At 43.9% G+C, this 72,089-nt stretch overlaps 1 long non-coding RNA gene and 1 pseudogene across 1 annotated transcript; one reads left to right on the top strand and one right to left on the bottom strand.

Annotated features, from left to right (window-relative positions):
- The first annotated feature begins 21,014 nt into the window (after positions 1-21,014).
- LOC111759478 (U1 spliceosomal RNA) lies at positions 21,015-21,167 on the top strand (annotated as a pseudogene).
- A 14,409-nt stretch (positions 21,168-35,576) lies between these two features.
- On the bottom strand, positions 35,577-55,661 carry LOC105744283 (uncharacterized). The gene is made up of 4 exons (XR_001117410.2): positions 55,556-55,661; positions 52,291-52,480; positions 40,151-40,345; positions 35,577-38,887 (listed from the first exon to the last, which is right to left on the bottom strand). It is a non-coding gene; the product is annotated as an uncharacterized lncRNA (long non-coding RNA).
- Between the last annotated feature and the right edge of the window lie 16,428 nt (positions 55,662-72,089).

Below are 72,089 nucleotides of genomic sequence, written 5' to 3'. Positions count from 1 at the left end.
GTGCAGTTCCCACCCTGAGAAGCAGCTGGGGCTTCTGTTCCCTGTTTGGGTCACAAGGTGTGCTCAGGCTGTTCCACTAGACCTACACCCTCCCAGGTTCTAGAATGGAGACATGAAGCCTCTGCACACCAAGGTGGGGAGGGGAGGCAAGGCTGAGAAATGGCCCGAGCACGTTGCTGACTTGCCCACACAGCTAGAAACTACAACAGCTGTTTAATCTCTCCTTCCCTGGAGTTCATTAACAGTCTCATTCACCATATTATAACTACTTGCTAATTATGGGGGAAAAAGTCTTAAGTCAGTGTATTAGTCAGCCAAAAGGGTGCTGATGTGAAATACCAGAAATTGGTTGGTTTCTATGCAGGGTATTTATTTGGGATAGGAGCTTATAGATACCAGGCCATAAAGCACAAGTTACATCCCTCACCAGTCTATTTTCACGTGTTGGAGCAAGATGGCTGCTGACAGCTGTGAGGATTCAGGCTTCCTGAGTTCCTCCCTTCCAGGGCCTTGCTTCTCTCTGGATTCAAGGTTCCTTTCTTCCCAGGGCTTGCTTCTTCCTGGGCTCCAGGTTCCTCTCTTCCTGGGGCCTCCTTCTCTTTCCTTTGTCAGCTTACTTCCCAGGACTCCAGCTTAAGGCTTCAGCATCAATCTCCAACATCAAAACTCCAACTTCAGACACCCTCAGTTCTGTCCTTCACAATGCCTTTTATCTGTGAGTCCCCACCCACCAAGCGGTGGGGACTGAACACCCTAAGGACGTGACCCAACAAAGCTCTAATCATAACTTAATCATGCCCACATACAGACCAGACAACAAACTTCATCCAATATCAATTTTTGGAATTCATAACCATATCAAACTGCTACAGTCAGTATGTGACTGTTTAAGGTTATTTATAAATCCCCAAAAGGAAAAGATTATGTTTGTAAACTAATCTATTCCTCTGGATATGATACCAACAAAAAAACACCTGCCAATCTCTTTATACTCCCTGGCCACACATAGCTGCTATTCTGTTTATGTCTTTTTTTTTTTAAATTCTACTCAATTTATTCATTTTTTAAAAAATAATACATTAAAAAAAATATGAGGTCCCCATTCACCCCCAACCACCCCCACCCCACCACTCCCCCCACAGTAACACTCTCCCCCATCATCATGACACATCCATTGCATCTGGTGAGTACATCTCTGGGCATCGCTGCACCCCATGGCCTGTGGTCCACACCATAGCCCACACTCTCCCACGTTCCATCCAGTAGGCCATGGGAGGACATAAAATGTCTGGCAATTGTCCCTGCAGTACCACCCAGGACAACTCCAAGTCCCAAAAGTGCCTCCACATCTCATCTCTTCCTCCCATTCCCCACACCCAGCAGCCACCATGGCCACTTTTTCCAAAGGTATGCCACATTTTCTCGATTATTAACCACAATAGTTCATGAATAGAATATCATTAAGTCCACTCTAATCCTTACTGCATTCCTCCTTCCTGTGGACCTTGGCTTGGTTGTGTCCATTCCACATCTATGTCAAGAGGGGGCTTAGATTCCACATGGATACTAGATGCAATCCTCCTGCTTTCAGTTGTAGGCACTCTAGGCTCCATGGTGTGGTGGTTGACATTCTTCAACTCCATGTTATTTTAGTGGGGTAAGTCCAATAAATCAGAGTGTAGGAGCTGAAGTCTGTTGAGGCTCAGGGCCTGGCTATCATATTGTCAGTCCAGAGATACAAATCCCCTAGATATATCTTAAACCCCCGCACCAACTACAATTGCAGTAAAGTAGCATGAAAGGCTTCTGAAGAGATCACATCTGAGTCCAGCTCAATCATGCAGAAACACCAGCTCCAAAGAAGGCCAACTGACGTGACAGTGAACTCCATCTGCCATGACCATAGAACCTGTGGGTCTCTTTAGCTCTCAAAAGAACCAATACCTGGGGTTGTATCTACTTTATCTATCTCTGAGACTCTGCTCAGGTGTGCATAAGGGCAATCCTTCTGACAGCCTCCAGACTCTTTTTTAGAGACTCATAGCCATATGAACTTATTTGTCCTTTCCATTTCCCCCTTACTTTAGGTCAAGCAGCATTTTAAACTCCTGCTATTATATGTAGACAGGGATATTCTGCTGGTCCGAGTTGAACCTTTAATTCAAGGTCATTTTCTAGTTACGTCATCAGCTGGAACTTGGTAGTGATCCCTTGGTGCCAGGGAGGCTCATTCCTGGGTGTCATGTCCCACACTGGGGGGAAGGCAGTGCATTTACATGCTGAGTTTGGCTTCGAGACTGGCCACATTTGAGTAACACGGAGGCTGTCAGGAGGGAACCATTAGGCACAGTGCTGCTCTAGGCCTTGTTCTTATTTCAGGTGTATAGGCTCACAAGCATAGTCATTAGTATCAGGGACTCACTGTTGGACCCTCATTCCTTCCTGGTCCTTGCTGTTGTACCTGGGGGACTGCTGCTGCTCCCCTAGGGACCACAACAGAGCCCCCCCCCCCCAAGCCAGGAATCCAGGACCCCCCCAGCTGTTGTTTTTACTTGTTTTCACTATGAGTATATCCAAACATTTCCATGCACCCTGGACACATGCCCTGTATAACTCCCTGTCAACCATATGTCCCCTGTCAATAACATCCCATACCAGTATTCCTCCGCTGCCATTATTGAACCACTCTGTGATCCAAACTTCCTGAAAAGTGAAGCCCAATATAATATCAGGTTCCCTTAATAGTAAAATGGAATATAGCGATGAGTTTAAAGGTTAGATATAGAATACATACTGATTTGGAAAAATTCTACATCCTATCTTTTTCCCTAATTCTTGAGCTTCTCTTCTCAAGAGCCTTGGATCACAGTAATTCATATATACAATATACAGTACTCCCACATATCCATTATAAAACCTTTTCCCTTCCACAGCAATAATCTTTTAACTTATTCATATCATATTTACTGAAACTGATATACAGATATTGAGACAATAGCTTTCAAACAAGGTAACATTTGTGTTTACATTGTGGTTTATACTTTAGGCTATACAGTTTTCTAAATTTTTTAGTTATCCTATGTTTTACATTATGGCTTACATTATTAGTCTGTCATCCCCTATATGTTTTTGGTCTAATATTACATGTTTAATATCCGTCCTTGTGTACTCTTGTGAAACACTTCTTTTGCCCTCACATTTACTTTGGTTCCATCTATTCAATGTCTATTTCCCCCTCCCCTTGGGGCCCACAGTGAAAGCCAATCTTCATTTCTTGAGGAGCCATGTTCAGCGATACTTGCAACAATGTTGAGGGCTTGACTTGCTCAACTGCCCTAATGTCCTGGGAGCCACCATTTCTCTTGAGAGATACAGTTCCCTCTATTTGATGGCATTAGTCCTCCCCAGGATGTAGGTCTACCTTCACTCTCATTATATGGGTCTCTACCCAACGGTACAACCCACTCTGGCAAAATGAGCATTCAGATATTCCCTAGGAGTCTGTCCTGCATCAGATGATCCCCTTCGAGTATCTTAAACAGGTAACTTTCCTAATTATATTTTGAAAAGGTTTTCTCAGCATTATACTCTCAACCAACACCTGACAATCTCCTATGTTCATATCTTGCCCCACCCTCCCCCCAATTTCTTGGGCAATATTACCCATCCGCCCATCCCTAGTCCCCATCAAACCCGCAAAGTGCCACCCAAAGGTAATCCTATGCCCCCATTTTATCTCTTCCTTGTACACATACTTACCTCCAGCTTATCATAGATTTCACCCATGTAGGTGTCAGCTTACATCATTCCTCTACCCCCTGATTTCCTGTAAGCCTATCTTCCAGTCTCTAGCTCTCTGAGGCAGCTTGCTTATTTCATATCATTGAGGTCATGTAGTATTTCCTTCAATGCCTGGGTTGCTTCACTCAACATAAGGTTCTCAAGATTCATCCATGTTATCATGTGTGTTTGTAGTGTATTTGTTCTTAAAGCCGAGTAGTATTCCATTGTATGTGTATACCACATTTTATTGATCCACTCGTCTGTTGATGGGCATTTGGGTTGATTCCAACTTTTGGTGATAGTGAACAACGCTGCTATGAACATTGGTGTGCATATATCGGTTTGTGTCCTTGTTTTCAGTTCTACTGGGTATATACCCAGCCGTGGTATTGCTGGGTCATATGGCAAATCTGTTTAGTTTTTTGAGAAACCGCCAAACTGTCCTCCAGAATGGTTGGATCCTTCTGCATTCCCACCAGCAGTGGATGAGAGTCCCCATTGCTTCATATCCTCTCCAGCATTTGTATTCTTCTGTTTTTTTCATAGCTGCCAATCTTATGGGAGTAAGATGGTATCTCACTGTAATTTTGATTTGCATTTCCCTGATAGCTAAAGATTTGGAGCATTTTTTCATGTGCTGTTTAGCCATTTGTATTTCTTATTTGGAGAACTGTCTGTTTAAATCTTTTTCCCATTTGTTAAATGGGTTCTTTACCTTTTTATTTTCAAGGTCTAGGAGTTCTTTATATATGCAAGTTATAAGTCTCTTATCGGATATATGGTTGACAAATATTTTCTCCCATTGTGTAGGTTCCCTTTTTACTTTCTTGACAAACTCCTTTGAGGTGCAGAAGGCTTTAATTTGAGGAAGTCCCATTTATCTATTTGTTCTTTTGCTGCTCATGCTTTTGGTGTGATGTTCATGAAACCATTTCCTATTACAAGGTCTTGTAGATGTTTCCCTACACTGCTTTCCAAGGTCTTTATGGTCTTGGCTCTTATATTTAGGTCTTTGATCCATCTTGAGTTGATTTTTGTATAAGGTGTGAGATGGTAATCCTCTTTCATTCTTCTACATATGGATATCCAGTTCTCCAGGCACCATTTGTTGAATAGGCCATTCTCTCCCAGTTAAGATGGTTTGGTGGCTTTATCAAATATTAGATGGCTATATATATGAGGTTCTATATCAGAATTTTCAATTTGATTCCATTGGCCTGTGTGTCTCTCCTTATGCCAATATCATGCTGTTTTCACTACTGTAACTTTGTAGTATGGTTTGAAGTCAGGTAGTGTGATTCATCCAATTTCGTTTTTCTTTTTCAATATGTCTTTGGCTATTCGGGGCCTCTTTCCTTTCCAAATAAATTTCTTTTTTTTAATTTAATTCCCCCCCTCCCCTGGTTGTCTGTTCTTGGTGTCTATTTGCTGCATCTTGTTTCTTTGTCCGCTTCCGTTGTCATCAGCGGCACGGGAAGTGTGGGCGGTGCCATTCCTGGGCAGGCTGCTCTTTCTTTTCACGCTGGGCGGCTTTCCTCACGGGCGCACTCCTTGCGTGTGGGGCTCCCCCACGCGGGGGACACTCTTGCATGGCACGGCACTCCTTGTGCGCATCAGCACTGTGCATGGCCAGCTCCACACGGGTCAAGGAGGCCCGGGGTTTGAACCGCGGACCTCTCATATGGTAGACGGATGCCCTAACCACTGGGCCAAAGTCCGTTTCCCCCAAATAAATTTCATAGTTAGTTTTTCTAGTTCCTTAAAGAAGGCTGTGTTGATTTTTATTGGGATTGCATTGAATGCGTAGACCAGATTTGGTAGGATAGACATCTTAATAATATTTAGTCTTCCTATCCATGAACAGGGTATATTCTTCCATTTATTTAGGTCTTCTTTGATTTCCTCGAACAGTCTTGTATAGTTCTCGGTGTATAAGTTTTTTACCTCTTTAGTTAAATTTATTCCTAAATATTTGATTTTTTAATTTACTATTGTAAATGGTATTTGTTTCTTGATTTCCTCCTGATCTTGCTAATTATTGGTGTACAGAAATGCTACTGATTTTTGCGCATTGATCTTATAACCTGCGACTTACTAAACTCATTTATGAGTTCTCGAAGCTTTATTGTAGACCTCTCAGGGTTTTCTATGTATAGGATCATGTCATCTGCAAATAATGAAATTTTCACTTCTTCCTTTCCAATTTGAATGCCTTTTATATCTGGTTCTTGTCTCAGTGCTCGAGCAAGTACTTCTAAGACAATGTTAAATAGAAGGGGAGAGAGTGGGCATATTTGTCTTGTTCCTGAATTTAGAGGGAAATATTTTAGGATTTCTCCATTGTAAACGATGTTGGCTGTAGGTTTTTCATATATACTCTTTATCATGTTCAAAAAATTTCCTTATATTCCGATCTTTTGGAGTATTTTTATCAAGAAAGGATGCTGTATTTTGTCAAATGCTTTTTCTGCATCTATAGATATAATCATGTGATTTCTTTCCTTCAATCTGTTTATATGATGTATTACATTGATTGATTTTCTTATGTTGAACCATCCTTGCATACCTGGAATGAATCCCACTTGGTCGTGGTGTATAATTCTTTTAATGTGTTGTTAAATATGATTAGCAAGTATTTTGTTAAGTATTTTTGTGTCTAGGTTCATTAGAGAAATTGGTCTGTAATTTTCCTTTCTTGTGGTGTCTTTGTTTGGCATTGGTACTAGGGTAATGTTGGCATCATAGAATGAGTTAGGCAATGTTCCCTCTGTTTCGATTTTTTTGAAGAGTTTTAGCAGGATTGGTGTTAGTTCTTTCCGGAGTGTTTTGTAGAATTCACCTGTGAAGCCGTCTGGCCCTGGGCTCTTCTTAGTTGGGAGGTTTTTAATGAACGATTCTATCTCTTTACTTGTGATTGGTTTGTTGAGATCATCAATTTCTTCTTTCATCAATATAGGCTGCTTATTTGTTTCTAAGAATTTGTCCATTTCCTCTGAATTGTCCTTCTTGTTGGAATATACTTTTTCAAAGTATCCTCTTATGATAGTCTTTATTTCTGTGGGGTCAGTGGTGATATCTCCTTTCTCATTTCTTATTTTGTGTATTTGCATCTTCTCTCATTTTTTCTTTGTTAGTCTTGTTAATGGTTTGTCAATTTTATCGATCTCAAAAAACCAGCTCTTGGTCTTGTTTATCTTTTCAAGTGCTTTCTTATTTTCTATTTCATTTAGTTCTTCTCTTATCTTTGTTATTTCTTTCCTCCTTCTTCCTGTGGGATTACTTTGTAATTTTTTCTCTAATTCCTCCAAATGTGCAGTTAGTTCTTCAATTTTTGCTCTTTCTTCTTTTTTGATGTATGAATTTATGCCTATAAATTTCCCTCTCAGTATTGCTTTTGCTGCATCCCATAAATTTTGGTATGTTGTGTTATCATTATCATTTGTTTCAAGGTAGTTATTGATTTCTTTTGAGATTTCCTCTTTGACCCACTGTTTCTCTAAGAGTGTGCTGTTTAATTTCCATATCTTGGTGTGATATCTGGACCTCTGGCCCTTGCAGATTTCCAGCTTCACTCCACTGTGGTCAGAGATATTATTTTGTATGATTTCTGAATTCATTGAGCCTTTCTTTGTGGCCTAGCATGTGGTCTATCTTGGAGAATGATTCATGTGCACTAGAGAAAAATGTATATCCTGCTGTGTTTGGGTGTAATGATCTGTATATGTCTATTAGATCCAGCTCCTCTAATATACTGTTCGAATATTTTGTTTCTTTAGTGATTCTCTTTTGAGATGTTCTGTCCAGAGTTGATAGTGGTGTACTAAATTCCCCCACTATAATTGTAGATGCATCTATTCTTCCACTTAGTTTTTCCAACGTTTGCCTCATGTATTTAGAGGTGTCCTTGTTAGGAGCATAAATATTTATGATTGTTCATTCTTCTTGAGAGATTGTCCCTTTCACTAATATGTAGTATCCTTCTTTGTCTCTCACAATTGTTTTGCATTGAAAGTCTATTTTGTCCAATATTAATATAGTTACCCCTGCCTTTTTTTGTTTATTGTTTGCTTGTAAGATTGTTTTCCAACCATTCACTTTCAGCCTCCATGAATCTCTGGGTCTAAGATGTGTCTCTTGTAGACAGCATATAGATTGGTCATATTTCCTTATCCAATGTCCCAGTCTGAATCTTTTGATAGGTGAGTTTAATCCATTGACATTCAGTGTTATTACTTTCAAGGAATTATTTATGTTAGCCATATTTTGATTGGACTTGTGTTTGTCATATTTTGTTTGTTTGTTTTTCTTCTCTTTTTGTCTTTTTTGTTGCTCTTGCACTCTCCTCCAACTCTGCCTGTCCTGTTTTTTCCTTTGTTCCTGCCGAACTCCCTTTAGAATTTCTTGAAGGGGGGCTTTCTTGTTAGCATACTCTTTCAATTTCTGTTTATCTGTGAATATTTTGAACTCTCCATCATTTTTTAATGCTAGTTTAGCTGGATAGAGTATTCTTGGTTGGAAATTTTTTTCTTTTAGTACCTTGACTATATCATACCACTGCCTTCTTGCCTCCATGGTTTCAGATGAGAAATCAGCACTTAATCTTATGGAGCCTCCCTTGTATGTGATGGTTTTCTTTTCTCTTGCTGCTTTTAGAATTTTCTCTTTGTCTTGAGCATTGGGTAATTTGACAAGTATATGTATTGTGGTGGGCCTGTTGGGGTTTATGATATTTGGGATGCGTAGTGCTTCTTGGATATGTACATCTGTCTCTCTCAGTAGATTTGGGAAGTTTTCAGCCATTATTTCCTGCAACACTCCTTCTGACCCCTTTTCCTTCTCTTCTCCTTCTGGGATGCCTATAATATGTATGTTTGTGCATTTTGCATTGTCATTTAGGTCCCTACATCCTAGCTGGATTTTTTCTATCTTTTATTGATCAATTCTACTATCTGTTTGATTTCCGATGTACTGTCTTCCACATCGCTAATTCTCTGCTCTGCCTCTTCTAATCTGCAGCTATTTGCTGTGAGTGTATTTTTGATTTCTTGAACTGTGGTGTTCATTCCCATCATATCTGTTATCTTTTTGCATATGTCTGCAATTTCCCCTCCAAGTGTTGTCTTCATATTGTTAACCTCTTCCTTTACTTCATTAAATTTGTCTGTGATGTATGTTCTGAGATCTTTAATTACTTGTGTGAAGTTCTGCTCCCCTTCCTGGTTTTTAGTTTGTTCATTGGATTCAGCCATGTTTTCCTGATTACTGGTTTGGTTTGTAGATTTTTGTTGCTGTCTGGTCATCATATTATCTTGATGGGTTTAATCAGTTCCTTAGGTTCTTTGTCTAGTCTTGGGGATTAATTAGCTGTTGTTTTTGTGTAAGTGTTATATCTTCTCTTTGTCACTTTGTTCTTATTCTAATTTCTTATTGCTGGCTGAGTTCACTTTGAAGGAAACTATTAGGGCCAGGGAAAGGCAATTGTGTAAGAAAGGAAAATGTGTAAAGTAGTATTGGTAATAAATGTTAACAGAGAAACAATATGAGATCTGGGAGAATGGATATTAGATTCATGTCAGTTGTGTAGAGTTTTAGTAGTAAAGAGAGTACCTATAATGAGGTAGTCGACTGAATATGGGTGGAATATGGTATGAATTAAAAAGCTAGTGTTTTTGTGAGAGAGGGAAAGAGAAAAGAAAGGCAATAGTTTCAAGAGTGGATAAAAGACAGAAAACAAAACAAAGGTATTAGAAATTAAGAGTTAGACAATTTGGGGATCCAAGAAAGGGAGGTGGAATATAGGAGAGACAGTAGACGATGGAGGATATCAAGATGTGGGGGAAAGGGGATAGTGTAGGTAGCCAAAATCAATTCACACAGAAATGAGGCAACGGAGGATGAGGAAACCCAGCAAATGTGAGGTGTTCCCTGCAGCACCTATTGTATAATTAAGATAAAATAAAATAAGAAAAACGAGGGACAAGAGAGAAAAAAAAGAGAAGAAACAAAGAAAAAGGGGAGTGGGTAAAGGGAGGCAAACAAGTAAGGAAAAGAAAAAAAGATATAGAACAACAGCAGCAACAACAACAAAAAAAAAACCTAAATAACTGAAAGAAAGAAAGAAAAAAAGACCTTGGGGGATACAATGGGAGAAAAGACTAGGGAGATAATGCAATGTTAATAATCAGGACAATAAAAAATAAAAATTTTTTTAAAAATTTAAAAAGCAAAACAAAACAAAACAAAAAAGAAAAAATGCAAACGTTGAGGGCCAGGATATTCAAGGACCTCAGATGGACCTCAGGGCGTGGTGGATTCAGGGATGGAAATTCTGTGATATTGCAGACTCAAGAGGTGTGAGTCTCTGGGGTGTGGGCCACCAGGGTTTAGGGGACACAGACCTGGCAACCTCAAATCTGGTTAACAGGGAGACTGGGAGCACTGCAGTGCAACACAGCCTTCAGGGATCCCTGCAGCTGGGTGCCAGCACTATAGGGGAGGTCACATCTGCAAACTCTGACCTATGTGTCAGAACCCCGCAATTCACACTCTCACTAGGGTCTCTTCTGTGACTGTATCACCAATTTGACTTCAGGACATCTCCTGCCCTGCAAACCACCGAAACAGCCACCTGGGGGCGCCTCTACACTGCAGCCAATTTAATGACGCTGCAGATCAGCAGCTAGGCCCAGGGGGCGGGGCTCCAGCCGGAAGCGCCAATATCAGTGTCCAAAACCGAAATTCCCATGCCTTGCAAAAGATTCCCCTTATCGGCTTCCAGACGTCTCCCCCCCTGCAGGCCCCTGAAACAGCCTCCTGGTGATGTCTCTTTATTGTGAGTGATTTAAGGCCACTGCAGATAGGCAGCTGGCCTTGGGGGCGGGGCTCTAGCCAGAAGCACTATTATTCATGTCAGAAATCAAAAATTCCCTACCTCGCACAAAACTCCAGTCTGTCTCCCCAAATCAGTCTGCGAAGGCCTCCTGCCCTGTTAGCCCCCCAATAACCCACTCAGGGCTTATGAATTGCCCAGTAGCGCAGAGCCTCCAGGAATCGCCACTGCAGTGCCAGTGCCATGGCTCTGCCCCGTTTACATCTTTCTACTTATTTGTATTTATATTTTGTTAGTTTAAAATATGCAATAACCCCCATATTCATACTTCATATAAGGTTTCACTATGTCATACAGTCCCATGTTACATTTTTTAGCTTTCCTTCTAGTAAACGTGACCTTGGGCTTACCCTTTCAACCACTGTGATACCCATATAATAGCACTGCTCATTACAAACACTGTGATGTGCTTTCACAATTTCTATTCACTTCTAAAGATTTACAACCTTTATACTAATTCTGCACATTTTAACCCTTAACTTTTATTTTCTCTACCTCTTTCTGTTTTCTGGTGACCTATATTCTAATTGTTAACTCCAAGGCTTTACAGTTTATGCAGTTCTTTGTGTATGTGTCTTTTCATTTTTTTTACTTTTTAAAAGATACTTAAGCTACATAAATGTTACAGAGAATATAGGGGATTCTCACATGCCCTGCTCCTCACACCTCCCACATTTTCCCACATTAGCAACATCTTTGATTAGTGTGGTACATTGATTGCAATTGAAAACACATTTTGGAGCATTGCCACTAAGCATGGATTATAGTTTGAATTGTACTTTACAGTTTCTCTCACTCAATTCTGTAGCTTATGGCAATATATATAATGGCCTGTGTCTGTCATTGTAATGTCATGCAGGCTGATTCCCAAGTCTCGAAGATGTTCTCATATTACACCTGTTTTTCCCTCTCCCTACCCTCAGAACCTCCAGTGGCCACTGCCTGCTCATCAATATTTCCTCCATTGCTAGAATTACAGAAAGTTTAGAGTAGAATAGTAGTAAGTCTACTTTAGTCCATAGTTCATTCCCCAATGCTGAGGATTCTGGGATGGTGATGCCCACTCCACATTTATTTGAGGGGGGAGGGGCTTCTATCCCATACAGCCAGTGCATGGAACTCTCTTGCTTGCAGTTGTAGGCACTCTTGATTCCTTGGTATGTTGGTTCTCCTTCATCTCCTCCTTGTTACTTTCCTGGGTCAGTCCAATGAACTGGAGCAGAGATGTTGCAACTCCTTTAAGATTCAGGGCTAGGCTGGCACATAGGCAACCCAGAGATTTATGTTTCTTAGAGGTATACCTACTAACTTCAGTACTAATTATAAGTTCAAACAGAAGGACAGAAGAGCCATTTGTAGGGAAACCACAAGGGAGTCTGACTCTGTCACATTGGAGAGCATAAATCCCAAAGTAGGACCCACTGACAAGGGACCAAACTCCTGAGCTATCTGCCCTGACTATAGTGTCTGGATGTCTCCAGAGCCCTCAGGAGCCCCACTATTTGCGTTGTATCTACTTTGGCAGTCTATGTGATCATGCTGAGATGTGCATAAAGGTTACCTCTGGAGTTCCCTCCCAATTCACTTTGAAGTCTCTTAACCATGTAAACTCATTTGTCTCCACCTTTTTCCCCATTTGGTCAAGGTCTTTTTTTTTTTTCCACTTGCATTGTTTGTTGGTACTTGGTAGCAATCCCTTGCTGCCAGGGAATCTTATCCCTGGGAGTCATTTTCCTTGGGGGAATTTATTGCATTTATATGCTGACTTTTGGCTTAGAAGAGGCCTTATATGAGCAACAAGGAGGCTTCCAGTAGGTAACTTTGGACATCCTGCAATATTACGCCAAGTTTCAATTTCAAGACCAAAGGTCCATAATCATAGTCATCAGTGTCAATGGCCCATCAATGGACCATTCTCCTCCACTAGTCATTGCCCCTGTATTTGGGGCTCCAGGAGAGAATGAGGCAGAAAATCCCAGGATGGGCATTTGATATTCTTTGGTTCCTGTGTGAATCTCAGCCACTGTGGCTATGCCCCATGAACCTTTGAACACATTTATATGCCTTATATTTATGCCCAGTGAACCTCCTCCCATGTATCCCCCATCACTGACACCCTGCCCCACTGATCCTCCCCTGCCACAGTTGTAACCCTTCTGTGATCCACAACTTCTCAAAAGTGAAGCCAATAAGTAGCCAAATACAATTAATAATAAAATGAAATAATATTGATAGTTTTAAACATAAGAAATAACATAAATAAAATTCAGAAAATTTTAAAAAATTAAAAACATAATAAAAAATTGGGATTAAAAATAATGAAAAATATTTAAGAAAAAATTTTTTTGACATTTTGCCTTTCATCACTGTAAGATCTGTTGTCCTTTATGTACACTGACATTTTCTTCCATTTGTTCCCGTAGTGTTTTACTTTTTTTTGTTTTGTCTTCAAAGAAGTTATAGGTCACAGTAAAGTCATGGAAAAAATACAGGGGATCCCATTTACCCAACATCCTGCCCATTTTCCTCCTTCCTATATTAATAACCTTTTTATATGTGGATGATACATTTCTTACAACTGATGAACACAGCTACTAACCATGGTCAATAGTTTACATTATGGTTTACATTTTTGACCATATACTTTTATAAATTTTAATGAAGTTTAACATGGCCTGTATCCATCATTGCAAGATCATTTAGAAAACTTCTATTGCCCCCAAAATATCACCTGTTTCATCTATTCTATTCCTGCCTCTCCCTCCCCTGTGGCACACAGCAACCACCAGGCTTAACTTCTTGAAGGACAAGATTCATAATTGTTTGCAGCAACACTGAGGGCTTGACACACTGGTCCGTCCTCCCCTATTAGGCACCACCCATGCTCTCAAGAGACTCCTGTCCCTCTATTTGAGAACATAGTGGGCCTCCCCATGACGGGAGTCCAACTCCTTCCCACTCTTTATGTGAGTTTCCACCCACTGATATAACACACTATGGCAAAATGATCCCTTGCACACTCCCGACAAGTCTGCTCTGGCCCAAATGCCTCCCCATCAAAGACCCTAAACCAGTAACCGTTTCTTGTCATATTGCCAAAAGAGCTTTCCCCACATTGTGGTTTCAGCTATGTACCCACGAATCCCCATTGTTCACCAGCAACCTCCCCCAACCCTCTCCCCAGTTCCATGGACCATTCAACACATCCCCACCCCCTACCCACCTGTCAAAACTGTACCACCCAACCCATTAGTATCCCTACACCCTTGTCATGCTCCTTCACTGCACAAGTACAAACGTTCACATTATCAAAGATGTTACCCGTATGGGCACTGGCTAACAACCTTCTTCTCCCTTTCTATTTCTTGTAAACATATCTTACAAATCTAGCTCTGTGAGTCTGCTCAATTTGCTTAATTCTTATCAGCAAGGTCCTTCAATACCTCGCTTGCTTCAATTAATATAAGGCAGCCTACTCATTGGGAGAAAATATTTGGTAACCATATATCTGATAGGAGCTAAATATCCTGCATATATAAAGAAATCCTATACCTTGAAAATAAAAAAAACAAACAACCCATTTAAAAAATGGGCAAGTGATTTGTATAGACACTTCTCCAAAGAAGAAATACATATGACTAAAATGCACATAAAAAGATGCTCAACATCACTAGCTATTAGGGAAATGCAAATCAAAACTGCAATGAGATAGTCATCTTTCACCCATTAGACTGGCAGCTATTAACAACAGGGAACTACAAGTGGTGGAGAAGGTGTGGAGGAACAGGAATCCTGGTCCTCCACTGCTGGTGGGAATGTGGAATGATGCAGTGATTATTGAGGACAGTTTAACAGTTCCATTAAAAACTAACTATAGATCTGGCATATAACTCAGCAATTCCACAGTATGGTGTATACCCAGAAAAATTGAAAGCAAGAACATGGACAGAAAAATGCACACCAATGTACATAGTGTCATTGTTCACTATTGTTAAAAGTTGGAATCAACCCAAATGCCCATCAAGAAATAAATGGATATGGGAAGCGGACATGGCTCAACTTATACAGCTCCCACCTACCATATGGAGGGTCCAGAGTTCGATCCCCAGGGCCTCCTGACACATGTGGTAAGCTGGCCCATGCACAGTGCTGCCCCTGTGCAAGGAGTGCACCTCACAAGGAGATCCACTCCACTTGAAAATCTCAGCCCACCCAGGAGTGGCACCACACACATAGAGAGCTGATGTAACAAGATGATGCAACAAAAAAGAGACACGGTTTTCCCAGTGCTGCCTGATAATGCAAGTGGATGCAAAAGAACACACAGCGAATGGGCACAGAGAGCAGATAACAGGAGGGAAGGGGAGAGAAATAAAATAAGTCTTTAAGGTGGCAGACTTGGCCCAGTGGTTAGGGCATCCATCTACCACATGGGAGGTCTGTGGTTCAAACCCCAGGCCTCCTTGACCCGTGTGGAGCTGGCCCATTTGCGGTGCTGATGCACACAAGGAGTGCCCTGTCATGCAGGGGTATCCCCTGCATAGGGGAGCCCCACGTGCAAGGAGTGTGCCCCATAAGGAGAGCTGCCCAGCACGAAAGAAAGTGCAGCCTGCCCAGGAATGGTGCCACACACATGCAGAGCTGACACAGCAAGATGATGCAACCAAAAAGAAACAGATTCCCATGCCACTGACAACAACAGAAGCGGACAAAGAAAGAAGAGGCAGCAAATAGACACAGAGAACAGACAAGCGGGGTTGGGGGAGAAGGGGAGAGAAATAAATAAATAAACAAATATTTTTAAAAATAAAAAAATAAAAAATAAAAGTAAATTGAATGTTATTATATTTACCATTCAGTGGTTAGTACACTTTAAAAAGAGATTAATGGATAAACAAAATGCGGAATAAGCATACAATAGAATATCACTCATTTGTAAGAAGGGATACAGTACTAACACATGGGATAACATGGACGAATCTTCAGGACCTTATATTTAGTTCTTAATAGCACAGTGATACACTCTTTGTCCTTTGTGTCTGGTTTGCTTCACTCAAAATAATATCTTATAGATTCATCCATATTGTCATATGCTTTGTGACCTCATTTTTTCTTATTGCTGCATAACATTCCATTGTGTATATACACCACAGTTTGTTTATCTACTCATCAGTTGATTGACACCTAGATTGTTGCCAACTTTTGGAAATCATGAATAAAGCCACTCTGAACATCAGCAGGTAGATGTCTCTGTGTCACTGCTCTCAGTCTTCTAGGTATGTAGCTAGTAATGATATTGCCAGGTCACATGGCAAGTCTATGTTCAACTTCCTTAGGAACTGACAGGCAGTCCCCCACAGTTGTAGTACCATTCTACATTCCACCAACAGCGAATAAGGTTCCTGTGTCTCCACATCCTCTCCAACACTGAGAGATTTCTGACTTTTTAATAGTATCCATTCTAATAGGTGTGAAATGATACCTCATTGTAGTTTTTTTTAACAAATCTATTTTATTGATACCTATTACTAAAGCATACATCGATCCAAAATATTCAATCAGTGGTACTTGGTAGAAACACATAGCTGTGCATTCATCACTTCAGTCATTTTTAGAACTATTTCATTATTCCAATAATAATAGTAGTAATAATAATAATAATAATAAAATAATCTCAGCACCTCCCAATCTCTCTATGCTTCCCCTGTCATACATAGCTATTCTTTTTCATTTTTTCTAGGTTATTTTTATTTATAATTTGTAAAAACAGTTTTATGTATGCAATATCACCCATATTCGTGTTTTATGTTAGGTTTTACTATGTTACACAGTCCCATGTTACAGTTTTTAGCTTTCCTTCTAGTAATGTACATGACCTCAGACCTTCAACCATTGTCAAACCCATATAATAGCTCTGCTAGTTACAAACACTATGATGTGCTCTCACCATTTCTATTAATTTTCTAAGATTTACAAACAACCTTTTTACCAGTTCTGCACAGATTAACCTTCAGCTTTCCATTCTCTGTCTTCATTCTATTTTCTGGTGGCCTGTATTCTAATTATTAACTCCTTAAGTTTACACAATATATTTAGTTCATAATAGCATAATCATACAGTATTTGTCCTTTTATGTCTGGCATGCTTTGCTCAAAATAATATCCTCCATGTTAATCCATGTTGTCATATGCTTCATGACTTCATATCTTGTTATAGCTGCATAACATTCCACCATGTGCACATACTACAAATGTTAATCCATTCATCAACTGATGGACACATGGGTTGTTTCCAACCTCTGGCAATCGTGAATAATCCTAATATGAACATTGGTGTGCAGACATCTGTATCTCTGCTCTCAGTCCTACTGGGTTTATAGCTAGTAATGATATTGTCAGGTTACATGGCAAGTCTATATACAACCTCCTTAGAAACTGCCAAACAGTCCTCCACAGTAGCTGTACCATTATGCATTCCCACCAACAGTAAATAAGCATCACTCTCTCACATCCCCTCCAACATTTACAACTATTACATCTAATAGTTTTGAAATGATATCTCATTGTGGTTTTAATTTGCATTTCCCTAATTGCTAGTGATGTTGAACATTTATTTATGTGTTTCTTTGCCATTTGTATTTCTTCTTCAGACAGTTATCTTGTCAAGTCACTTGCCCATTTTTAATTGCTTAGTTTGTCTTTTTATAGCACATATTGAGTAACAGTGGTGACAGTAGGCCTACAATCTTGTTCTAGATCTCAGTGGGAAAGTGTTGTCCTTCCCATCGAGTACAAGGGTAGCTGTAAGTTTTTCATATCTATAGTTAACCATATTGAGAAAGCTTCCTTCTATTCCTATCTTTCGAGAGATTTTAACAAGAAAGGTTGTTGTATTTTGTGAAATACCTTTTCTGCATCAATGAATAGGATCATGTGATTATTCTTCTTCAACTTATCAATATGGATTATTACAACAATTGATCTTATTCTATTGAACCACCCTTCCATACCTGGGATAAAACCCACATGCTCCTGGTGTGAAACTCTTTGAATGTGCTTTTGGAATCTATTTGCAAGTATATTGTTGAGGATATTTGCATTTCTATTCATTAGAGATATTGGTGTGGAATTTTAAAACTTTTTTAATATCCTTATCTAGGTTTGGTAATAGGGTGATGTTGGCTTCATGAAAGAGTTTGGTAGTATTCTTTCCTTCTGAAGTGTTTCGGAAGAGCTTGAGCAAGATTTGTATTAGATCATCTTTGAATGGTTGGTAATTTCACCTGTTAAGGCATCTGGTCCCGGGCTTTTCATCCTTTGGAGGTTTTTTTTTTTAAAGGTTTATTTATTTATTTTATTTCTCTCCCCTTCCACCCCCCACCTCCCACCCTGGTTGTCTGTTCTCTGTGTTCATTTGCTGCATGTTCTTGTTGCTTCTGTTGTTGTCAGCAGCACGGGAATCTGTGTTTCTTTTTGTTGAGTCATCTTGTTGTGTCAGCTCTCCATGTGTGCAGCGCCATTCCTGGGCAGGCTGCACTTTCTTTCATGCTGGGCAGCTCTCCTTTTGGGGCACACTCCTTGCTCGTGGGGCTCCCCTAGGCGGGGACACCCCTGCATGGCAGGGCACTCCTTGCGTGCATCAGGACTGCACATGGGCCAGTTCCACACAGGTCAAGGAGGCCCGGGGTTTGAACCACGGACCTCCCATGTGGTAGACGGACACCCTAACCACTGGGCCAAGTCCGCCACCCTTTGGAGGTTTTTGATGACTGTTTCAATCTCTTACAATATGTTGTGCTCTTCCAATTCTTCCAGGGCCAGTGTAGGTGGTTCATGTGTTTCTAGGAAATTATTCATCTCCTCAACATTTTCTGTTTTATTCATGTACAGTTGTTCATAGTATCATCTTATGATCTCTCTTATTTCTGCAGGATCAGTAGTAATGTCCCCTCTCTCATTTCTGATTATATTTATTTGTGTCTTCTCTCTTATTTCTTTGTCAGTCTAGGTAAGGGTTTGTTGATGTTGTTGATCTCAAAAAACCAACTTTTGGTTTTCTTATTTTTCTGTATTGTTTCTTTGTTCTTTTTTTAAAAAATTTATTTATTTGTTTATTTCTCTCCCCTTCCCGCCTGCCCACCCTGGTTGTCTGTTCTCTGTGTCTATTTGCTGCATCTTCTTTGTCTGCTTCTGTTGCTGTCAGTGGCACAGGAATCTGTGTTAGGGAATCTGTGTTTCTTTTTGTTTCTTTCCTTCAGCTTGGTTTGGCATTAGTTTGTTGCTTTTTTTTTCTAGTTCCTCCAAGTGTGCAGTTAGATCTTCAGTTCTGGGTCTTTCCTCTTTTTTAATCTAACACTGCCTTTGCAGTATCCCATAAATTTTGATATGCTGTGTTCTCATTACATTCATCTCAAGATATTTGCTGAATTCTCTTAATTTCTTCTTTAACCCACTGATTATTTAAGAGTGTGTTGTTTAGTCTCCATATGTTTAAGAATTTCCCTTTTTCCATCCATTACTGATTTCCAGCTTCATTCCGTTATTATCAGATAAAGTGTTTTATATAGGTTCAGTCTTTATAAATTTATTGACACTTGTCTTGTGACCTACAAATGGTCTCTCTTGGAGTACGATTGATGAGCACTTGAAAAGTAAAGTACACCCTGCTGTTTGGAGATGCAGTGCTTCATAGATGTTTGTTAGGTCTAGTTCATTTATCATATTATTCACACTCTCTTTCTTTATTTATCCTCTGTCCTAATTTTCTATCCAATACTGAGAGGGGTGTATTGAAGTCTCCAACTATTACTATAGAGGCATCTATTTCTCCCTTCTGTTTTACCAGTGTGTTCCTCATGTATCTTTGGTCACTCAGGTTAGATATATAAATATTTAATACAGCTATTTCTTCTTGGTGAATGGCCTCTTTTAAAATATATAATGACCTTCTTCATCCTTTAGAACAGCTCTTTGCTTGAAATTTGTCCAATACTAATATCATTACTCCAGTCTCTTTTGTTTACTATTTGCATGAAATATCTTTTTCCAACATTTTACATTTAACCCGGTTGTGACCTTATATCTGAAGTGGGTCTTTTGTAGAAAACATATAGATGGCTCATATTTTTAAATTCATTCTATCAGTCTATGTCTTTGGATTGGGGAGTTTAAACCATTAACATTTAATGTTATTATTATAAAGGCATTACTTACATCATCCATTTTGTCCTTTGTTTCCCTCAGAATATCATTCTATTGTCTGCCTTTTTACACTTTAATTTTCACCCTTCCTAATATCTTCATTTCTATACTCTTCTGAAAATCTCACTGTTGCTTTTTCCTTGGAAGCTGCAGCACTCCCTTCAGTATCTCTTGTAATTCTGGTCTTTCAGTAATATATTTCATCAATTTTTATTTGTCTGTGAAAACATTGAAATCACCCTCATTTTTGAAGTACAGTTTTGCCAGATAGAGAATTCTTCTATCCTCCATGGTTTCTGATGAGGGTTCTGCACTTAATCCTTTCAAGTATTTTTTGTATGTGTTGCTTTCCTTTTCTCTTGATGCATTCAGAATTCTCTATCTCTGATATTTGTCATTGTGAATAGTAGGTGTCTCAGGGTAGGTTTATTTGGATTTATTCTTTCTGGGGTGCATTGTCCTTCTTGGATATTGATATATATGTCTTTCAGAAGGGTTGGGAAGTTTTCAATCATTATTTCCACAAATATTCCTTACTCCCCATTTCCAATCTCTTCTCCTTCCAGCGCACTGACAATGTATATAAACATTTCTCATTTCCATTCAATTTTCTGAAACTCGGTTTTATTTTTTCCATTCTCTTCTCTTTCTGTTCTCCTGACCTTTCAATTCAGATATTGTGTCTTTGAAATCACTAATTCTGTCCTAGAGCAATTTAAAATCTGCTCATATATGTCAATATCTTTTTATTCTCATCCATCATGTCTTTCATTCCCATAAGGTATGTTACTTTTCTTTGTAAGCTTTCAAATTGTTCTTTATGCTCACTCAGTATCTTCTTAATATCCTTTATTTCTTTAGTCATATTTTCTTTAAATTCTTTGAATTGATTTAGGAGAGTTGTGTGATTATCACTTATGAATTATCTTAAATCCTGTATCTCTTCAGGTCATTTGGTTTGTTTCTTTGGCTGGACCATCTCTTCCTCTTTCCTAGTATGGCTTGTGATTATTTGCTGATGTCTAGCTATCTGAATCTGTTGGTGAATTTACTCTGATGGCCAAATTCTCTCTTCCATTTTTTTTTTCACAGCTCTTCTTTGTTATTTGTTTCAACTTATTCTATGTTCTTCAAATTACCCCATACTTACCTAGCAGGAGAGATACAAAGATCATGAAGGTGGTTTTTCCCAGGGTGAGGTCTACCCATTGTACTCTGGATGTACAATTTCTCTGAGTATGGGAAAATCTCCTGCCAAATTTGTGATAGTGGGTGACTGCATTTGTGTTCTCCAATTTTTAAAAAAATCACCCAGCTGAGGTTATCAAAATCAGACCAAGGGTTCACCAATGGGGTGTAGATTTTCTCCCAGTGGTTAGGATACATAGGATACAGAGAGAAGTAGAAACTTTTTTTCCCATCCAATTTTCAGACATGTTGGCAGATGGCATTCAACACCACATGTTTCCATGGAAGTGTTTCAGTCTTGGCTTTCCTGTGTCTTGGTCTATCTAGAGCTGAGATTCTTATGGGGCTTTGCTGGCCAAATTCACAAAAAGCCTCCCACCTCCTTGTCCATTTTGCCTTGAATGAGCTCTGCGGTGGCTTGCTCGGTCGGTAGAGGTGGGGTCTGGCTGCGGACGAGGGGTCAGTCCAGCTCAGGATGAGGGGTCGGTCCCGCTTGGGACGAGGGGTCGGTCCGGCAGCAGACGAGGGGTCGGTCTCACAGGGGTTGCGCGGTTCGGCTGATGGGGTCGCCCGGTGAAGCCGGCGACAAGGGGGTTGCCCGGAGAAGCAGGCGACAAACTGGGGACAAGGGAGGCCAGGCCCTTGTCGGGGGCTCTCAGGACTGGAGGGCGCACGGCAGAAGAACTACCGCGGAGACAAGGTAAACACACAAGTCCAACTTTATTGAGGGAGAGGCAACAGTTTTATAGGGGCTGGGGAAGGCTGATTGGCCGAAGTCACGCCCTGTTCTGATTGGTTGCCAGAGAAAGGTCAGTGGGAGGTACTGGATGGGGGAGGGGTGGTGATTAGGGATTGGCTGTTGCTGTTGCTGGGGGAAGTGGCAGGGTTTAGTGATTGGTGGCTGCTGTTGCTGGGGGAAGTGGCAGGGTTTAGGGATTGGTGGCTGCTATTGCTGGGGTGGAGGGCAGACTTGAGTTTCCCGCCCACGCCTGGCTGTTGCTGCTGTCAGGGGGAGGGAAAAGGGCAGACTGGAATTTTCCGCCCTGCGCCTGCACAGGGAGAAAGAAGGCATCGTGTGGCGCTATCTGGGAGGAGGGGCGGCCACGGAAGCATGGCTGCTGAGAAGGGGAGACCCGAGGGCACTCTGCGCCCATGCCGAGCTTCCTTCAGGGGTGGCGGTGGGCCCGACCAACCACCCTATTACAGGGGCAGCAGTTTGGAATAGGCCTACCGCGGCCGCCGCCAGGTCAGCAAACCACACTTCAGCCCGAGGGGCGACCGCAGAGCTCAAAGGGAGGAAGAAATCTGTTTCTGTCTCAGTCAACTGCAGTGAACCAGGGGTTTTACCCTAGCTTAATATCTTTGGGGTGAGGAGGGGAGCCAGCCCAAACACTGCAGGCATTTGGTAACTGGCATTTGTTGTTTTGGATTCTTCCTCTCCCTGTCCCTTACCCTCCTGACACTTGTGTAGCACTGTACTGTTTTGCTGACCCCCATAGCCTTTCCCTCAGATAGCTTTTGACACTTTCTCCATTGTTTTTTGTGAGAGAATTGAGTCTTGCCTGCCTAATCTAATACCATCTTTTCACAATTCTCTCTCAGTGTAGTTTTGACTTCAATTTCCCTAGTTGCTACTGATGTTGAGCAATATTTCATGTGGTTTTTTTTCTTCATTTTTATTTCCTCTTTGGACAATTGTCTTTTCAAATCTTTTGCCGATTTTTAAAATCCAGTAGTTTGTCTTTTTATTGTTGAGCTGTATGATCTCTATATATCATGGATATTATATCCTTATTTGATATGTGATTGCCAAATATTTTCTCCCATATACTTGCCTGCCTTTTCACCTTTTGGACAAAGTCCTTTGAGGTACAAAAGTGTTTAATTTTGAGAGGCCCTATTTATCTATATTTTCCTTTTTTGCTTGTGCTTTGCATGTAAGGTTTAAGAAGCCACCACCCACCACAAGATCTTGAAGCTCTTTCTCTATAACATCTTCTAGTATTTTTTATGGTTGTTGGTTTTATATTTAGGCCCTTGAAACATTTTGAGTTAATTTTTGTATAAGGTGTGAGATATGGGTCACATTTCTTTCTTTTGGATATAGCTATTAGTTTCCCAACACCGTTTATTGAATAGACTCTTCCAGTCCAGCTGGGGTGACTTGATAGCCTCATAAAAAATCCCTTCACTGTAGCTGTGAGGGTCTATTTCTGAGGTCTTTATTCAGTTCCATTGGTCAATCTGCCTGTATTTATGCTGACACATACTTCTTTATATCTCTTGAAGTACTACCTTGTGGATGTTTTCTTAAACATCACAAAATGCCTGAAAATAAAATCTGTAATTCAGCCAATAAAATTCTTGAGCTGCTCTTTTTGCCAAGATTTGTTATAAAAGATGACATTGACATACATGATTTCTACTCCGCATGAGTCAATGACTGGGAGAGTAGATGTCACTAATAATATTGTATAATGAATGAGTATATCATACTTTGATGTTAGAAAAGTAAATTTTTGTGAGCCCAATGTAGGCACTAGTGTTGGACTTGAATAACCAAGAAAATCTTCCAAATTATTAACATCTAGGCAGGAATTGAATGACATTATTACTAGATTTTTTTCTTTTTAAAAGTTTTAATTATTTGTGCTCCACACACTCCATTCATAACATACAATCCATGGCTCTCAGCATAATCACATAACTTTGCATTCATCAACACAATGAATTTAGAACATTTTCATTACTTCAAAAAGAAGGTTACCATACTCTTTATTTCTTCTATTGTGGCCGCCGCTGCGGTACCGTGGGCGGGTCACTGCCGGGGGTCGGGCTGAGCCCACGGCTGGACCGGGGTGGCAGCGGGCGGCTCAAGGCTTGGAGGGGATGCGCGGTTTGGTGGAAGAAACCACAGAGACGAGGTCTATGCGCAGGTCTGGTTTATTGAGGAAGTACATGGGGTTTTATAGCCTCGTGGAGGCGGGGAGGTTGTGGGAGGGGCAGGTCCACAGGGCAGCTGAGGATTGGCTGCAGAGGCAAGGGCGGACCTGCGGTTTAGGCCGTAAGCAGTTGATGGCAGAGGAGGTGGTTTCAGAGGTTGTGCCGGGGCGGATGCGGGATGAGGGCGGTTGGAATGAGGTGGGGAGAACAGCAACAGCTGGGAGGGGGACGATAACAGTGGCTGGGAGGAGGGGCAGAGGGAGGCAGCAGCATAAGCTGCTGCTGAGAAGGGCCATAATACAGAGAGGTTATGAAGAACAGGCGGGTAAAGTATAAGGAAGCGAAAAGCAGGGTGGGAGCGGGGGACAATTGCTCCCTTTTTCGAAAATAAGGGACATTGACGGCTTTAAAGAAAGTGCAGGCTTTGCGGGATTGACATTTTGTGGGGAGGAAAGATGAGGGGGGTGAGAGGAGGGGAAATAGGAGAGAAAGGAACGAGGAGGGGCTACCGGCAGGGGGCGTGGGGGGCACGAGGGGGGCGTGAGCAGAGGGGAGGGCGGCTGAAACGCCCGATTCCCCATGCGGAGGGCAGAGAACCCGTACCCGCAGCTCGAGGCAGCCACGATGGGCCCTATCGATGGCCGCCTCTTGCCACCCTCGTGAGCCACACCTGGGCGTGCCGGGCCTCCTCGGGGAGGGGAGAACTTTGGGAGCTAAACGTGGGAGGTGCAACACTGGGAGGGACGGGGGCGCCGAGTGGCGCGTGGGCGTGGAGGGTTGGGCTCTGAGGTGGCTAAGCATTGGTAGTGGACTTGAACGAAGGAGGAAAAGATGCTGTTAGCTTGGTCTTTAGCAAGGCGAATGATTCGCCGAATGGCCCAGGGACCGATGGTAAGGCCTAGGACGAGGAGTAAGACTGGGGTCAGTAGAGGCAGGAGGTACGGGAGGAGGGGCTGCAGGAAGCCCCAGGAGCCGGCGGCCTGGGCTCGCTCACGTTGGCGTTGGTTAAGGCCTTTCTCGAGTTCTTTTAGGCTGGAGTCTACTAAGCCGGTGTAGTTGGCATAGACGCAGCATTCTTCTCCTAGAGCTGCGCACAGGCCACCTTCTTTGAGGAGGAGGAGGTCAAGGCCTCGACGGTTCTGTAGAACAACTTCAGAAAGGGAATTGAGAGAGTCCTTAAGATACTTGACTGCATCTCGGAGGTAGATGATGTCAGTATCGACTGCCTGTCTGAGGTTTTGGAGGGCGGAGGTTTGAGTGGCGAGGGCCGCGACACCAGTGGCTGCTCCAGCTGCAGCTAAGAGGGAAGTGACAGTGAGCACAGCAGTGATAGGTTCGCGTTTGTGAAGATAGATAGCTTCTTGGGTGTGATCGAAGGCTTCAAAGAAATGTCTTGGGGTGTGATAGATGACTCGGGGCGTAAGGAGAATGAGGACACACATTTCGTTGGTCGTATTGAGGGTAGCGACAGATAGGCATGGGGTGAGTCCAGTAGAGGAGCAGAGCCACTGGGTGGTGTTTAGGGGGACTAAGTATTTGGTGGAAGCATTGGGGAAGGTGTAGTTGGAGCAAACGGGAAGATTAGGAGTGGGGGTTGAGCGGGAGTGGACGCATAGGCCTTTGGAAGAGATGTGTGTGAGAGTAAGCGGGACATGGGTGGACTTATTCCAATTGCAGGAAGAAGGGGCATCGTCGTCAGAGGAATTGAAGAGTGGTGAGGGGATTGCAAGTGGATCGTAAAGGGGGAGGCTGGGGGAAAGACACAACCAGCAGGAGCGGGTGAGGTTAGGGTGGGAGGCATTGAGGGAGGAATAGGAGGCATTTAGGAGTTTGAAGTAGGGGCTGGAGTGGAGGAGAGGGTGCGGCTGCATACGGGGAGCGGGGGCGGGGGATTAAGGCCTGTAGAGGGTATGGCAGTAACCAAGGTGGAAGAGGTATTGGGAGGAGCGGACGGGGACGGAAGATGGACAGTGGGCGTGGGGGGAGGGTTAAGAATTTGGTTGGGACCAATAGCTGAGGGTGGGGCGGAGACGGGGCGCTTTTGGATTTCAAACAGAGCTCCGTAATCGTAGTTGTCCATATACAACCGGAGCCCATAGGGGCGGGCGGACAGCCAGGTATCGTCGTGTGGGTTTTTAACAGTCAGCCAGATGAGGTCCCACCGGGTGCTATTGGTGACTCGGAAGGAAAGATTTGGGTCTCTGTTAGGGGCACCAGACCAACCATAGGCCATGGTTTCACATTCCCAGGAGGGGCAGTAGAAGTGCGATGGATCATGACAGCCTCGAGCGCTGGCAGGGCAGATGTAAAAGCCAGTGATGGCGTTATTGTAGGGCCCTGAAAGACCATCAGTTTGTCGGTCGTTGGCAGCGCCGGAACAGCGTAGGGCGATAACGCCACAAGTGGGGGCGCCCGGAGAGCCAGTGTTCGAGAATCCGGGCTGCTTGCACCGATAGTAGTAGGTGAGACCTGCAAGGGGGCAAATGTGTGAGAAAAAGGAGGGGGCAACACTGGTAACATTATAAGCAAGAATGCGTTTTTCTGGGAATGTTTGGAGGGTCCAGTTGAATGGCTGGTGGGAAGTGGAGCTCTGAGCAGAGGAGGCTAGAGACAGCATGAGGATAAGGAGATGAATGAGGTGGGGGAGGGTGGGGGGACAGGGGGTGTGGGCAGCGCGGGCTCGACGAAGGAGCTGGAGAACTTGCTGTTCAACGGGGTCATCATCTTCAAGGGAGAGGCGGCTCAGGTGATGGGCAAGGAAGCGGCGCCGACGCCGCTCGCAGCGAGAGAGAGCTGGCGTGGTCCCTACGGGTGATGGCGCAGGAGGGGCAGACTCAGGCGGGCTCGACTGGGCAACTGGAGGCGTCATCTGCAATGACAAGAGGAGAAAAACTTCACGGGGGGGTGAGGTGCGGAGAGGGGCCATCATTACGGCAGGGGGGAGTTATCAGGGGGAAGGGGGTCGGAAGGTGGAAGGTCGGTAGGGCCGTGTGGGGTGAAGGGCTTAACAAGACGAGCAGGGATCCAGACAGGCTGGGGTGCGGATTCCGGGAAGACGCAGGCAAATCCTCGCCCTTGGGTGAGAAGGGGCGCTGGTCCGGTCCACTTGCTAGTGAGCGGGTCACGCCAGAGGATGAGAGGGGCTGGAGTGGGCCAGTAAGAGGGCCCCCAGTGCTTGTGGATGGGCGAAAGCCCCTCAGAGTCAAAGGTCGTCAGGTTGTGCTGGATGAGCACCTGTGTGACTGTTTCATGCGGGGTGAGATGGGGTTGAGTCTCTCTAGTCTTCTGGACGAGGGTCTTGAGGGTTTGGTGAATTCTTTCAACAAGTCCTTGGCCTTGTGGGTTGTATGGGATGCCTAAGTGGTGGGTGATGTTGTAGAGCTTCACAAACTCGGCAAAGGCGGCGCTGCGATAGGCGGGGCCATTATCAGTCTTTATGTCCCAGGGGACTCCCATAAAGAGGATGGCCTCCCGGAGTGCTTGAGTGGCATACTTGGCAGACTCTCCCGGGAGGGCGACGGCATAGCAGAGGTGTGAAAACGTATCGATGGCAACATGAAGGAACTTCCATCAGCCAAAGGAAGCGACATGAGTGACATCTAATTGCCATCTAGAGTTGGGCCGCAATCCACGCGGGTTGACACCCTGGGGCTGGAGTGGCCCCAGGGGCAGCAAAGGTGCGCAGGAGCGGCATGCACGCACCAGATGTTTACATGTCTCGATGGGAAGTTCTGGGAGGAGTCAATGGAGGGCGGGCGCACCAAGATGGAAGCGCGCATGCAAGGTCTTTGCCTGGTTGATAATGTCTCCTACGGCAGCTGCGGGGCTGAGGGCATTGATGGAAGCACCTTGGGCGGCCTGGTCAGCGAGATAGTTGCCGTGAGCCAAGGGGCCTGGGAGGCCTGAGTGGCTCCTAACATGGGCAATGAACCAGGGTTGTCGCCGCCTCTCTAAGAGGAGTTGAAGGTCAGCTAAGGCCAGGTTGATGTCCCGGTTGCCGATGCTAGCAGGCGGCAGGAAGGCCGCAAAGGCAAGGATACGAGAGACCTGCAGGCAGTAGAGACTGTCCGTGAAGATATTTACTGGCTGGTCCTGGAGGTATTGGAGAGCCAGAGTGACGGCTTTCAATTCGGCCACTTGGACAGAGCTGCTATGTTGGCGGGTGTGGCAGAGGGGTTGTGTGGAGTTGGGCTTGTAGAGGACTATAGCAAGGGAGTGTTTGGAGGCATCGGTGAAGGTGATGGCGGCGTTGGGGAGCGGCTTGGAGGACGGGAACAGGAAATGGTCAGGAGCTGCGACGGGGAGCGTGCTGAGGCCTTGTATGAGGCGGTGCTGGGGGAAGTGATTATCGAATGGGCCAGGGAATAGGAGGAACAGTGCCTGCATATCTATGGAGTCCTTTAGCAAGTGAGTGACCTGCTGAGTTGTAAGGGGCCAAATGATGACATCTGGATGACGCCCGTAATGGTGGGTGGAGCACTCAACAAGGGCGATGGCGAGCTGCGCGAACAGGATGGATTGGGGGGTGATTTTGCGAAGCTTGCTTTTGGCTAAATGGACCCACAGGAGTGGACCGTCCTGCCAGATGAGGCCAGTGGGGGTTCCACGGGTGGGAAGGACGAGTCCTGCAAATGGCTTGTCTGGGTCTATTCGTTGGAGCAAACAGTCCATTAGGGCAGAGTTGACACAGCCCAGGGCGCATTCTGCTTCATACGACAGGGTGACCCTCTTTGTGGGTGCCTGTGATGGTGGGCCAGTGGTCTGAAGGAGCTGAAACAGAGGCTGCAGCTGATGTGTGGTGACTGGCAGCGACGGGCGCAGCCAGTTGAGCTGGCCACACAGTTGTTGGAGATCATGGAGCGTCATGGTTTTGGGGACGTTTATAAGCGGTGCCATGGGCGTGACTGTTTTCGAGATTTCAAAGCCCAAGAATTGAAACGGTGGGTGGAAAACGGCTTTCTCTATGTTGATTTGAAGACCGATATCTTCCAGATTGGAGAGAAGACTGGCAACTATAGCTTGTAGTTTTGGCTCGCTCGGATGGGCTACAAGGATGTCATCCATGTAATGCACGATAGTGGCCTCGGGGGTTAAGGGCTCAATAGCAGTAGCCACAAACAGCTGGCAGATGGCAGGGCTGTTCTTCATGCCTTGGGGGAGGACTTTCCACTGATACCGTTTGGCAGGCCGGTGGTGGTTGGGCTGGGGAACAGTAAAGGCGAACCGTGGGCGGTCATCCGGATGCAGGGGGATAGAGAAGAAGCAGTCCTTGATGTCGAGGACTGCCACATACCAATCTCGCGGGAAGGCTGACGGGTGAGGCATGCCGGGCTGAGGAGAGCCCATGGGTTTGATGTGCTTGTTGACCTCTCGCAGATCGTGGAGGAGGCGTGGCTTGCCAGATTTTTTGATGATGAAGAAAATGGGAGTATTGTATGGACTGGTGGAGGGCTCAACATGCCCAGCACGGAGCTGCTCTTCCACGAGGTCTTGAAGAATAGCTAGTTTTGGGGCAGTCATAGGCCATTGCTCCACCCAAATGGGTTCCTCTGTGTCCCATTGCAGAGGAACGGGTGCTGGAGGTTGAACGCGAGCAATGGCCAAAACTATTGGGGGGGGCAGCGATGGCTGCGAAGTAAAAAGAACGGCACCTGACTGGTGAAGAATGTCACGCCCCCAAAGGACTTGCTTGATATCCCTGAGAACCAGGGGACGGAAGAACCCTGACCGTCCATCGGTGTCATGCCAGGCAAGATCTTCAGTCACCTGTTGCGAGGAGGACTGGCCTGTGGCGCCTATGACGACGGGTCCGGCTGTGAGTGGGAAGTCACGAGCTTGGGAGAGTGGGATGCAGGAGATTTCGGCGCCGGTGTCAAGAAGGCCGTCCATCCACTTTCCATTGACTTTGATGGTGAGGCGCGGCTGTGAAGCAGGTGACATGGGAACGGACCAGTGGATGCCTACGGGCGGGGTTGGCACGGGGCGACTGGAGCCTCTTGGTGGCGGGGCTGAGGCTTGCCCCGCTGCCCGTTTAAAGGCTGTCTCGGGACGCGGCAGTCGCGGGCCCAATGATACCCTTTTCCACAGCGCGGGCAGGGGGTGGAGGGCGGCCGGGTGGCAGGAACAGGGCGCGGTGGTGGCACCATAGGCGGGACTATGGGTTGCGGCGGAGCCGGAAGGTTGGGGCACTCACGAGCGAAGTGGCCCAATTCGCCGCAGCGGAAGCAGGTGTTGGTTGTTTGGACTGCCGCGACGATAGCCGCTGCAAGCGCAGATGCTTGCCCAGAAACCCCGGAGCATGCGAGGACCCAGTCTTGGAGCGGCTTGTCATGAAGGGGACGAATGATGGCTTTGCAAGCTGGGTTAGCCCCCTCCTGCAGGATGTCCTTAACGAAGGACTCGCGGGCTGCGTTGCCGACAACTCGCCTCTCTGCAGCGGCCTGCACACGAGCTACGAACTCGTTAAACGGCTCCTCGGCTTTTTGGAAAAGCTTCACGAGGGGCTCTGGGGCGGCCGCGGCGCACGAACGGAAGGCTCGGAAAACACAGTCACGGAGCTGGAGGAAAAACCCAGGCGGGGTGGCAGTGTAGGCGCTGGGATGGCCGTAAGGGCCGAACCCGAGAAATGCGTTTGCAGGGTAATGCACACCCTGACGCGCGTTGTCAGCAATCTGATTGTCGATTAGGACACCAATCTGATTGTCGATTAGGACACCGAGATGGGCTCGCCAGTCAATGAATTGCCCGGGGGAGAGAATCGCTCGGGCTAGGGAGATCCAGTTGTAAGGGATGCAGCGAGGGATGGCCATACGCTCGAGAATGTCTTGAGCATGAGGGCTGGCAAGGCCATCCTCTTTTATCGCGTTGCGGAGCATTTGGATGTCTTTGGGGGAAAAGGGGATCCACACTTGTGGGCTTTGCGGAGTGCGAGCAGGATTGAGGGGGAACATCTGAGCCAGAGGCGGAGTGGGAGGGGTGAGAAAGGCGGTGTTGTATGCTGGCGGAGGGGGATTCACGACGCTCCCGCTATTGCTGGGGCAGGCAGGAGGTGAAGCGGGCCATGGAGGCATTGGCGGTACCACCGGGCGCCGGCCAGGAGGGCGTGGCGGCAACTGTGTTTTTGACTGGCCAAGATGGCGGCACGGAGACGTCACGCCTGACATCACTTCCGGACTCGGGCCAAGATGGCGGAGTGGCCGCGTCACTTCCGGGCGCAGGCCAAGATGGTGCCGGAGGCCCTTCCGGTTTAGCGGGAAATGGCAGCCGGCAGGCATCCGGGGCGGGACCGGATGGTGACGAAACAGGAAGAGGCAGGTAAAGGCGGGAAGAGGGCGCAGAGGAAGAAGAAGGAGGAAGTGCGCCATGTTGGCATTGTTTGCAGGACGTAGTCGGGGAGGAAGAAGGCGGAAGGTCGCCATCTTGGTTGGGGTCCGGATCGGAGGCTGTGGGGGGATTCAGTTCGAGCGCAGCCTCGAGCTGGGTGGACAGAGAACAAATATCGTTGTCTCCATCAGGATCGCAGGTGAGAGGGTGGCTAGGCTCACAGGCGAGAGCAGAGGCAGGGGAGGGCATACCTTGGAGACAGGCGCGGATAGCAACGAGGGCCGGGATAAGGCCAGGGGGAAACTGCTTGCGCTCATGCTCCATAGCGGACATCACCCGCTGAATTAAACGTTCATAAGTCTCTGGGCTCCAGAGAGCACAGGTGATGAGCCAAGGGTTAAAGGGTAGGAGAAGGTCCCAGTACCGCTGTAGCTGACGGAGAGAGACTTTGACGTGGTGAGTTTCTAAAAGGGCAGCGAGCAGGCGGACTTGAGGAACCTGACGGGATGAGAGGGAGGCCCCCATCGCGGCAGGGGGCTCAGGAGGGGGGTGAAGGGAGCAACGCCGGAGAGTCCCTACCTTGAGCGGCGGCACGGGAGGACAGCGATGGGTCCCGTGCGAGGGGTCAGCAGCGGACTGGCCAAACGAGGGGCCGAAACTGGGGTCCCTGTCCGGGCGCCAGCTGTGGCTGCCACTGCGGTACCACAGGCGGGTCACTGCTGGGGGTCGGGCCGAGCCCACGGCCGGACCGGGGCGGCAGTGGGCGGCTCAAGGCTTGGAGGGGACGCGCGGTTTGGTGGAAGAAACCACGGAGACGAGGTCTATGCGCAGGTCTGGTTTATTGAGGAAGTACATGGGGTTTTATAGCCTCGTGGAAGTGGGGAGGTTGTGGGAGGGGCAGGTCCACGGGGCAGCTGAGGATTGGCTGCAGAGGCAAGGGCGGACCTGCGGTTTAGGCCGTAAGCAGTTGATGGCAGAGGAGGTGGTTTCAGAGGTTGTGCCGGGGCGGATGCGGGATGAGGGCGGTTGGAATGAGGCGGGGAGAACAGCAACAGCTGGGAGGGGGATGATAACAGTGGCTGGGAGAAGGGGCAGAGGGAGGCAGCAGCATAAGCTGCTGCTGAGAAGGGCCATAATACAGAGAGGTTACAAAGAACAGGCGGGTAAAGTATAAGGAAGCGAAAAGCAGGGTGGGAGCGGGGGACATTCTATTAATGCTCTTTAGCATTGTTAAGGTGCATTTGTTACAGTTGATGAAAATATTACAACATTACTGTTAACTATAGTCAGAATTTGCATTATCATATTGTTCCCCTATAACACCCTATTATTAGCATCTTGTATGAGTGGCATACATTTATTATAGTTCATTAAAGAGCATTCTTATATTTGTATTATTGACTACATTCATCAACCACAACTGAATTCATTATGTTATATAGTTCCAAGTTCATTGTCTAGTTTCCTTCTACTGACATAAACAACCATAAACTTCCCCTTTCAACCACAATCATGCCCATATAGAACACTCACAATAATTTGTTACCATGATGTGTATCCATTTAAAAACCTTTACAGTCAACCTTATTAAAAAGTCTGCACTCATTAAGTATCAGTTCCCCATTATCTATCCTCATTGTCTCTCCTGGTAACTTATGCTCTAGATCTTAGCTCCATGAGTTTACTTATTAGTTTGTATTACTGAGGCCATAAAAGATTTGTCTTTTGCATGTGACTTATTTCATTCAACATGATGTCCTCAAGATTCATCTATGATGTTGCATACATCGGGACTTCATTGTTTCACCAGTGTCCCTCCCAGTCCTCTGGAAAACACCCATTTCAATCCTTCCAGTTTCTGCCCTTTTATATACACTTTCCCTAAATCATTTTGGTTGTCCCACTTGGGATTTCAAGAATTATCTCTCCCTCAAGCTTGACTTTTAGATATTTCTCCTGTACATTTGGATATCATTCATGCAAATTAAAATCTATTTCATGATGGAATTAATAAGTTAAAAATGTATTCATTTGGAGCGACCAATGTCACCCATCCTCCAAGTCCAGCTCTGAAAATACCATTTATTAGAAATTAGCAGAAATACATAGATTATAATATTGTGCCTAGAGACACAATCCTTGTAGGGCAAAGAGGCTCAGAAAATATAGGATGGATGGGTGTTTGCCCATTTGATCTTTTAAGAAAATGCTTGCTGAAATCCTGTCCTATATTTATCAATATTGCTGCAACATCCTTCTATTTATATATAAATATACATAAGTGTAAAAACATTAATTGTTTATGAACTGTAAATTCTTCCCTTAAAACTTTGTTAATAATGAGCTGCATTCAAAGGACAAAAATGTTAATGTCGTAAATGATGTAAACACCCATTTTTACCTCAAGTCTAGAAAAAGAAAAATATTTACAATAGCTTCCTTTAATTTATTGTCACAGTAATCCTGTTGATTGTTTTTCTTAAACAATTTAACAAAGGCTGTGATGAGAAGTTCACCAAACTTTAATAACATGATCAAATTACATGCCTAGAAGATTACACAGCTAGAATTTGAATGCTGCTCAGCCTGTGTGCCAAGCTTATATTCCTGGCATGTTATTCACCACACTTAGACTTTACCTGGACTGTCCCATCTCACATTGCTCATCAGAGGCCACACCCTGTGGTCATGACCACTTCCCTTTTGGCTTGTTCACAGGAATCTCTTCATGCCTTCATGCCTCTCACCAAACATCAGCCTGTGACCTAACTTTCTCCTGATTTTCACTGTCTAGTTTAATCCAATTATACATTTCAACATTACAAGTTCAACATTTAATTTCTTATGTCCCTCGTACTAACTGCTACCTCTAGTGATCAAGACCCAAATACCTGCATTTTTGCATGATTGCCTCTGACACATCATGAGATTAGGATATTGTTCCTGGTATAAACACAAACTCACTACTCTAGTGACATTCAAATATATCTGGCAAATCTAGTGTCTTGATAATTGAATTATTGCTTTGTTCTCAATAAATACATGAAGTCTTCTCCATGACTTTTGATCATGCTTATTCTAACCTAATGCCTCATTTTTAATAGTAGAATAACCTCCTAATAAACAGATGGATCATCAATTTTCAAATTACCCTTTCATATCATAAATTCTTCAAATATTCCTTGCAATCACAAATATTGTCTACACTTTCTCTCCTATTAAATTAAGAAGTCATGTTACCTCTGGCTGAGACCAATGTCTCCACTGAACTGTTCCTCTCCTGATTTTTTTGCTAACTATAGAATTGAGGGGAAAGGAGGAATAGAAGATGGAACAGGGGGTATTTGGGGGGCAATGGAAGTGTTCTAATTGATCTTGCAATGATAGATACAGGCCATGTTAAATTTCACCAAATTTTGTAAAAATGTATGATTAAAAATATAAACCATAATGTAAACTATTGACCATGGTTAGTATCTACGTTCATCAATTGTAAGAAATGTATCACCCACATGTAAAAAGATTAATATGGGAAGGGGGACACAGGGAGGATGTGGGGTAAATGGGGTCCACTGTATTTTTTATGTGACTTTACTGTGACCTAAAACTTCTTTGAAGACAAAATGAAAAAAAGTAAGACACTATGGGAACAAATGGAAGAAAATGTCAGTGTACATATAGGATGACAGATCTTACAGTGATGAAAGGCAAAATGTCAAAAAAATTTTTTTCTTAGGTATTTTTCATTATATTTTAAATCCCAATTTTTAACTTTATTTTTTTTTTAAATTTCCTGAATTTTATTTCTTATGTTTAAAACCATTATGGGAAGCAGACATGGCTTAGTTGATAGAGTGTCCACCTACCATATGGGAGGTCCAGGGTTCGAACCCAGGGTCTCCTGACCCATGTGGTGCCCTGGCCCACACATAGCACTGCCATGCACAAGGAGTGCTGTGCCACACAAGGGTGTCCCCCGTGTAGGGGATCCCCATGCACAAGGAGTGCTCCTCACATTGAAATGCCCTGCACCTAACAGTGCAGCCTGCCCAGGAGTGGTGCCACACAGAGAGCTGATGCAGCAAGATGATGCAACAAAAAGAGATGCAGATCTGGTGCTGCCAAGAATGCAAGATGACATAGAAGAACACACAGTGAATGGACACAGAATGCAGACACAGGGGGTGGGTGGGGGGGGAGAAAGGCAGAGAAAAAAAAAATAAATAAATAAATAAAAATTATTATCTCATTTTCTTATTAATTTTATTTGGCTCCAGACATCGATGGCTGACCCATTACATGTGTCCCTTAAAGTTTTGGGGGGCAGTACAATAGAGACTGCTGCACAAGGCTTTCAGCTTCTGGTCAATGTTAAATGTATTACTTAGGCCAAAATTGGTAAGCATGATATTCTCAGCAGCGTCCAAAACCAGATTTTCTCTTTTTAAGTCCCTGTGGGCAATAAACTTAGGTGGCAATTCTGCATAGCAGATACTACTTGGTGAATATTCCTTGGGCTTCTTGTTCTAACAGAGGGCCTTGGGCTATGAGGTAGTCAAAGAGTTCTCCTCTTCTGGTGTACTTCACTCCATGATGTTCTCAGTACCTTCAGACAACTGGATGATGTTTGGAGGTTTCAAGGCCTTCAATGTGCTCACCTCTCATGAGAGCATGCAGAGGCTGGTGGAGTTTTCAGTTTTCTGGATGATTTTCATGGCTGTCTTGTGACCAGTGAGAAGGTGCCATGCTAATTTCACCATGGAAAAGCCACACTTTCCAACAGTTCTGAGGAACCGATAGTTCCCAGTGAGGGTCTTCTCCTCAGCACACATGGGTAAATAGAAAAATATAAAAATAAAAATATTTATATAAATATAAAAACATTGCTAAAAGAAATTAAAAGCCTAAATAAATGAAACTGCATTCTGTGTTCATAGATTAGAAGACTAAATATTAAGATATGAAGTCTTCCCAAATTGATTTACAGATTCAGTGCAATCCCAATCAAAATCCCAACAGCCTACTTGGCAGAAATGGAAAAGAAATTATAAAATTTATTTCAAAGGGTAAGGGGTCCTAAATAGCCAAAAAAACTTCATTAAGAAGAACAAAGCTAGTGGACTCACTTCCTGACTCTAAAGCATATTACAAAGCAACGGTGGTAAAAACAACATGGTACTGGCATAAAGACAGATGGATTGACCAATAGAATAAAATCGAGCATTCAGAAATAGACCGTCACATCTATGGTCAATTAATTTTTGACAAGGCTGCCAATGCCATCAAACTGGGTCAGAGCAGTCTCTTCAACAGATGGTGTTGGGAGAGCTGGGTATCCATATCCAAAAGAATCAAGGAGTACCTCTACCTCACACCTTATTTAAAAACTAACTAAAAATGGATCAAAGACCTAAATATAAAAGGAAAAACCATAAAGATCCTAGAAGACAATGTTGGAAAACCTCTTCAAGACCTGGTGGTAGGTGGTGCATTCTTAAACCTTACACTGCAAACATGAGCAATGAAAGAAAATATGGATAAATGTGATCATCTCAAACTTAAAACACTTTTGTGATTCAAAGGACTTTGTCAAGAAGGAGAAAAGAAAGCCCACTCAATGGGAGAAAATATTTGAACCATATATCTGATAAGTGTTTGATTTTCATTCTATACAAAGAGATCACACAACTCATTAAAAGAGCAAGCAATCCAATTTAAAAATGGGCAAAAGATTTAAATAGACATTTCTACAAAAGGAAGTACAATTGGACAAAAACATACGAAAAAAGCTCCATATCACTAGCTACTAGGGAAATGCAAATCAAAATAACAATGAGATATCATCTCACATCACATACAATTGCCATTACTAAAAAACAGAAAACAATAAGTGCTGGAGAGGATGTGGAGAATAAGGAACACTCCTTCACTGTTGATGGGATTGTAAAATGGTGCAGCCTCTGTCGAAGACAGTTTAGCAGTTCCTCAGAAAGCTAAATAGAGAACTGCCACATGATTCAGCAATTCCTCTACTGGGAATATACCCAGAAGAACTAAAAACTGACATGAGCAGACATTAGCACAGAGATGTTCATAGTGACATTATTCACAATTGCCAAAAGATGGAAACAACCCAATTATCCATCAAGCAATGAATGAGTAAGCAAAATGTCATATTATATATACATATGATGGAATACTCTACTTCAGTAAGGAGAAATGAAATTGGGACACATATGATAACATAGATGAATCTGGAAGACATTATGCTAAGTGAAGCAAGCCAGAACAAAAGGATAACTATTGCATATTCTGATTAACATGAACTAAATACCAAGAATAAACTCATGGATTTAAAACCTAGGGGATAGGTCATTAGGAGATAAGAAGGGGTAAGAGGAGGGCTGACGTACAGAGAAGTTTTAATTAGCAAAAATGTAAAAGTGCAGAAATGGATAGAGTTTGAGTAGCAGGTGGTTTATAAATGGGATTGTGGCTGAAAAGGGTAGTCTAGGGTGTAAATGTCAATTGAAAGAAAGCAAGAGAATAATCTAGGAACTGACTAACAGTGAAGTCTGAGATGGATGAGCATTGTAGTTGATGGTTCAGATGGAAGAGTGTGCTTCTGTGAACTAGAGCAGATGAACATCAATAGTGCAGGGCAGCAGGAATGTGGAGAAGCATGGGAAAAATACAGCTGGTGTGACCTATGGAAGGTGGTTAACAGCAATTCTATAATATTCTTGCATCAATGCCAAAGGTGTACTGTGTTGATAATGGGAGGGTGGGGTGTGGACATGGGAAGAGTGTGCCAAATGCATGCTGTGGACCATGGTTCATGGTAATAGTCTGATGGTATTACCTCATAATCTGTAACAAATATTCCACTACAGTGTGGTGTGTTGGTGAAGGTGTGTTAGTACGGGAATTATACAAATGTGCATGATTGTTTTATAAGTTCACAATCTCTGTACTAAAAATATACTGTAAAAATAATAAGGTGCATTGTGGGAAAAATACACCAAACGTAAGATATGGACTAGTTAGTAATATTTTGCATAGTTTGTGTCAAATGTTTCACAACAATGCAAGGTGTTGGTGGTGGGATGATGTATGGTACCCCTGTATGATGTAAGTTCACAACTTTTACTACATACTTAATGTCTATGTATATCCATGTGTGAATTATATGCTTCAATAAAAGAAAAATAAATATATACATAAAATTCATCCCCAAGTTAGCAGCTTCAAACAATAAAGCTTTATTATCTCACAAGTTTCTGTAGGCCAGGAATCCAGAAGTGGTCTTGTTGGTTGACTGGGGCTCAGGGTCTCTCAGGAAGCTGCAGTCAAGACCTCGGTTATGCAGCCTCACCTGAAGGCTTGACTGAGGCTGGAGAATCCCCGGGCAAAATCACTCACTGTCAGGGCTGTGGGCAGAAAGTTCCAGGTCCTTACTGCCTGTGGGAAGAGGCCTCAGTTCCTTGATACATGGGTCTCCTCATAGGGCTGCCTGAGTGTCCTCATGCCATGGCAGCTGGATTCCCCCAGAGTGAGTAACCTGGAAGAGCACAATGAGGAAGCTGCAATGCCTTTTATGACTTAGCACTGGCAGGATGCACCATCACTTCTGCCACATTCTATTCATTAGAAGTGAGCCACCAGGGCAGCCTGTGCTCAAAAGGGGAGGAATTAAGATTCACCTCTTGAAGGCAGGAGCATAACATAATTGGTGGACATAATTTTTAAACTAATATATCCATGAATTCACCGCCGCATTAAGACATTGAATATATCCATCATTCAACAAAGTTTTCTCATGCTCCTTTGTAACTGGCAATGTGAAGAGGAATGAGCCTTGAAAACATTATGTTGAGTGAAATTAGCAGACACAAAAGTAACTATATTGGGGGGGTGGGAAGTGGGGTAAGGGAAACTCTTATGTTTTTAATGTAACATTTTTGCATCATCTATTAACTTTTTAAAGAGATAATTAAAAGATTTAAAAAATTTGATTAACAGTTAAAAATAAATAAATGAATGTAAACAATGGAAGCAAACAAAAACAAAAATGTACCTATATTGTATGATCTCACTGATATGAAATAAATAGAATAAGCAGACTCAGAGTCAGAATCTAGAATAAAGTTACCAGGGGACAGGGTAGGGTTGGGGAATAGGAAGTCCAGGATTAAACTCTACAGAGCCTCTGTTTTGGGTGATTGTAAAGTTTTGGTAATAGATGGTGGTGAGAGGAGCACAATATTGTGAATGTAATTAACAGCACTGAAATATTATCTGAATGAGGTTAGAAAAGGAAATGTTAGGTTGCATAGATGGTAGTAAAATAAAGAGTTTCAGAAGATCCATGGCACTGCACTACATAAGCATGAACCCTAAGTCAAGCCATTGCCTGTAGTCAAGAGTACACTTATAAAATGTGCCATCATCAATTGTGAGAAATATTCTGAACCAAGGCAAGGTGTCAATACCAGCATGGTAGATGGGAATCCTGTATTTTATGCTAGATTGTTCTGTAAACCAAGCACTTCTTTAATAAAGAAAAGGAAAAGGGAGTAAGATCACACATAGGAAGATATTTCCTGTTTATTTTTTTCAAGTTTCACTTGGGTAAAGTCCATCAAGTAGCCTGCATCAGATTGTATCTTGTGTGGTTCTTTGTTTTGGTTTGGTTTTGGCTTTTTGCCACACAGCAAGTTACCACAAATGCAATGGCTTTAAATAGCAGCCATTTATTACCCAGCACCTTCTGTGGGTCAGAAGTCTGGGTGAGCTCAGCTGGGTCCTGTGCTGAGGATCTTACCAGACAGGAATCCAGGGTGCAAAGGGCTGTTTTTCCTGGAGGTTCTAGGGAAAGTCCACTTCTAAGGCCATTCAGGAGGTTGGCAAATTCTGTTCCTCGAGCTCTCCACATCTCCCTTCATCTTCAGGGCAGCAGTGGCACCTGGGGTCATTCTTGTGCTTCCAAGCTCCCTGGCTTCCTCTTCTTCCTGCTTCCCTGCATTAGGAGGCTCAGGTGATTACACTGGCCCTTGCCTCCTCTTTAGAGTTTTAGGGCACACAAAGCCCCATCAGCCTGCAGCAGTTTAACTGACAACTGCCCCTTCCCAGTTGCCTGTCCTGCCTCCTGCCTTCCAGTCCACAGCACCCTGTGTCTATGATCTCTGTCTGGGCCCCACCATGACCTGTACCCCCACTTTTGTCCTTGGCAATCCCCAACAATCTACTTGCTGCCAAATCCAGGGTCAAATCTGGCCCAGTTCTTCTAATCTAGAGGCACCTGGCACCCCCTGTCACACTTCCCAAGGCTGAGGCTTTCCTGGGAAAGGATCCACTTCCAAGGTCACTCGTATTATTGGCAGGATTCAGTTTCTACTGAGGGCCTGTGTCCCTTTCTGTTTTCAGGCACTGCCTCTGTTTTATTCTATGTGGGCCTCTGCACAAGGCAGCCCATAACACTGCAGCTTGTTTCCCAGAAGAGGGATAGAGGGAGGGAGGGAGAGTAAGAGAAAGATAGAGACAGAAGGATTGATAGGTATAGACACATACATCCATAGAGAAAGAACAAAAGAGAACTAGCAGGACAGTCATCACAGATGGCTTATTAATGGATCTTGGAAGTGACACATCATCTTTTTGTTCATATTATTTGATTAGAAGAGTCACTAATTCCAAACAAAATTGTGTAAACCAGGAGGCAGAGATCCTTAGAAGCCATTTACAGGCTGCTCACCACATAAACTAAAATGAGCACTTAATCCAATTCTAACTATAATGGGTAGCCATGAACATGTTATAAGCCAGAGGATGCTATCACATTCCAGAGTAATTAGGGCAAAGGAAAAAATAGTAAAGATCAGAGCAGTAATAAATGAAATCGAGAACAAAAAAAAAAAAATACAGAGAAATAACAAAACCAAAAGTTGTTTTTTTAAGAAGATGAACAAAATCAACAAATCCTTAGCTTAGACTGACAAAGAAATAAGAGAAGACACAAATAAATATAATCAGAAATGAGAGAGGGGACATTACTACTGATCCTGCAGAAATAAGAGATCATAAGATGATACTATGAACAACTGTATATGAAAGAACCAGACAATGTTGAGGAGATGGATAATTTCCTAGAAACACATGAACCACCTATACTGACCCTGGAAGAAGTAGAAAAGCACAACATATTGTAAGAGATTGAAACAGTCATCAAAATCATCAAAAGGATGAAAAGCCCAGGACCAGATGCTTTCACAGGTGAAATCTACCAATCATTCAAAGATGATCTAAAACCAATCTTGCTCAAGCTCTTCCCAAACACTTGAGAAGGGAAGAATACTACCAGACTCATTCCATGAAACCCACATCGCCCTAACAGCAAAACTAGATAAAGATACTAAAAAATTTTTTAAATTCCAGACCAATTTCTCTAATGAATAGAAATGCAAATAAATAAATAAATAAATAAAAAACCTCAACAAAATACTTGCAAACAGAGTCCAAAAAGTACATTCAAAGAATTATGACCCTCAGTCAAGTAGGTTTTATCCCAGGTATGGAGGGTGGTTCAACAGAATAAAATCAATTGGTGTAATAAGCCATATTGATAAGTTGAAGAAGAAAAATCACAAGAACTTCTTGATTGATTCAGAAAAGGTATTTCATAAAGTACAGTACCTTTTCTTGATAAAAACACTCCAAAGATAGGAAAAAGGAAACTTTCTCAATACAGTAATGTGTATATATGAAAAACCTGCAGCTACCATTGAATTCAATGGGAAGGACAAAGCTTCCCCACTGAGATCTAGAACAAGACTAGGAGGCCTACTGTCACCACTGTTATTCAATATATGCTACAAAGAAAACCAAATTAAACAATTAAAAAATGGGCAAGTGACTTGAAAAGATCACTGTTTGAAGAAGAAATACAAATGGCAAAGAAACACATGAATAAATGTTCAACATTACTAGCAATTAGGGAAATGCAAATTAAAACTTAAATGAGGTATCATTTCACACTTACTAGATTGGCCATCATAAAAAGTAAAAAAAAAACTGTAAATGTTGGAGAAGATGTGGAGAGACAGTGATGCTTTTTCACTGTTGGTGTGAATGTAGAATGGTACAGCCACTGCAGAGGACTGTTTGGCAGTTCCTAGGGAAGAGAATACAGACTTGCCATGTGACCTGACAACATCATTGCTAGCTGTATACCCAGAAGAACTGAGGGAAGAGACACAGACTTCTGCACACCAATGTTCACATTGGGATTATTCATGAATGCCAGAAGTAGGAAACAACCCATGTGTCCATCAACTGATGAATGGATAAACAATTGTGGCATGTGCACATGAAGGAATGTTATGCAGCTGTAAGAAGAAATGAAGTTGTGATGCATATGACAACATGGATGAACGTGGAGGATATTATTTTGAGTAAAGCATGCCAGCCATAAAAGGAAAAATACTGTGATTATGCTAATATGAACAAAATATATTGTGTAAACTCAAGGAGTTAATAATTGGAAAACAGGTCACAAGAAAATAGAATGAAGATAGAGAATGGAAAGCTGAGGGTTAATCGCTGCAGAACTAGTAAAAAGGTTATTTGTAGATCTTAGGAAATAAATAGAAACAGTGAGAGTACATCATAGTGTTGGTAACTAGCAGAGCTATTATATGGCTTTGACAGTGGTTGAAAAGGGTAAATCCAAGGTCATGTACATTACAAGAAGGAAAGCTAAAAACTGTAATCTGGGGCTGTGTAAGATAGTAAAACCTCATGTAAAACACAAATATGGGTGATACTGCATATATAAAACTGTTTTTACAAAATATAAATAAAAATAACCTAGAACAAATGAAAAAGAATAGGAGCTACATACAGCAGGGGAAGCATAGAGTGATTGAGAGATGCTGAGATTTTTTGTTTTCTTTTCATTATTATTATTACTATTATTATTAGAATAATGAAACTGTTCTAAAAATGACTGAAGTGATGAATACACCACTATGTGTTTTTACCAAGTACCACTGATGAATACTTTGGTTGATTTATGCTTTAGTAATATGTATCAATAAAATTGATTTGTTAAAAAAACTACAATGAGATATCATTTCACACCTATTAGAATGGATACTATTAAAAAGTCAGAAATCTCTAAGTGTTGGAGAGGATGTGGAGAGACAGGAACCTTATTCACTGTTGGTGGAATGTAGAATGGTACTACAACTGTGGGGGAACTGTCAGTTCCTAAGGAAGTTGAACATAGACTTGCCTTGTGACCTGGCAATACCATTACTAGCTATATACACAGAAGGCTGAGAGTGACACATAGGCATCTACCTGCTGATGTTTTTAGTAGCTTTATTCATGATTGCCAAAAGTTGGAAACAATCTAAATGTCAATCAACTGAATGGACAAATTGTGGTATATATACACGATGGAATATTTTACAGCAGTAAGAAAAAATGAAGTCATGAAGCATATGACAACATGGATGAACCTATAAGACAATACATTTTTTTTAAGATTTAATTTTTTATTTCTCTCCCCTCCCCCCAGTTGTCTGTTCTCTGTGTATAAGACATTACTTTGAGTGAAGCAAGCCAGACACAAAAGGACAAATAGTGTATGATTGCACTATTAAGAACTAAATATAAGGTCCTCAAGATTCATCTATGTTATCCCATGTGTTAGCACTGTATTCCTTCTTACAAATGAGTGATATTCCATTGTATGCATATTGAAGAATTTGTTTATCCATTCATCTGTTTGTGGGTATTTGGGTTGATTCCAGGTTTGGTGATAGTGAACAATGCTGCTATGTACATTGATGTGCATTTATCTGTTTGTGTCCTTACTTTCAATTCTTCTGGGTATATACCCACTGTGGAATTGCTGGATCATATTCGAGATCTATAGTTAGTTTTTCAAGCAAATGCCAAACTGTCCTCCACAATTACTGCACCATTCTACATTCCTACCAGCAGTGCCCCAGGTTTCCCATTCTTCCCCACCTACTCTACCGCTGGTAGTCTCCTGTTTTTTAATAGCTTCCAGTCTAATGGGTGTAAGATGATATCTCATTGCAGTGTTGATTTGCACTTTCCTAATAGCTAGTGATGTTGAGTATCTTTTTATGTGCTTTTTAGACATTTGTATTTCTTCTTTGGAGAAGTGTCTATACAAATCACTTGCCCATTTATTAAATGGGTTGTTTGTCATTTTATTTTCAAGGTGTAGGACTTCTTTACATATGCTTGATATTAGACTCCTTTCAGATATATGGTTACCAAATATTTTCTCCCATTGGGTAGGCTGCCTATGTTGATTGAAGCAAGCCAGGTATTGAAGGAGTTCACTGATAAGAATTAAGCAAATTGAGCAACTTACAGAGCTAGAGTTTGTAAGATAGTTTTACCAGAAATAGAAAAGGAGAAGGTTGTTAGCCAATGCCCATAAAGGTAAAACCTATAAGATGGAAATGTGTACTTGTGCAGTGAAGGGATGTGACAGGTGTGGAGTGATACTAATGGGTTGGATGGTGCAGGTTTGACAGGGGGTAGGGTGGGGTGGGTGTGTTGAATGGTCCATGGAACTGGGGAGAGGGTTGGGGGAGGGAGCAGGTGAACACTGGGGGTCTGTGGGTACCTAGTTGAAACTGCCATGTTGGGAAAGCTCTTCTGGCAATATGGCAAGGAAGGGTTACTGGTTTAGGGTCTTCAATGGGGAGGCATTTGGGTCAGGGTGTACCTGGGGCAGGCTTCTAGGGAGTGTATGAGTGGTCATTTTGCCATAGTGTTTTATATAAGTGGGTGGAAACTCACATAAAGAGCAGGAAGGAGTTGGACTCGCATCCTAGGGAGGCCCATTATGTTCTCAAGTAGAGGGACAGGAGTATCTCAAGAGCATGGGAAATATCTAATAGGGAAGGACAGACAGTGTGTCAAGACCTCAGTGTTGCTGCAAACAATTATGAATCTTGTCCTTCAAGGAGTGAAGCCTGGTGGTTGCTGTGTGCCACAGGGAAGGGGAAGGCAGGAATAGAATAGATGAAACAGGTGATATTTTGAGGGCAATAGAAGTTTTCTAAATGATCTTGCAATGATGGATACAGGCTATGTAAAACTTCATCAAAATTTATAAAAGTGTACACTCAAAAATGTAAACCATAATGTAAACTATTGACCATGGTTAGTAGCTATGTACATCAGTTGTAAGAAATGTATCATCCACATATAAAAAGGTTATTTATATGGGAAGGGGGAAAAAGGGCAAGACGTTGGGTAAATGGGATCCCCTGTATTTTTTGTGTGACTTTACTGTGACCTAAACTTCTTTGAAGACAAAATGAAAAAAAGTAAGACACCATGGGAAGAAATGGAAGAAAATGTCATTGTACATATAGGACAACAGATCTTACAGTGAAGAAAGGCAAAATACGTCAAAAATTTTTTTCTTAAATATTTTTCATTTTTTAAATCCCAAAATTTATTATGTTTTTAATTTTTAAAACATTTTCTGAATTTTACTATGTTTAAAACTATCATTATTATTTCATTTTCTTATTAATTGTATTTGGCTACATTATTGGGTTCATTTTGGAGAAGCTGTGGATCACAGAAGGGTTACAACTGTGGCAGGGGAGGATCAGTGGGGCAGGGTGTCAGTAATGGGGGATACATGGGAGGAGGTTCACTGGGCATAAATATAAGGCATATAAATGTGTTCAAAGGTTCATGGGGCATGGCCGCAGTGGCTGGAGATTCACATGATAACCAAACAAATATCAAATGCCCATCCTGGGGTTCTCTGCCACATTCTCTCCTGGAGCCCCAAATACAGAGGCAATGACTAGTGGAGGAGAATGGTCTATTGATGGGCCATTGACACTGATGACTATGATTATGGACCTTTGGTCTTGAAATTGAAACTTGGCATAATATTGCAGGATGTCCAAAGTTACCTACTGGAAGCCTCCTTGTTGCTCATATAAGGCCTCTTCTAAGCCAAAAGTCAGCATATAAATGCAATAAATTCCCCCAAGGAAAATGACTCCCAGGGATAAGATTCCCTGGCAGCAAGGGATTGCTACCAAGTACCAACAAACAATGCAAGTGGAAAAAAAAAAAAGGCCTTGACCAAATGGGGAAAAAGGTGGAGACAAATGAGTTTACATGGTTAAGAGACTTCAAAGTGAATTGGGAGGGAACTCCAGAGGTAACCTTTATGCACATCTCAGCATGATCACATAGACTGCCAAAGTAGATACAACGCAAATAGTGGGGCTCCTGAGGGCTCTGGAGACATCCAGACACTATAGTCAGGGCAGATAGCTCAGGAGTTTGGTCCCTTGTCAGTGGGTCCTACTTTGGGATTTATGCTCTCCAATGTGACAGAGTCAGACTCCCTTGTGGTTTCCCTACAAATGGCTCTTCTGTCCTTCTGTTTGAACTTATAATTAGTACTGAAGTTAGTAGGTATACCTCTAAGAAACATAAATCTCTGGGTTGCCTATGTGCCAACCTAGCCCTGAATCTTAAAGGAGTTGCAACATCTCTGCTCCAGTTCATTGGACTGACCCAGGAAAGTAACAAGGAGATGAAGGAGAACCAACATACCAAGGAATCAAGAGTGCCTACAACTGCAAGCAAGAGAGTTCCATGCACTGGCTGTATGGGATAGAAGCCCCTCCCCCCTCAAATAAATGTGGAGTGGGCATCACCATCCCAGAATCCTCAGGATTGGGGAATGTACTATGGACTACAGTACACTTACTAGTATTCTTCTCTAGAACTTTTGTAATTCTAGCAATGGAGGAAATAGTGATGTCAGGCAGTGGCCACTGGAGGCTCTGAGGGTAGGAAGAGGGAGAAAGAGGTGTAATATGAGGGCATCTTCGAGACTTGGGAATCAGCCTGAATGACGTAGCAACAGACATAGGTCATTATATATCTTGCCATAAGTTACAGAATTGAGTGCAAGAAAGTGTAAACTGCAATTCAATCTATACACCATAATGAGTGGCAATGCTCCAAAATGTGTTTTCAATGCAATGAATGTACCACACTAATCAAAGATGTTGCTAATGTGGGAAAATGTGGGAGGTGTGGGGAGCAGGGCATATGAGAATCCCCTATATATTCTCTGTGATATTTATGTAGTCCAAGTATCTTTTAAAAAGTAAAAGAAAAGAAAAGAAAAGACACATACAAAAAAGAACTGGATAAATTTTGTAAAGTCTTGGAGTGAACAATTAGAATATAGGTCACCAGAAAATAGAAAGAGGGTAGAGGAAATGAAAGTTAAGGGTTAAACTGTGCAGAATTGGTACAAAGGTTGTAAATCTTTAGAAGTGAATAGAAATTGTGAAAGCACATCATAGGGTTCATAAGTAGCAGAGCTAGGCGGTAAGTATGTGCACAAGGAAGAGATAAAATGGGGGCATAGGGTTACCTTTGGGTGGGGCTTTGCGGGTTTGAGGGGGGCTAGGAATGGGCGGATGGGTAATATTGCCCAAGAAATTGGGGGGAGGGAGGGGCAACATACGAACATAGGAGATTGTCAGGTGTTGGTTGAAAGTAAAATGCTGAGAAAACCTTTTCAAAATATAATTAGGAAAGTTACCTGTTTAAGATACTCAAAGGGGATAATCTGATGCAGGACAGACTCCTAGGGAAAATCTGAATGCTCATTTTGCCAGAGTGGGTTGTACCATTGGGTAGAGACCCATATAATGAGAGTGAAGGTAGATCTACATCCTGGGGAGGACTAATGCCATCAAATAGAGGGAACTGTATCTCTCAAGAGAAATGGTGGCTCCCAGGGCATTAGGGCAGTTGAGCAAGTCAAGCCCTCAACACTGTTGCAAGTATCGCTGAACATGGCTCCTCAAGAAATGAAGATTGACTGTCACTGTGGGGCCTAAGGGGAGGGGGAAATAGATATTGAATAGATGGAACCAAAGTAAATGTGAGGGCAAAAAAGTGTTTCACAAGAGTACACAAGGACGGATATGAAACATGTAATATTAGACCAAAAACATATAGGGGTTGACAGACTAATAATGTAAACCATAATGTAAAACATAGGATAACTAAAAAATTTAGAAAACTGTATAGCCTAAAGTATAAACCACAATGTAAACACAAATGTTACCTTGTTTGAAAGCTATTGTCTCAATATCTGTACATCAGTTTCAGTAAATATGATATGAATAAGTTAAAAGATTATTGCTGTGGAAGGGAAAAGGTTTTATAATGGATATGTGGGAGTACTGTATATTGTATATATGAATTACTGTGATCCAAGGCTCTTGAGAAGAGAAGCTCAAGAATTAGGGAATAAAGAAAAGAAAAAGATAGGATGTAGAATTTTTCCAAATCAATATATACTCTATATCTAACCTTTAAACTCATCACTATATTCCATTTTACTATCAAGGGAACCTGACATTATATTGGACTTCACTTTTCAGGAAGTTTTGGATCACAGAGTGGTTCAATAATGGCAGCGGAGGAATACTGGTATGGGATGTTATTGACAGGCAATATATGGTTGACAGGGAGTTATACAGGGCATGTGCCCAGGGTGCATGGAAATGTTTGGATATCCTCATAGTGGAAACAATTAAAAACAACAGCTGGGGGAGTACCGGGTTCCTGGCCGGGGGGGGGCTCTGTCATGGTCCCTAGGGGAGCAGCGGCAGTCCCCCAGGGGCAATGGTAAGGACCAGGAAGGAATGAGGGTCCAACAGTGAGCCCCTGATACTAACGACTATGCTTGTGAGCATATACACCTGAAATAAGAACAAGGCCTAGAGCAGCACTGTACCTAAGAGTTCCCTCCTGACAGCCTCCCTGTTACTCAAATGTGGCCAGTCTTGAAGCCAAACTCAGCATGTAAATGCAATACCTTCCCCCCAGCGTGGGACATGACACCCAGGAATGAGCCTCCCTGGCACCAAGGGATCACTACCAAGTACCAGCTGATGACGTAACTAGAAAATGACCTTGAATTAAAGGTTCAACTCGGACCAGCAGAATATCCCTGTCTACATATAATAGCAGGAGTTTAAAATGCTGCTTGACCTAAAGTAAGGGGGAAATGGAAAGGACAAATAAGTTCATATGGCTATGAGTCTCTAAAAAAGAGTCTGGAGGTTGTCAGAGGATTGCCCTTATGCACACATGAGCAGAGTCTCAGAGATAGATAAAGTAGATACAATCCCAGGTATTGGTTGTTTTGAGGGCTAAAGAGACCCACAGGTTATGGTCATGGCAGATGGGGTTCACTGCCATGTCAGTTGGCCCTTCTTTGGAGCTGGTGTTTAGGCATGATGGAGCTGGACTCAGATGGGATCTCTTTTCACAAGCGTTTCATGCTACTTTACTGGAATTGTAGTTGGTGCGGGGGTTTAAGATATATCTAGGGGACTTGAATCTCTGGACTGACAATATGATAGCCAGGCCCTGAGCCTCAACAGACTTCAGCTCCTACACTCTGATTTATTGGACTTACGCCACTCAACTAACATGGAGTTGAAGAATGTCAACCACCACACCATGGAGCCTAGAGTGCCTACAGCTGAAAGCAGAAGGATTGCATCTAGTATCCATGTGGAATCTAAGCCCCCTCTTGACATAGATGTGGAATGGACACAACCAAGCAAAGGTCCACAGGAAAGAGGAATACAGTAAGGATTAGAGTGGACTTAATGATATCCTATTCATGAACTATTGTGGTTAATAACTGAGAAAATATGGCATTGGGGTAGAAAAAGTGGCCATGGTGGCTGCTGGGTGCGGGGAATGGAAGAGATGAGATGTGGAGGCATTTTCGGGACTTGGAGTTGTCCTGGGTGGTGGTCCAGGGACAATTGCCGAACATTGTATGTCCTCCCATGGCCCACTGGATGGAACGTGGGAGAGTGTGGGCTATGGTGTGGACCACAGGACATGGGGTGCAGCAATGCCCAGAGAAGTACTCACCAGATGCAATGGATGTGTCATGATGATGGGGGAGAGTGTTACTGTGGGGGGAGTGGTGGGGTGGGGGTGGTGGGAGTGAATGGGGACCTCATATTTTTTGAATGTAATATTTTTTAAAAAATGAATAAATTGAGGGAAACGGACTTGGGCCCAGTGGTTAGGGCGTCCGTCTACCACATGGGAGGTCCGCGGTTCAAGCCCCGGGCCTCCTTGACCTGTGTGGAGCTGGCCCATGCGCAGTGCTGATGCACGCAAGGAGTGCTGTGCCGCACAGGGGTGTCCCCCGCGTAGGGGAGCCCCACGCGCAAGGAGTGCACCCATAAGGAGAGCCGCCCAGCGCGAAGGAGGGAGCAGCCTGCCGAGGAATGGTGCCGCCCACACTTCCCGTGCCGCTGACGACAACAGAAGCGGACAAAGAAACAAGACGCAGCAAAAAGACACAGAAAACAGACAACCGGGGGAGGGGAGGGGAAGTAAATAAATAAAAATAAATCTTTAAAAAAAAAATGAATAAATTGAGTAGAATTTGGGGGAAAAAAATAAGTAGCAGAGCTCTTATATAGATATCACACTGGTTGAAAGGATAAGTCCAAGGTCATGTATATTACTAGAAGGAAAGCTAAAAATGTAACATAGGACTGTATAACACAGTGAAACCTTATGTGAAATATGAAAATGGGGGATATTGCATATTTTAAACTAACAGAATATAAATACAAATAATTAGAGAGATGTAAACAGAATAGCAGCTATGTGTGTTCAGGGAAGTATAGAGATTGGGAGGTGTTTTTCTGTTTATTTTTTGGGTTATTATTGGAGTAATGAAAATGCTCTTTAATGATTGAAGTGATAAATGGACAACTATGTGATTACCCTGACTACCACTGATAATAAACTTTGAATGGATTTATGCTTTATTATTATCAATAAAATTGATTTGTTAAAAAAAAAAACTCTAATCTTATCCAATAATTTAATCAAAAGACATCTCAGCTGAATTGAAGAAAATCAAAAGGTATAACATCCAGCAGAATAGATTAGTTTACAAATATAATCTTTCCCTTTTGGGGATTTATAAATAACCTTAAACAGCCACATACTGACTGCAACAGTTTGATATGGTTATGAATTCCAAAAATAGATATTGGATTATGTTTGTAGTCTGGTCTGAACAAGGGCATGATTAAGTTATGATTAGGCATTTTATTGGGCTATGTCATTAGGGCACTAAGTCCCCACCACCTGGTGGGTGGGGACTCACAGATAAAAGGCATGGCAAAGGACAGAGTTGAGGGTTTCTGAAGTTGGAGTTTTGATGTTGGAGTTTGATGCTGAAGACTTAAACTGGAGCCCTGTGAAGTCAGCTCACAGAGGAAACAGAAGCAAGGCCCAGGAAGAGAGGAACCCTGACCCCAGGAAGAAGCAAGACCCTGGAAGGAAGGAACCCAGGAAGCCTGAATCCTCACAGCTGTCAGCAGCCATCTTGCTTGAACATGTGAAAATAGACTGGTGAGGGATGTAGCTTATGCTTTATGACCTAGTATCTGTAAGCTCCTACCCCAAATAAATTCCCTGTATAGAAACAAAGCAATTTCTTGTATTTTGCATCAGCACCACTTTGGCTGAAAATTCACTGACTTAAGAATTTTCTTTCCCATAATTAGCAAGGTCATTATAATATGGTGAATGAGACTGTTAATGAATTCCAGGGAAGAAGAGGTTAAACAGCTGTTTTAGTATCTAGCTGTGCCGGCAAGTCAGCAACATCATCGCGGGCCATTTCTCAGCTTTGCCTCCCCTCCTCACCCTGGTGTGCAGAGGCTTCATGTCTCCATTCTAGAACCCTGGGAGGGTGTAGGTCTAATGGAACAGCCTGAGCACACCTTGTGACCCAAACATGGAACAGAGGCCCCAGCTGCTTCTCAAGGTGGGAACTGCACAGAGGTTGTGTGGTACCTGCTTCCTCCTCAGGGGAAGGCCCGCTCCCCACTGGATGTCCTGCCTCTCCAAAGCAAAGCTGTGTGGGGGAGCTGCCGTCCAACAGCCTGACCTGAGCTGTGGACCTCCTCAGGGCACTGGCGAGGAGGGCATCTCTTCCTGGGCCCTTTGGGTGCTCTGTGCTGAAGAAGTCATAAAGCAGTCTGTGCTGGAAAAAAATAAGAGTCAGTGTTAAACCAGACAATGCTGGGCAGTTACTGGGGTGCAGATTTGGCTTAAAGAGTCAGTTTCAAAGCAGACGCACTCAGAGCCATCCAGGCTGACTGAGCCAAACCATTTCAAAGATCACTGAGCAAAGACTGCTGAGGACTGGACAGTGAGAGGGAAAGGCTGACCACAACAGTCCAAATCTGTGAATACTGAGAGGTTTCTTTTCTCAGGTCACATAGCTCTCTCAACAGAACTTAACAAACACCAATCACAGGGAGTTCTTATCAAGAGGGCATTTGCTCTAGAGAAATATATTCTATCTTTTTTTCCATGCTCATTCATGGGCCATTACATTAATTTTGAGTATTCCTTTTTACATTTTATCAAAATTATTTTTATGCTTTAAATCTAAATCATGAAAACACTTCGCGGAGCATCTATCTTAAAGGATGGCATCTATTCTTTTGAGAATTATCTTCTAAATATTTTAATCGCATTCAGATTTTTGAAGATTCAAATTTATCAGTTAGCTATTAGTAATTCCTTAATTTATCTTGTTAGGCTATTGCTCTTAATTGCTCTTATTAGGATTTTTCTTTCTGGTAATAATTGACTTGCAAAACTTTGGCTCTCTGTATAAAATTTAAATATTTTCAGTCTTTCCAGGATTGTGCCATTATCTATGTTTTGTAAAATTTTATCACTATTTAAAGTAATACATCCCTGATCAATTTTTATATGGACTTTTCTACTGTATCAAATCTTCCTATTTCTCATGCTGGGGGCAAGAATTTTCACACCCAGGACTTAGAAAGAACTTCTTGACCTGAAGACAATATAGTAATAAAATGAAATCAACTCAGTTTGCCAAGCTTAGTTCAAAGCCCTCTCTAAGCATCAACTTGGTTTATCCTTCAAAACCTGCATGAGGTTAACGAGGGAGGGGTGCTGTGGGCGGGAGGGGAAGGTCCGTGGGAGCCGATCCCGTCGCGGTCGCAGCCTCCCTGGTCGGGGCACTGGGAAACGCCTGGGGCCCAGCCAGGTGGTGGGACGAGGCTCTCCCGTCCAGGCTCCAGAGTCCCGCCCACTGCGCCTGGGGCCGGGTGCGGGGGAGCCGGAAGCGAGCCCAGCTGAACTGAGCTGAGGCGAGCCCAGCTGAGCAGAGTCCTGCCGAATCCAGCTGAGTCGAGTCCAGTCCAGTTGAGCCCAGCCAAGTCGGTATCAGTAGGGCCGAGACCAATAGGGCAGAGCCCAGCCCAGTAGAGCCTACTCCAGCCCCGCCGAGCAAAGCCAAGGCCAGCCCAGCCTGAGGAGCCTGGCCCACCCAAGCCGAGCACAGACAAGACGAGCCGAGGCCATCTGAGCCTAGCCGAACCCTACTGAGCCCAGCCCAGCCCCAGCCCAGCCCAACCGATCCAGCCGAGGCGAGCCTGGTCGAGTCTAGCACCACCGAGTCCAGCCCACTGAGCCCGGCTGAGCCCAGCCCAGGTGAGCCCAGCCCCGCCGAGCCGAGACCAGCTCAATCGAGCCAGACGAGTTCAATGGAGCCGAGCACACACGAGCCCGGCTGAGTGCAAACGAGCCGTGGCCAGCCCAGCCCAGCCCAGCCCAACCGAGCCAAGTCATGCTGAGCCGAGCCCAACCGAGCCAAGTCGAGCCCAGCGGAGCCCAACCGAGCTAGGTCCAGCTCAGTGGATCCGAGTGCAGCCGAGCTGAGTCCTACCAAATCCAGCCCAGCCGAGTCCAGTGGAGATGAGCCCAGCGGAGAAGATACCAATAGGGCCAAGACCAATAGGGCAGAGCCCATTAGAGCCCAGCGCAGTCCAGCCCAGCCCAGCTGAGCAGAGCCAAGCCCAGCCCAACCCAACCCGAAGAGCCTGGCCCACCCAAGCCGAGCCAGAGCTGAGCCAAGACTCGCCAAGTTGACGCCAGCCGAGCTAAGCAGAGCTCGACTGAGCGGAACCCAACTGAGCCGAGCCGAGCCGAGCCAAGCAGAGCCCCCCAGGGCGCACACACCGAGCTCGGACTTCGTACCGAAGAAAGGGACCCTGGAAAATTCACAGCTAAGTGAAAAATATGAACTACACTCAAGATACAGACTTTAGAGGAATAAAAGGTCAGTAAAAGAATACATGACCAATAGTACAACAAAGTAGATAACTTTGGTAGAACAGACAACTTCCTACAAGCATACAAACTACCAAAACGGACCGAAGAATAAATAGAAAATAAGATCAGAGCTCTAACAAGAGATGGAACAATCATCAAAAATTTCCCCACCCAGAAGAGTCCAGGACCAGATGGCTTCCTTGGTCACTTTTACTAAAAATATACAGAATAACTACCACTAATAGTTTTCAAGGTCTTCCAAATATAAAAAGAGGTGAGAAATTTCCTAGATTGTTGCATGAGGCATCAGCATTCTGATATTGAAGATTCCACGGGACCCTACAGGCCAGTAGGTACTTGAATTCCTCTGCAAACTCCTGAACGGGCTGGCACAGCAACCCCCACAGCTTGTCTGCAGGGTCCTGAGCAGGAGGAGCAGAGTCACCCAGGAACTCAGCAGGGTCCGCACAGGAACATCAAGCACTGAACAGCTCCTTGGGCTCCTCAGCTCGGCCCACCAGTGGCTGGGGTGCCTGACGGAGCTGGCCAAGTCGGGGGTTACGGGCCTGCCAGGGCTGGGGGTACTCAGCCCTGCCACCCCAGGAGGCTCTGCCGCCCCAGGATGCTCTGCCGCCCCCTGGGAACATGAGGCAGGACCTGCAGAGGAGCCTGAGGAGCCCGGCGGCGCAGGCGCAAGGTGCGGGAGCTGCGGGTGGGCTGCGAGAGAGGGGCTTCCTGCAGGGACCCGGGTTACTGGAGACCCTAGTACCCATGAAAGAGAAGTCAAGGAGTGAGCTGAGCCCCAAGGTGAACCTCCCGGGGAGCAGCACAGACAGGTGCAGGTGAGCTCCACATGCAGCCTCCATGCACACCTGGCCGTGCTCCAGCTGGCGCCAGCAGCAGCAACAGGGCGAGCCCTTCCTGGCCCGGCTGGGGCAGCCACTGCCGGACTAAGCAGACCTACCTTGCCAGGAAAGCCACAAAGAAAACTCATGAACCTAGGTGAGAAGATGAAGATGATCCAGCTGTCACAGAGCAACTCTGAAATATGGAGTGGATCCTGCCGCTGTTGTAGGAACAACCCGGAACTTGGTCACTTCTCTAAGAAATCTCTAAATTTCTTTCCGTGAACTCTGCAAAATCAGCTGAACGCTATATCTTTGGCACACTGAACTTGGTCTCCTAATTTTAACTGTATAAAAACATTTGTGTACACTTGTTGACTCAAGAACTAAAATAATGTGATTATTTTATAGTATTCCTTTGAAAAGAAAACAAAACTTAAATGGACTTCATTTAAATGTTTTGGACTTTAAACTAGAGGTCACTTTGTGGCCATATGAATAAACTTTTTTAGCTTGGGAACTTATTGTAGGTTTATTTGTTTTCACGTGGACATCTTATTTCATTTTTTGAGAAAAACTATAGTGTTTCTGTGTATTCAGGAAACAAGAAGGCAAAACGTAGTATAATGCCAACCTATGCATTTCAAAATCTTGAATTCTTACAGAACAGATCTTAGGACTCCTCTGTGAAACATAATGAAATTCTGCAAGAGGAAACATGAATAAGTTGGGGCTGCACAATTTAAACAAAGTTTGGTAGTGGTTATGGGGAAAAGTACAGCAGTAATCTCTCCTGTAATTTTTATTCAAGTCAGTGTTATTGTAGCCCTATTGAATTAGTATCATGAACATCTTACTTCTGCTAAGATCTGTTTAAATACAGTTGATTTCTAGCAGGGATATTTTACTGCAAAATATAGTGTTTTAGAAAACTGACAGCTGCCTTTCAAGCAATATTGGAAATGTCTTTATTTACAGTAAAACATTAATTCCATACAATTTGGCACCAAAATATTTTTTAGATAGATAAGTGTGTGTTTAGAAGTTAGAAACTTTAAATACTGTTCTTAGGTTCCATTTGGATTTTTCTTGGCTACACAATAGTAAAAGTTGTAAACTCAGAGCATGAGTAGGGCATTATGATTTTGCATATGCTTGAACCAGTTAGTTTTATCTTTGTGGTGGAATTTCTTTTTTAGCTGAAACTTACCTCATGTATAAGTTGGTTAAGTAAAGTAGTAGGTAATTGAAATTTCAATAGAATCAAGTGAAATATAAAATTTTAAACTTATTCATTTGAGTTTCAAACAGCATAATACACTAAAAAATGTAAGTTATTATTAAGTACCATCTGCAATAAAAAAGGAAAAAGCTGAAGATATATATTTAGACTGGCATAGAATTTTGATTTTAATTAGCCCTGTTCTGATTTTTTACTTATACATGTTTTGCAGACATTTTCACTTACTTTGCAATTGAGACCGGAAACACTTGAAGATCTGGTCCTGCAAAGGAAGTGGGAAACTTACTCCCAGATCACAAATTCTTGCCCCTGAGTAAATGTGTTCCCTTGAGATGAGCCACAGAGGGGCAATGTTTTACCCAACCTTTCCACTGTAGGATAACAGCAGATTTACTTTGTTTTTAAACCATTTCCCTTTTGTTTATAACTTAGAAATTGTGAGAAGCTGTATTTAATTTTTAAAATGTTGGAAGATAAATCAGATTTAACATGAATGTGTTAGTTCTCTATGAAGAAAAGTGCAGTCCAAAATAGCAAAAATGGGACCAGGTAAAACATGTAGTCTTTATTTTTAAAAACACATACTTGGTCTTTTGTCTGTGTCTCTTTTATGCCACTACAGTAAATGTGTCCTTGATGTAAATGCAAAACTTTGTCTTGATTAAATTATAGACATACTACTGAAGCCTTTACAATATAATTCAATAATAAAAAAGTAACCACTAAACAAACCTCATGCTCATTTCCTGAGGGACATGAATTTCAATATGTCAAAATGAGCCAAGTTGCCTGCCCAAGGACTGCCTCATGAGTTCTAGAGAATGTGATGGGAGGTTTTGCTCATGTGAACTTGCTGTCATGCTGGTGTCCCATGTGCAGTCTTTCTTCCTTGTAGGACCACCCAGATTCTTTATGTAAGGAAAATGGGTGGAAACAGCATGCTGACAGTGAGTGATCCTCTCTGTAAGCACATAGTGTTCATTTTATCTTCTTTCCCACCCTCTCTCTCCCTTCCACCTCCCCTCACTACCCCAGCTGCCCTCCTTTGCAAAGACATTTAAGCCAGGGAACCTCCCAGATGACTTTTCCATTCAGATGCCAGTCTTCTGACACCCACAGTGGGCACATGAAGGGTTTCATACTTTGGCAAGAGTAGAGAGTTCATATTCCTCTTCTGGAGCTTCGGAAAGCCTGCAAGATTAGTAGCCAAGCTCTTACAAGTGCCAGAGCTGCTTGCTGAATTCCTAATGGCTCAACTTTCAGGAAGTGCACAAACTTTGGAGGAAGTAGAGTTTCCCCAAATTACAGCTACACCACCCTTGGGCAAATGCAGTTCCTGTTTTCAGCTTCATAAATCTGAATTTCCAAAGGTTTCTTGCCTCTATAAATGTATACACTTTCCAGGTAAACACTATCACATATAGCTTTCAAGAAGGTAAAAAGACTGTGAATGTTGATATGACCTGGTAAATCTTAAGCTCTGTTAACTTGTCAAGTTAACTGCCAGGTGGCTTTCACTGTGTTTAAAAATATACTGCATTCCAAACAAAACAACAGTGTAGTCATGGTGAAACAATAGACAGGCAGATAATTGGAACAGAATAGAGAGAAAAGAGGTATATCCTCCACATATATATAGTGAACAGTCAACTAATCTATGACAAAAGAACAAAGGTAATTTGAAGATGTAAGAACAGAGTTTCCAAGAAATGGTGCTGGAAAAACTGGACAACCAAATGCAAAAATAATATAGATGTATACTACATAAATTTCTCTAAAACAAACTCAAAATGCATCATTAATCAAAGAATGCAAAAATATGCAATTTTTAAAAGAGTAATTATATGTGGCATTGAGTTTAGCAATGACTTTTTATGCAGAATCCTAAAAGCATTATACATTGAAAGAAAAAATGTTAGGTTGGACTTCATTAAAAAATTTAAAACCTGTATTCTGCAAAAGACACTATTAAGAAAACAAAAAGATAAACTACAGAGTGGGAGGAAGTATATACAACCCACATGTCTGATAAAGTATTTATATCCAAAATATATACAAGGAACACTTAAAACTCAACAATAAAAAAACAACCCAATTAAAATGGACAAAGATCTGCACAAACACCTCACCAAAAAAGGTATACAGATGGCAGAGAAGCATATGAAAGGATTTGCATCGTCTTTAGGATGTGGGTATTTAGGGAAATACAAAATTTTAAAAGTTAGATACCACTACACAACTATTTGAATGGTTAGAAGCCCAAAAGCTGACAAGTGCAAATGCTGGTGAGGGTGTGGAGCAACAGCAATTCTCATTCATCGCTCGTGATAAAGCAAAACAGAGCAGTCATGTTCAAAGAGAGTCTGCCAGTTTTGTAAAAAGCTAACATAGGCTTGCCACACAATCCAGCACTAATATTGCTAACTATTGATACAAATTACTTGAAAATGTACATCCACACAAAAACCTGCACAAATTTTTTATAGCAGTGTATTCATAATTGCCAAAAATTGGACATAATCAATGTGCCATTCAATAGGTACATGGATAAATAATGTGTGACACATCCATAGAATGAGTATTTTCCAGTGTTCAAAACAAATTAGCAGGAAGCTGATGTGGCTCAAATGATTGGGCTCCCTTCTTCCATATAGGAGGTCCAGGGTTTGATCTCAGAGACTCCTGGTGAAGGGATGTTGGCCTGAGTGGAAAGCTGGCCCATTCAGAGTACTAGTCCACATGGCATGCTGGCCTATGTGGAGTGCTGGCCTGCATGGAGTCCTGGCCTGTACAGTAGTGCTGGCCCATGCAGAGTGCTGACCCTTGTGGAGTGCTGGCCTGTGCAGTAGTGCTAGCCCATGTGGAGTGCTGGTCCACATGGAGTGCTGGCCCACATAGAGTGCTGGCCCACATGGAGTACTAGACTACATCAAGTGCTGGCCCATGCAATAGTGCTGGTCCACACAGAGTGCTGGCCCACATGGAGTGCTGGACAACATCGAGTGCTGGCCCGTGCAATAGTGCTGGTCCACAGAGTGCTGGCCCACATGGAATGCTGGCACAGCAAGATGAAAAAATAAAAAGAGACACACAGGAGAGACAATAAGAGACACAGAAGACCAGGGAGCTGAGGTATGCAAGAGAGTGATCACCTTTCTCCCACTCCAGAAGGTCCCAGGATCAGTTCCCAGTGCTGCCTAAAGAGAAGAGAAGCAGAAACAGAAGAACACTCAGCAAATGGTCAGAGAAGGCAGACAGTGTGTGGAAACAATGGGGTGATTAAATAGATCTTTAAAAACAACAATGACAAAAAAATAGCTATCAAGGCATGAAAAAGCATAAAGAAATCTTGAATGCAAATGACTGTGTGAAAGAAGCCAGTCTAGAAAAGTCTACATACCATCTAATTCCAACTATATGATATTCTGGAAAAGGCAATACTATAGGATCAATAAAATGTTCAAGGTAGCCAGGGTTTCTGGGGGAGGGAGCAAAGGGTGTTGGTGGAGCACTGGCATTTTTAGGTGAGTGAACTGTTACTTATGGTACTAAAATGAACACATGACCTTACACATCTGTCAAAACCCATAGAACTACTCAATACAGAGTCAACTCTAATGTAACCTATGGACTTTCTTTGACAAAAATGGATCAATATTGATTCATCAACTGTAAAAAATGTACCACACTAATGCAAGATGTGAATAAAAAAGACAACTGTGGGCAGAGGATGAAGAGGGGGGTGTTAGAAGTAACTATACTTTCTGCATACTTTTTCCAGAGACCGAAAAGTGCTCTGAAAAATGAATTTTATTGTAGGAAATTAAAATCCAGGTTACTTGTGTCATGGTGGGTATAGGGATTGGGGTCATTCTAAAGTGGTATAAATTTTCTGTTTGGGGTGATGGGAAAATTGGGGTGGCAAATGTAGTGACAATACTGTGAATGTAAATAACAGCATTGAATTGTATATTGGAAAGTGGTTAAAATGGAAGAGGTTAGGTTGTATATATGCTACCAGGAGAAAATGATTAAAAAACCATAGAACTGTACACAAAAACAGTGAATCCTAACATAAACTATGAATTACAATTAAACATATAAATCTTGTCACAGGGTTTCATCAATTTTAACTAAATTACCACATTAATGCAGTGTTAAGTATAGGGAAATCTATGTGTCTGTGAGAGGGACATAGGAATTCTGTACTTTATGCATGATTTCTCTGTAAAAAACTTCTCACAAAATAATTGAATTCTATTAAAATACAAAATAACACATACCATTAATTCAAAGAAAACAAAACAAAAAATTTGATCATATCTATTTCCACAGAAAAACCATTTGACAAAATCCAATATGCATTCATGCTTAAAAATGAACAAATAAGCAAACAAAATCAGGAATACATATTTAGCTGTCTAGTCATTGGGAAAGACTAAAAGGTTTCCCAATGGAATAAGAAACAAACCAAAGATGATATTTGCATTACTGCGATTGATCATTGTCCTGGATATAACAGCTACAGCAATTTGACAAGAAAAATAGAATAGGCATCCAAACAGGAAAGGAAGAAGTAAAACTACTGCTACTTGCAGACGACATGTTTTATACATAAAAAATCCTCTAGAATTCACAAAAATACTTTTACAGCTAATAAGTATTTTCAGCAAAGTTGCACAAAATTTTCTTGTATTTCTATACCACAGCAACAAATAGTATGAAAAGGAAATTTAAAAAGCCATTAATTTAACAACAGCATCAAAAGAACAAAATACTTAGGAAGAAATTTAACCAAGGAGGTGTAAGATTTGTAACTTGAAAATGACAAACCATTGCTGAAATATATTAAAGAAGGAGAAGCTGGGGAAGACATTTTGGGAAGGTGTATTAGTCAGGGTTCTTTAGGGAAACAGAATCAGCAAGAGATATCTGTCAATACTGTGTGATTTTATGAGTCTCTCATGCAGCCATGGGGAGGCACAAGTCCAGGTTCCACAGGCAGGCTACAACCAGGGGCTGCAATGAAAGTCCAGGGAAGGTTCTTGATGAGTTCTGGGAGAGGTTGGCTGTCCAAAGAGAAGCTGGGAAATTCTCTGTCAATGCTGGTATCACTTCCCCTTTAAGGCATTCAACTGATTGGCTTAAGTGTCACTCATTGCTGATGGCAATCTCCATGATTGATATAATTATAACCAGCTCTCGGTAACTTACCACTGCAGTAAAGTCAATGGTGACTAAAGTCCATAAATGCCCTTTTACCAAAGTCAGCCCAGTGCTTGCTTGACCAAGCAACTGGGCACAAACACCTGGCTGAGTTGACACAATAGCCTAACCATCATAGAAGGTAACATGAATGAAAACTTATTAATACATAAATTTGTGTTAGAAGTAAAAAAAACAAAACAAAACAAAAAACCAAGCTTATTTAACACCATTACTGGTTCATGCAAAATTGTTAAATGCAGCAATTATGCCAATAGAAAATGAAATGAACATATAGTAAAATTAGAAAATTCTTTTGAAATGTCCATTTTCCTAAATTCAAGAAATAAATATTAAAATAAATCCTGGATTTGTTACATATAAAATTTCATACTTAAAATATTGTTTTATTTTCAGTTCACATATTTCTCAATTTTAAACACTTTTCACTACATTAATGTTGGAGGACAGTAGTAAGGCCCTACTCCACCTCGCTCCATAACTTGCCGGCCCCTCCCTGCCCATGAACCCTGCTCTTCTTTCCCTTTTCCCCGTCTTTCTCCTTCTCCCGATCACCCTCCTTGCCGTCCTCGCCATATTACACCACTATTGCCCCTCACTTTCGCGCTCGACCGCTCCGACCGCCGTCTTTCTCTGCCTCCTTACCTCCCTTCTCATTGCCTTTGTCATTGCCATTTTCCTTTACCGCTGAGTAGGGTGCCTCCTGCTCGCCGCCCTGTCCAAGACCCCTGGTGGCCGCCGCTACCCGATCGCCGTGCTCGCTAGGTAGGGCCCCAACCCTTCCGGCTTCCTAGGCCTAAAATGGGTGGTAGGCTGTCATCTCGCCAAGCGCCCCAAGTCCGTGCCCTTGCCGGACTCTTAGACACCCACAAGTGCAAAGTTTCAGTTCGCCGACTGCAAGTTTATTGGGACCTTCTCCTTCCTTTTAACCCTTGGCTCACGACTTGCCACCTTTGGGACCCCGGTACTTATGAACGCCTTATCGACCGGGTCACCAATGCCATGGAGCATGAAGGGAAGCGTTTCCCCCCCCGCCTTGTGCCTACGCTGATTACCATCCACTCCTGCCTCCAGGGCTCTCACCCCCCCACGTCGCAGGTTCTGTCCTCTCAGTTGCACGATAAGGAGGGAAAGGCATCTCCCTCTTGCCCCGGGTCTGGCTCCGACTTGGACCAGGACTCCGAAGCGGAGTCTCTTGTCAAGCAGCTTAACAACGCGCTCGACCTAACCCGCCCAAGCAAGCCAACCTTAAGCCCCGCCAAGATGGCGAACTTCCTCCTTCTTCCCCCGCCAGAAAGGAGGAAGTCATTTGAGGAGGAACCAGACCCACCCTATAGGGCGATGACCTCCCTCTACCCACCCCTCCCTGTTGAGGGCGGAAGAGCAGGCTGGCCCTCTGACGCTACCAACGCACATGTGTCAGGTCGGCCATTTTATGAGCCCAAGCAGCCATTTTGTGACGCCTTCGGTGCGCGCGCGCCTGGTCAGCCATCTTGTGAGTCTGAGCGGTCATTTTGTGCCCCGGCTGGCCCTGCGCCTGCATCCGCTTGGGCGCCCCCCCCCCCGCAGACCCCTGGGCTGGTCCTCCGCCCAACCCCTGGGCGCCAATGACGGCCTTCCCTCAGTGCCCCGCTACCATGAGCACCAGCCCTTTCACTCCCGCCCCAGCACAGGCGCCCCCGCTGGCCGGTGGCTCTCCCCCGAGCACCCTACCCCCTCCCATCTCCTGCTTCCCCATGAATGTCACTCCCTCCCTGCAGCGCCCACTCCCCTGGTATCCCCACGACCCAGAGGACATTAGACGCCTTAGAAAGGCAGTCAAGGAAGACGGGTTGGGGAGCCCATATGCCATGCAGATGTTGGAAGAGATTTCCACAAACCTCTGCATCCCTTATGACTGGACCGCCTTGGCTCGGGGTATCCTCACCCCTGGCCAGTTTATAGATTGGAGAGCCCACTTTCATGCTGAGGCAGAAAAACAAATTGCAACCAACGCCGCAACCGGCGTACAGATTCCGGCAGACGCCTTCACCGGCTCTGGCCAATTCGGCAACCATGTAGTCTACCAGCGCGCCCCGGCCGGCTTCTGGCTTCAGCTGCGCGATATTGCCCTCTGAGCATTTCGCTCATGTTCCGCTATTAAAGCTGACAATTTCACCAAGGTCACACAAGGCAAGGACGAGGACTTCTCCGCCTTCGTCTCCCGCGTCCTCCAAGCCTGTGAGCGCAAAGTTGCAGACCCTCAAGCCCAGACAGCCCTTGCCCGAGAGCTCATCTTGCAAGGCGCCAACCCCATCTGTAAGCAGGCCATTGTTTCCGTCAGAGAGAAGGCAATTCATGACTGGGTTCTAGCCTGCAGTGGCCTAGGTATGCATACTGCCGCGCTCACACAGGCCTTTTCGGCCGCCATGGCGCTGAATGCAGGCTGCTTTAAATGCGGCAATACTGGGCACTTTGCCAGAGAGTGCCCTGAGGCGCCCAGGCTGCCTGCTCCCGTGGCCACTCCCCCCCCCCCCCCCCCCCCCGCCACTTCCACCTCAGCGGCCACCCCGCCGGGGGCCTCCCACACCCTGCCCCCGTTGCGGCAAGGGTTATCATTGGGCCCGAGACTGCCGCTCTAACAGCGCACCGCGCCGCAGCCTTTAAACTCCACCAGGGCAGGCCTCAGCCCCGCGCCCAAGAGGCACGCCCCCAGCTGATGCCCGGCCCCAAACCATAATGTGGACCGTGCCCGTCTCCCTCGAGAAGCCTCTCCGAAGCTTTAAAATTAACAACCGCTGGTACCAAGGCACGCTCGATTCCGGGGCTGAGGTATCCTGTTTCCCTGCCCACTATGCCACCAATGGGCAGTCCAAGACGGGCCTTCGGTGGTCCGGGCCACTGGCACGTCCCCCTCTCTCCGAGCCTCTCTCCCTATAGAATGGGAAGATTCCGAGGGACGCCGCGGTACCTTTAAACCACTATTCCTGACCACCATTGACCAAATACTATGGGGCTGAGATGTCCTAGAGGCCTGCGGAGCTGTCATCACCATGCAGCCCCCCCAATAACTTGCGCCACTGCTCGTTTAACACCTCCTGCACCCACTCCTCTGCAATGGGATACTGAGGAGCCTATCTGGGTGGAGCAGTGGCCTTTACCTTCCCATAAACTTGCCGCCCTCAGAGCGCTCGTAAGTGAGCAACTCAAGGCTGGTCACATTGAACCTTCCACAAGTCTGTACAACTCGCCAGTTTTTGTTATTCAGAAAAAATCCACTGGCAAGTACCGGCTCCTCCACGACCTCCGCAAAATTAACAAGCATATCTTGCCTATGGGGTTGCCCCAACCTGGCCTCCCACACCCCGTAGCCGTTCCGTGCCATTTCCACGTGGCCACCATTGACATTAAGGACTGCTTTTTCTCTATCCCACTCCATCCGCAGGACTGCCAGCGCTTCGCCTTCACGGTACCCCTCCCTAACCACTCAGGTGCCTCTGATAGATACCAGTGGAGGGTACTCCCTCAAGGCATGCGCAACAGCCCTGCCATTTGTCAGCGCTATGTTGATTGTGCTGTCGCGCCACTACGGCCTTGGGCGCGCATTATTCACTATATGGATGATATCCTCGTAGCACACGAGGAGGCAGAGAAGCTCCAAATAGTTCTCGGCATGCTGCGAACTAACCTTGCTGACATAGGTCTTACCATCCAGCCTGAAAAGGTCCGGGTTGAACCGCCATTCACATTTCTGGGCTTCCAAATTGACAGGTACGTCACACCAGCAGTTCCGCAGCTCGCTGTCCCAGAGCGCCTCTCCCTCACTGAACTGCAACAACTCTGTGGTAATATTAATTGGGTTCGCTCCACTCTGCCTATCACCACGGCCCAGCTCCAGCCACTCTTTGCCCTTTTGCAATCAGACTCGGGCCCAGCCTCCGCCCTAACACAGCATATCAGGCTCACCCCAGAGGCCAGGGCCGCAATTCAGGCTGTTAACAAGGCATTAGACAAGTGCTGCCTGCACAGGTTCGATCCCAACCTGCCTTTGCTGGCTTTGATCCTGCCCACTCGAGGTACACCCACTGGAGTCCTCTGGCAGACTGGCCCGCTGCTCTGGCTCCATCCAGCCAAGAGCAGGCTGCGTAAGATCTGCCCTGCTGTCAGGTTATGGATCAGCTTAGCCTCGGACTTAATCACCCCAGCTATCCATACCTTTGAGGTCAAACCTGCCACCATCATCTGGCCGCTAGACGCCAAGCAAACCGACCTCCTCATACGAGACAATGAAGACATGCAGGTCCTACTAGAAGGGTTCTTGGGTAACTTTGACAATCACTACCCCAGCCATAAGTTACTTCAAGGAATCACCAAGCTCCCCTTTCAGAGCCCCTTCCACCCCTTCCCTACTTCCAATCCTATCTCGTTTGTCACCACTGTGTTCACAGACGCTTCCACCACCAAATTCGCCATGGTTGTTTACCAACCTGCCATGTTAGAGCCCAAGGTTTTCACCCACATCAACCCGCATTCTGTGCAGGTGGGAGAATTACTGGCTGTATGCCTTGCCCTGCATACCTTCCAGGCTCAGCCAGTCAACATCTTCACTGACAGTCTATATACCGTCCAAGTCTGTCGGGTCTAGCACTCTCCACCTTCTTCCCGGGCTCTACGCCCATCGACGAAGCCCTTGCCAGCCTGCAATGTCTCCTTGAACACCGCCAGGCTCCCTGGTACATTGCACTTATCAGGAGTCACTCTGGCCTGCCCGGCCCCCTCACTTCGGGGAACGAGACAGCCGATCGGGCAGTTTCCATATCTACTGCCCAGCCCACTGGAGATACAGTCAACCAGGCCAAAACGCTGCATGCCAGGTTTCACTTCTCGGCAACCTCACTTCATCACCTATTGGGCCTGCCCATTGAAACCTGCAAACACTTGGTGCACAGCTGTAAAACCTGTGCCCCCTTTCTGCCCCTTGGGCCACTACAGCCATAGGGGGTTAATCCCCACGGGCTCAAGCCCAATTCGAGATGGCAATTGGATGTCACACATGTCCCATCCTTCGGGCGCCTCAAATATATGCATGTAGCCATTGACACCTTCTCTGGCATGTGTTACGCAGTACCCCTTGTGGGAGAGACTGCCAAGCATTGCATTAAGGCATTGCTCCAGGCTATTCTCTTCATGGGAGTTCCATGGGACCTAAAAACTGACAACGGGCCAGCCTATCGCAGCACCTCCTTTAACGGCCTTCCTGCGACTTTACAATATTACTCATCACTTTGGGATCCCCTATAACCCGCAAGGACAGGCTATAGTTGAGAGCGTTCATTGCCGGCTCAAAATACAAATTCAAAAAGAGAAAGAAATGCTTCCCCAAGCGCAACCAAGTGACCTAGTCACTGCATCCTTAATATTCCTCAATATACTCACCTTTGACAAAGAGGGACTATCCGCCCTCCATAGGCACTGGGGGCCCTCCTACCGGCCCACACAAGCCCCCTTTGTTTATTGGAAAGACCCAGAAAGCAATACTTGGAGGCAATACTTGGAGGAAAGCAATACTCACCCAAGGGAGAGGGTTTGCTTGTGTTTTCCCAGATGATGCCCCCCAACCCATCTGGATCCCGGGACACAGCATCCGCCCTGCACCTGCAGACCCAGCACCTGACAAGGAGGGAACGCCGACGACTGAGGCACCTAATCCACCAGATGACACACTTCGTTCTGGACGACCCAATTCCTCCAACAGAAGAACAACTGCTCCTCAATCTCTATCGCCGAGTCCGAGCACACACTCCCCTCCCGCCTGACCAGCCCATCAACCTTGTAGCCCTACTAATCCTCCTTCTCTCCGCAGCCACCGCCCTGCCCACTTCATGACCCGTGTGGGCTGCAGTCCATCACCCTCCTGGCTTTCTTTTCCTCACCCCCGAAGGCCCTACCTACCCCAAGATTTATCATACTAACTGTTCTCTGCAGCTACCGTGCAACCCGAAGGAAGCGCTCCGATCTGTTACATTCAATGTTTCACTTACCCCCCCTCCAGATGCTCTCCTATTCACCTTTTTCCCTAACACCACAGGGTCTAATACAACTACCAGTAGCACCGGAGATCCGGTCCCCGACCTCTATCAAAATGCCCTTATATTCACCCCCTCCACCAGGGGAGACCTTTTCCCAACCGCAGTTGGCGCCGACAACACCTCAGGCACCTTTCTGCTTAAATTGGCTAGTTTATTCTCCCCGTCTTCCCTCATCGCATATGGGTCTATTGGACTCCTTTGTATTCTTCTTTTCCTCGTCTTCTATGGTGTGCGCCGCATTCTGCTGTCTCTCCAAGATACCCAAAATCAGCAGAAACTAATAGCTGCAGCCACATTGGCCATAAACAAAAAGAGAGGGGGAGATGAGGTGAGGCAGGCTGAAGTCTGGCTGGCAAGCATAGCCGCGCCCAGTGGGGGATATGCGCAGCCCACCACTCGGGTGTAGGGCGGCTGGAATGGGTGAACTGCCCTCAGCCATGGAACGGGCGCACTGCCCTCGGCCCCGTCCAGGCAACCGACACCGGCTTGCTGATAGCCAGCAGAAGCTGCCTACGCTCACATCCCCCCTCCCGCACTGTCAAGCCGCAGCACAAGCCGCACCATAAAAGGCAAGGAACTAGTCCCTACCAATCACTCCCAGCCCCGTTCCCCTCTCCCGCCAGTGCCGCCCCTTCACCAACCTAGAATCTGCCTCTTCCCCCCACCAACTGCTCGCCACCGCCAATCCAATTCCCCTTTGGCCACAGCCAATCAGTCCCCTGCTCACTCCCCCATAACCCTATATAAACACATGTACTTCCCTTAATAAATTAGACCTGCGTGCTCACCTCGTCTCCGTGGTGGTTTCTCCGCCGCGCGCCCTCCACGCCTGCGAGCCCCTGCAGGAGCCTAGGCCTCTCCTGCCCAGTCATCCACCGGACAGGACGTACCAACCGCAGTTATGTATTAGAAGACAAAATACTGTTAAGATGTCAGTTATACCCAGAGCAATTTGTAGAATCAACAATCCCAATCAACACCCACAACCTTCTTTTAAAACTGGGAAGTTTTTCTTTTTGGAATAATGAAACACTTCTAAAGATTTTTGTGGTATGAATACACAACCTTCTGATTATACTAAAAGTCATTGAATATACACTTTGGATAGGTCATATGATATATGAATATATCTCTGTAAAACTGCTTAGTGAAGAATCGTGCAAGAATAGCCAGAAACAGCAGGTATGTATAGCAGAGGAAGCATAGAGAGATCGAGAGATAAAGAATTTTCTTCTTTGTCTGGTTTTTCTTTGTTATTATTATCATTGAAATAATGAAAATGTTCTAATGATGATTGAGGTGATGAATGAACAACTATGCACTTATACCAAATACCATTGATTATACACTTTCAGTGAATTATATGCTTTATTAAGATGTGTCAATAAAATTGATTTGTTTAGGAAAAAACAACAAGCAGAAAAGAGCATGGTATTCCCAAAGACTGACATACAGATCAAAAGACTCAAATTGAGATGTCAGAAACAAACCCTCCCAATTATGGCCAACCTATTTGACAAGAGGGCAAAGACCACTCAATGACTCAATTATGAAAGAATAGTTTCTTCATCAGATGGTGCAGGGAAAATTGGATCTCCATTTGCAAAAAAAATAGGATGACTGCTCCTCACACCTTATAAAAAATCAACTCAAAATGAATGAAAGACTCAAATATATCAAACTCCTGCAAGGAAATGTAGAGAAGCATCTTCAAGACCTTGTGTTAAGTGATAGTTTCTTAGACTTTACAGGTAAAGCACAAGCAACAAAGGAAAAGATAGATAAATGGGGTCTCATAAAAATTTAAATTTTTAGCCCTTAAAGGGTTTTATCATGGAAATGAAATGACAACAACTTACACAATGGGGAAATAATATTTGAAAAACCACATTGTTAGAGGTTTGCAATATGAAGCTGTAGCTCAGTTTCGCCTGACATGCATTGGGAAAAAGGCAACCCCCTCCCCCGTGTCTGAGGGCACTTCCCCACAGGTTAAACAAAGGAACCCCATAGAGTCAGGAGTAGAGGGAGATAGAGACCTTCGCCATCTGCCTGTCAGGGGGCGATGGAGATCTTCACTACTCTACCTGCATGTCAGAGGGAGATGAAAACCTTCACTGTTAACATATCAGAGGGAAACAAAGAAGCCCTTTAAACCCTACAGATCAAAAGAAACATGTGCTCCTGCAGCATTCCAAGAGACCCTGAACTCCCTACTCATTATCAGGAAAATTTTCACCTCTAAAGCTCCCTATTGGCCCCTGTACCTTGCTCAGACCTTCAACCCCCTCCCACTAACTATCACTTCCCCACCTAGGAAAGTTCTGTATAAATTCAAGTCCCCCCTTCCAGGAGTGGCTGAAGTCTCTCTTCACATCCGCACTATGCTGGTGGGGGGACTGAGTCTTTCTTCAGACCCCTCCCTTGGGAGAGCCTCTCAATAAATTCTTTTTCTGCCTGTGGTCAATCATTCTCCATGTCCCTGTGAATGCCATCTTTCTCCAACATGCATATTTGATAAAGTTTAATATTTAGAATTTATAAACAAACCTTTGACTTAACAACAAAGGACACCAACAAAATTATAAAACAGGGAAAAGAATGGACATCTTTCTAAAGAACATATAAAAATGGTTACAATGCACATGAAAAGATGCTCAACGTCATTAAATATAGGGAAATGCAAATCAAAACTACAGTGACATACATCATCACACACCTGTTAGAGTGACTGCTATTAAAAACAAAATTACCCATGTTTGGGAGGTTGCAGAACATTAGGAATACTCATTCAATGCTGATGGGATTATAAAATGGTTCAGCCACTGTGGGAGACAGTTTGACAGTTCCTCATAAAGTTAAATATAGAATTACCATATGACCCCTCATTCTCCCTTGTGGGGAGCCCTGCAAAGCAGGCTCCAAAGTTCACAGGAAGGGTGAAGACAAAGAAGGAGGTGCCCCTGGCAAGATTATGTGCTGAACAAAATATGCTGCATGTGGATAAGAATTCTAGAACAGTTATCAGAGGGCTATTGAGAAGAAGAATAACTGTTGTATTTGTAGTGACCTAGAAACAAGAGCTTCCCATGAGAACTAGTGAATGTGCCCATGTCACTGAAGGTATAAAATAGCATGCCTGATTGAACTCGGTGCCTGAGGTAGCTCTAAGCTCCTGCAATCTCCTCACAGTCCACCTGGTCCCTGCTACTTTGTGTCTTTCATTTCTTCACCCTCTCATCCCCTCCTCGCAACTGCACAGACCCTGTTCAGCTATGATTGTACTGCGCAGGTCATGGCACTCACTAAGGAAATACCCGAAATATTTGAAAGTATGGACCCAAAGAGGTATTTACACACTGTTATTCATAACAGCATTATTCCCAATTGCCAAAAGTGCCCATCAACTGATGAATGAATGGAAAAACAAAATATATACATACAATGGAATATTTTTTCAAGATTTAATATCGTTATTTTTATACCTCCCCTTACCACTTGCACTTGCTGTCAGCTCTCTGTGTCCATTTGCCACATGTTCTTCTATGTCTGTCTTCTCAGCTTGTCCTCTCTTCTCATCTTTTCTTCAGAAGGTACCAGGAACCAATCCCAGGACCTCTGATGTGGGAGAGAGGCATTCAATTGCTTGAGCCACCCCAGCTTCTTGGTTTTGTCTCTCATTGTCTTTTCCTCTGTGTCTCCTTTTTTTGCTGTTGTTGTTGTTGTGTCATCTTTCCACGTGGGCCAGCTTCACCATGCAGGGCAACTCACCTTCACCAGGAGGCCCTGAGAACTGAACCCAGGACCTCCCATATGGTAGATGGGAGCCCAATCACTTGAGCCACATCAACTTCCCTACGATGGAATAGATTTAAGTTGTAAGAATAAATGAAGTTCTGACACATGCAATCGCATGGATGAAACTTGAACACATCTTGTTAAGTGAAATAGCCAGACACAAACGGACAAATATTGTAGGTTCTCATTGATATGGAATAATCAGAACAAGCAAACTTATAGAGTCAGAATCTAGAATAGCAGAAAGGGCCGTGATAGGGAATGGGAAGTCAAGATGAAAAATGTACAGAGTTCCTAATTGGAATGGTAGAAATATTT

This window comes from Dasypus novemcinctus, chromosome 1 (genome assembly GCF_030445035.2).
Source record: "Dasypus novemcinctus isolate mDasNov1 chromosome 1, mDasNov1.1.hap2, whole genome shotgun sequence".
NCBI classification, from domain to species: Eukaryota; Metazoa; Chordata; class Mammalia; order Cingulata; family Dasypodidae; genus Dasypus; species Dasypus novemcinctus.
The sequence above is the reverse complement of the archived record's forward strand: the minus strand, read 5'-3'. Positions and strand labels throughout refer to the sequence as shown.